General features: G+C 34.7%; 1 long non-coding RNA gene and 1 pseudogene across 1 annotated transcript; both read right to left on the reverse strand.

Moving 5' to 3' along the window:
* Positions 1-13,104: 13,104 nt before the first annotated feature.
* On the reverse strand, positions 13,105-58,528 carry LOC123385419. Its single transcript, XR_006597882.1, has 3 exons — positions 57,518-58,528; positions 15,640-15,772; positions 13,105-13,445 (listed from the first exon to the last, which is right to left on the reverse strand). It is a non-coding gene; the product is annotated as an uncharacterized LOC123385419 (long non-coding RNA).
* LOC111560729 lies at positions 41,519-41,679 on the reverse strand (annotated as a pseudogene).
* Positions 58,529-72,089: the final 13,561 nt, after the last annotated feature.

The raw sequence follows: 72,089 nt of genomic DNA on the forward strand, positions 1-72,089 counted from the left end.
ATTTTCTCCAGTGTTTCTATGAGAGCTTTTTTTCAGACTCCTAGGACAATCCTCAAATTGCAGTAGTGTCTCCTTGGCCTCAGTTTTGCTTTCTTTTGTTTCAGTTACCCCTGGTCAACTGCAATCTGGAATTAGATCATCCTCCTTCTAAGGAATCATCAGAAGGTCATTAATAGCCTAATCACAGTGCCTACATCATTCACCTCACTTCACCTCATCATGGAGGCCTTTTATCATCTTACATTATCACAAGAAGGGTGAATACAGTACAATGAGATATTTTGAGAAAGAGACGACATTCACATAATTTTTATTATATACTGTCTACAGTTTCAGGCATCCACCGGGGGTCTTAGAACATATCCATCAGATAGGGGTACTAGTGTAGCAACATTTAACTTAAAAAGTTGAAGCAGGCCTAGCAACATATTCTCCTGACAGAAAATAAACCATGTTATGACTGCAAGTAGGCAGGGAATTTTTTGGAGAAAAAGTTTGCTGACATTTTAAAAGATAACAGATTTCTTGTATGGCCTAATCCCTTCCACCAAAAATCAACTCTACTAAATGATTGCTTAGGGATGCTCTGCTAATTATTCCAATCTACCTCAGGTTTCAAAAATCCACATTTGCTAATATTTTAATGTTGACTCATGCTAATATTAATCACAAATGTTTTGTTGATCGATTCAGTTCCTCAAACTCTAGTGATGTTCTCCTCCAAACTGTTTTCTAAAGTTCTTGGGGACCCAGGATATAGGTCCAAGATCATTCCTGGAAACAAGCTCATTCTACCAAAGGGCACCATCTGGGCTATTCCATTTTAACATATATTGCTTTCAGGACTTGAGTGCCTGCTGAGGTTCTTGATCAATCAAAATGGCTTTATAGTTTTGAGATTCTGAATGGCAGTAATGTAGTATTGTTAAAGTGATCGGCAACAGGCCTCTGTGCCACCATTTTGGTTCTACTTTTTTGCCTGGACCTCGAAGCAATGCTGTCTGTACTCCCAAGAATATAATATTTTAGTGTAAATAGAGTGTTCAGTTAATCTTTATAATGACCTCTTTCCCCTTAGGGCTTGGACACAAGTTGCTGGGGGTGTATCAGAGATCTGTCATATAGACAATTCCAGTGTTCTCAATTCTCTTTGGAAGACATGACCGTTTAACTGCCTTACGCAAAAGCATTATTCAAATTAACTAGCTTTAAGAAATTCCCACCAGAGTACCTTACTGGAATAGCTATTTTTGAATTCTAGCCAAAAACAAGGTTTTGACTACGGCTGAGCATTATTTCTATTAGTATATTGCTATTTGGGTTGAGATGCAGTCAAAAAGTATCATTTTGATATTGGAAAAATAGCTTACCATTATACATGACATTGAATGCAGTAGTAGGTAATCCACCCATCACCCAAACATGCTGTAATTAATAATACAGTACTTCAGAGCTTTTAGGTCAGTCGTTTCATTTGAATCCTAGCTGATTGACCATGGGGAAGTTACTTAAACTTTCTGCATGTTAGTTTCTTTTTCTTTGAAATGGTATTAATAGAAACATAAATCATAGATGTTTTTCTAAAAGCACAAAGTAAATACTCAATAAATACTTATTGGGGCGCCTGGGTGGCGCAGTCAGTTAAGCTTCCGACTTCAGCCAGGTCACGATCTCGCGGTCCGTGAGTTCGAGCCCCGCGTCGGGCTCTGGGCTGATGGCTCAGAGCCTGGAGCCTGTTTCCGATTCTGTGTCTCCCTCTCTCTCTGCCCCTCCCCTGTTCATGCTCTGTCTCTCTCTGTCCCAAAAATAAATAAACGTTAAAAAAATTATAAAAAAAAATACTTATAAAAAAAGGTGATTAAAAATCACATTAGTTACATCTTTAACAAATTTCATTCCTCCGAAAACTGGCATGTACTTTAAAGCAGTTTGTGATTGTTTTCATATTTTCTTAAATATTTATTCATTTATTTAGAGAGTGAGAGAGAGAGAGCAATTGAGGAAGGAGCAGAGAGAAAGAGAATCTCAAGCACTGACAGTGCAGAGTCTGATTTGGGCTCCATCTCAAGAATCATGAGATCATGACCGTGAGCCAAGATCAAGAGTCACAAGCTTAACTGAATGAGCCACCCACGTGCCCCAAAGCCATTTGTAAATTTAACTTGCTCTTTTTTTTTTTTTTTGAGCTGAAGTCAGATGCTCAACCAGCTGAGCCACCGAGGTGCCCAGCTTGCCTTGCATGCTTTTTTTTTTAAATTTTTTTTTATTTTTTAAAATGTACATCCGAATTAGTTAGCATATAGTGCAACAATGATTTCAGTAGATTCTTTAGTGCCCCTTACCCATTTATCCCATTGCCCCTCCCACAACCCCTCCAGTAACCCTCAGTTTGCTCTCCATAATTATGAGTCTCTTCTGTTTTGTCCCCCTCCCTGTTTTTATATCATTTTTGTTTCCCTTCCCTTGTGTTCATCTGTTTTGTCTCTTAAAGTCCTCATATGAGTGAAGTCATATGATTTTTGTCTTTCTCTGACTGACTAATTTCACTTAGCATAATACTCTCCAGTTCCATCCATGTAGTTGCAAATGGCAAGATTTCATTCTTTTTGATTGCCGAGTAATACTCCATTGTATATATATATACCACATCTTCTTTATCCATTCATCCACCGAAGTACATTTGGGCTTTTTCCATACTTTGGGTATTGTTGATAGTGCTGCTGTAAACATGGGGGTGCGTGTGTCCCTTCGAAACAGTACACCTGTATCCTGTGGATAAATGCCTAGTAGTGCAATTGCTGGGTCATAGGGTAGTTCTATTTTTAGGTTTTTGAGGAACCTCCATACTGCGTTCCAGAGTGGCTGCACCAGCTAACTTGCTCTTTTCTTAAAAAGAGAGGTAGTAAATGGTAAAATACAAAAATGAAAACACTAAAAGGGCACCTGGGTGGCAGAGTCAGTTGTGTCTGACTCTTGATTTCAGCTCAGGTCATGATCTCACTTTTTGTGAATTCTAGCCCTCCATAGGGCTCTGCCCTGACAGGGTGGGCCCTGCTTGGAATTCTCTGTCTTTTTCTCTTTCTCTGCCCCTCCTTCTCTCTCTCTTTCTCTCTCAAAAATAATAAACATTTTTTTAAAAAGCACTAATAAATTATGGCACATAATTTATACATAAATCATTTGTGACCTATCAAAAGAATGATGCAGATATGTATTAACCCACAAAGATAGATAGAGAAAATAAAGAGCATGCTACAAAACAACAAATATTTTGTGATTTGATTTTATAGCAATAAAAAATCTGTATGTGTAAACAAAATTTGTGTATTTATATATATCATATGCATATGGATATACAGCAGTGGTATTATCTGGTAAAAGGGTTTCTCGTTTTGTTTTGTTTTGTTTTGTTTTGTTTTTAAGCCTGTTTTTATTGACATAATATTTTAGAGTGTGTTACTGGTAATCAGAAAACAATAAAGCTATTATTAAAAAGTTTTGTTTTATTATAAAAAATATGATTACTTCTGAGCTATAAAAAAGTTTCATATGACCTTATTACTTTCATTTTTTCTAGATGCATGTGAAGAAAGAAATCATCTTGTCATAATTAAGATTTCAGTCAAATAGGAATAAAGTTATTTAAATAGCAAATTTGCATTTTGCATCAAATATGGTAATATAGGCTGCACCTGTATGTTTAAGAGTCTTTTTAAAAGGATATGTTGGGTTTGCCTTAAAAATATATAAAGTAAAAATATAAGCTTTCATAAACTTATTGGCAGCTTTATAATATAATTCACATTTGGAGTAACCTACTCTACTTTTAAGTATCGTGATCTCTAATTTAATTTTCTATTTCATATACATTCCAGTGATGTATGCCTTCCCCAAATATATACAACTGGTGATGAATTTCAATCCACAACTAAATTTTCTTTATTACTAAATATCTTTTTTTTTAATGATAATGGTTTTCCTTATAGGACTTCAAGAAACTCTCACAAATACCAACTCAGATTGTGCAGAATAATTCAGGCAATATTTTAATCTTGGGGTGTAAGCATGTTCTGTTGGATTTATTCTGGATCATAAAACACAAAGTGTATGGCTTTAATCCTGCAGTGTTTCGTAGTCTCCATAGTCATCCCCTAAGAGACATTTAAACACATATAAAAGGGGTGCAAGATCATAAAATACAATAATCGTGACATTGTATTCTTACCTGAAATGAGTGCAATAACACAGCATGGCTACAGAATTACTTTGAAATATTTTCCTCTGAATAGATTTTTGTAAGAATTACCAAGAGAATTAACTTGTATCTCAGTCTAATACTGTCCGAGGGGACTGTTTTCTAAGACTGTTTTACGTTCAGTTCCAGAAATAGGTCTTTGTGGTTTTCAATAATTAACCTCTTCAAAAAGGGAGTAAGACAGCACCACTTGACAAGAAATTTAAACATATTTTAATAGGATTCCAAAAAAGTAATCTAATTAATAATATAACTAGATAAAAGAGATGATACTTTCTTAATTAAAACCATAAAGTAATGTTTATTGGATTATATAACTTGTATGTTAATATCATGAGGATTTGGATATCAGGTTAGTATCCCAAATTTAATTTAAATGAAACTCTTCTTTCCTTGCCCAGGCACCAATTCACTGCAACCAACCAAGTTGCTCAAGTCAAACACTAGGAATCATCCTTAGTAACTTTTTTCCTCCATCCCCCATATAATAAAATCATCAGCAGATGCTGCTGATTTTTAACACCAAAATATATCTTGACTGTCTACTTCTCTTTCTACTGTCACCACCCTAATGCAAGTCACTAAACCCCCTGTGCCATCTTGCAGAATCTGAAATAGTCCCCTGCCTGCTTTCCCTGCTTCTGTGTTTCTTCTTTTTTTTTTTCAAAGTTCAATTTATTAAAAAAAAAAAAAAAAAAAACAGAAACAGTTGACACATTTTTCTTACCCCATAACCCCTGTCTCTGGCAACTGCCAATCTAATTTATGAGCTTGGTATGTCTGTCTTTCCATCTGTCTATCTATCTATCTATCTATCTATCTATCTATCTATCTATCTCTCTGTCTCTATCTAGATTCCACATATAAAAAGAGATCATGCAGTATTTGTATTTGTCTGACTTATTTCCCTTAGTATAATGCCTTTGAGGTCCTTCTGCTTCTGTTTTTGTTTCTTTATAATTTGTCACCAGGATGAAATTTTTTTTTTTGACAGAGAGAGAGAGAGAGAGAGAGAGAGAGAGAGAGAGAGAGAAGGCAGGAGCATGCACAGGCATGTGAGCAGGGGAGTGGTGGAGAAAGCAGGAAAGAATCTTAAGCAGGCTTCATACCTTTCAGGGCTCCATCCCAAGACCATGAGATCATGACCTGAGCCTAAATCAAGAGTCAGGTACTTAACTGACTGAGCCATCCAGGTGCCCCTCAGGATGATATTTTAAAATGTATATACAGGGGCGCCTGGGTGGCTCAGTTGGTTGGGTGTCCGACTTCAGCTCAGGTCATGATCTTGCAGTCCATGAGTTCAAGCCCCACATTGGGCTCTGTGCTGACAGCTCAGAGCCTGGAGCCTGCTTCAGATTCTATGTCTCCCTCTCTCTCTGACCCTCCCCCCGCTCATGCTCTGTCTCTCCTACTCTGAAAAATGAATAACTGTAAAAAAAAATAAATAAAAATAAAATAAAATGTATATACATGAAATTGTAAAATCTCTCTGCTTCAGAGAGATTGTAAAATCCCAACCCCTTCAATAGCTCTCTAAGCAGTCTTATTGATTGATTGATTGATTGATGTTTAGTTTTGAGAGAGAGAGAGGGAGAGACAGAGAGACAGAGTGTTAGTGGGGGAGGGGAAGAGAGAGAGAGTAAGGGAGACACAGAATCTGATGCAGACTCCAGGCTCCAAGGTGTCAGCACAGAGCCTGATGTGGGGCTTGAACCCACAAACTGTGAGATCATGACCTGAGCTGAAATTGGACGCTTAGCTGAATGATCCACCCAGGCATTTTGAGCACTCACATTCAGAATAAGATCTAAATTCTCCACTTCGTCATAAAGACCCATATGACTCCCTCTGCTTCTCCCTCTTCTTCCCCTTCTCTGTATTACTCCCCCACCACCATTCACACATTGAAGCCACTTTATTCTTTATTTTCTTTTTTATCTAGCCACACAGATTTCTGCCTCTGAAAACTTGGACCAGTTGTTCCTATTGCTTTGGAGCATTCTCCCTCTACTCTTATTCATATCACATCACTTGGAATATTGCCTCCTCAGAAAGGTCTGATGGACTACCCTGTCTTAACTAGAAATCCTACATTCCACTTTTCTTTATAATCAACTGGGCCATTGTTAGTCCTAGATTATCTTGGCCATTTTTGTCAGCCTCTAAAAGAATGTACGACTTTGAAAACAAGAAACCTTTTTTATTTTAGTCTTTTTCACCATTGTATATGCCAAACATATAGGACAGTGAGTGACTAACACATGTGCTATGTGGTTCTATATGATGTGCTCCATGAATATATGGACCCTGAACATGAATTGTAGAGCTGGTAGGAGATCCATGATAGGAGATTTTAGATTGAGTAGCATTTAGTATTTATTTCATTGCATATTATATTTTCATGAAGTATAAGAACATATAAAATATTTATAAAACTTATAAATGGTCCATTTATATATATATATATTTATTAAGTTATTTATATAACTTATAAGTTGTCCACTATCTATTAATTTTGTTTAATAGACTTAAATAAGACCCACAAAATTTTAAATCACTACTATCATTATTCTGCCTAACTTCTCATGCCCCCTGAATATTTAAACTGGATACTGGGCACCTAGATGATGTATAGTCTGAGCCACACCGTCCTTCACTCCTGTGAGTCAGACTTCTGGCCTTACTTTGGAGATGTACACACCTATCAGCTCTTCTAAAAAAAAAAAAAAAAGGTAGGCATTGATTGGCCATTATTTATAAATGTTGATAATTTCCCAGAACATTCCTCCTTCTCTACTTTAACCAAAACAAGCAAAACAGCAAAAATACCCTTGTCTTTTCTGAGATCTTGTCTTTTGCCTCCAGGGGCTCTTGAGTTTTTTTTATGACTGATGCTTTTCACAGTCAAGTTGATCTCATTTATGACATATCTTCCAAAATTTCTGTATGACGAAAGGTGTCCTTTTTGGGTTCTTTTCTAGTTCTTCTTTAGGCGTTTTCTAACTTGTATGTTCCTTATTTTATTGTAGTGTAAAGAAATGAGGTGAATGTATATTTTCAATCAGCCACCCTAAATTCAAGGTCTCAAAACCTATAGGAAACATAGCTCCATGATGATCTCTCTCCTTATAGTATCCTACAAGGTCTTACATGAACTGGCTCACAGTTTCTTCTTTGACACCATCTACTACTGATCACTCTACTGCCTCACGCTGCTCATTCTGTGACAATCACACTGGCTCCCTGGTTGCTTTGAAGACCTCAGGCTCACTACTGCTTCAAGACTGAATTGGCTCTTTCCTCTGCCTGGAAAACTGCTTATCCACATATCTGCAAGTTTTATCTTCCAATTACAATAGTCTTGGCTCAAATGTCACTTCTTGGTTTCTCAGTAAGGCTTATCCTGAACACATAAATTATATTTTATTTTTTAAGTTTTATTTTTTTTTCAAATTTGTATTTGAGTTCCAGTTAGTTAACATATAGTCTAATGTTAGTTTCAGGAGTAGAATTTAGTAATTCATCACTTACATATAATAGCCACTGCTCAACACAATTCTTTAATACCCATCACCCATCTAGCCCATCCCTCCATCAACCTCCCCTCCAGCAACCCTCAGTTTGTTCTCCATAGTTAAGAATGTCTTATGGTTTTCTTCCCTCTCTTTTTCCCCCTTCTCCGATGTTAATCTGTTTTGTTTCTTAAATTCCACATATGAGTGAATCATATGGCATTTGTCTTTCTCTGACTGACTTATTTTGCTTAGCATAATACAATCTAGCTCCATCCACATCATTACAATGCCAAGATTTCCTTCTTTTTGATGGTTGAGTAATATTCCTCTGTGTGTGTGTGTGTGTGTGTGTGTGTACCACATACCACATCTTCTTTATCCATTCATCAATCAATGGACATACATTTGGGCTCTTTTCCATAATTTGGTATTGTTGATAATGCTGCTATAAGTTATGCGATACATGTATCCTTTGGGTAGATACCTAGTAGTGCAATTGCTGGTTTGTAGGGTCATTCCATTTCTAACTTTTTGAGGAAATTCCATATTGTTTTCCAGAGTGGCTGCATGAGTTTGCATTCCCACTTACAGTGGAGAGGTTTCCCCTTTCTCTGCATCCTCAGCAACATCTGTTCTTTCCTGTGTTAAAATCAACCTTTTAGGTTTAAATTAACCTTTCTGACAGGTGTCAGATGGTATCTCATTGTGGTTTTGATGTGTATTTGCCTGATGATGAGTGATGTTGAGCATCTTTTCATGTGGATGTTGGCCTGACCACACCAATTATAATACAACCTGTTTCCACCAAGAATTTGGCTCTCCTATTTTTGTTTTGTTTTGTTTTGTCTTGTTTTCCCCTGCACTTCCCAGCTCTATTAGGTTTCTTCTTTTTTTTTTTTAATTTTTTTTTCAACGTTTATTTATTTTTGGGACAGAGAGAGACAGAGCATGAACGGGGGAGGGGCAGAGAGAGAGGGAGACACAGAATCGGAAACAGGCTCCAGGCTCTGAGCCATCAGCCCAGAGCCTGATGCGGGGCTCGAACTCACGGACGGCGAGATCGTGACCTGGCTGAAGTCGGACGCTTAACCGACTGCGCCACCCAGGCGCCCCAGGTTTCTTCTTTATTTGTTGTGAATCTGTATCCTTCCAGAAGAGTATAAGTCACAAGGAGGCAGAGATGAATATCACACATATACTATATATTCCATTACATAGAAAGGTCTAATATATAAATTAATCTCTTTGAAGATACAATTGCTAGTCATTTTATTTTGTTCCTCAGTCACTTTGCATAGTAGATCTCGCTGGGTAGGTTTTTCCTTGAGAAGGGTGAGAGTCCAGCCAATAACCACGGGCCAGAGCAAGACCAATGGTTTTCTGAATCACTTATGGTCTAAATGGAACTCAAATGCTAGAAGTTTGAAAGAGTATACAATAGGAGAAATTCCTAGATATAGACATTGATAAGCTGAAAAAAGAATAAAAATGATACAGTTTGAAAGAAATATGATATTTCTAAAAATCATTATCAGCAATATCATTGTTCAACTAAAACTGCAGCCATGTTTTAAATGAAAAGAAATTGTCAGTAATTGCATAAAAGGATGATTCTCTTTCTTGGAAAATATCAGGAAAACAAGAATGAAAATGTGACTTATAAAGCACATATTCCGCATGCTTGAACACACTTACATAATAAATGCAGCATGAAGAACATGGTGAGAGCAGTATTTATACATGCAGCAAGTTATATTGGTAATTCCAGACATACATCTGTTGTATTTATACACTAAAGAAGCAAACCCAAGATTATATTGTGCATGGAAACGTTCTCATTTTTAACTTCATTAATAAAGCACACTGATTTAACTTACTTCATTTGAGACAAAATATCACATCATGAAAGGAACACTTGAACTTTAGGGAAAACAAACACACATATTTTCAAATCTAGTTTTTAAGCAAAAACATAACTGTATTTTATATTCTAAATGCTTCCAACTTCTTTTTCATGAGATGCCACTTTATTTGACAAAAGGTGCAGATAAAAAGATTTCATCAGACTTCCAGACTTCCAAAGAGAGTTACTACTCTGAGGAAGCTATAAAGTCTGTATTGCATGTTAGTAGTTCAAGTATTACTTTGAATTACAACATTTTCAAAAGCTGACAAAAATCTAATGCAGGCTTTTTGAACTGGAGTCACTGTAGTAATTCTCACAAATATTTTTTTGGAGGGCAGATGATGTAGTATGGCTAAAAATTTTGGACCAAGGACATAATGATTCTTCCCTGGCATTCAGGTATTAAACATGAATTATAGAAAGTGATTATCCTTGTCACCTTGCCTGAAGTAATGATGTTCTGTTTTTTACAGAGCTATCAAAAACCTGCTGTGTCAGAAATGAGTATGATTTCAGGTTATTATCAAGCATACAAATGTAAGGTCTCGATTCAAATCATACTTTGAAGATCACTGAAAACATATAAAGCTAATCTAGAATCTTATACCGCATGTTTTACATTTTACATAAAAATAATATATCTCTTTTAGGCATTTTATATTGTCCAGGTCACTTTAGACCGTATCTAAGCAAACGAAGTTATTGATGTGAGACTGGAGAAAGAATATTGTGTTAACTAAATTACTTAAATCACTCAGACAGTAGAAGGAAAAATTCTTCAGATTATTTATTGAGACTCCATGAGAAACAGGAAAGAAGTATAACAAAAATCAGATATCTTTGGTTTCATTGCATTATCTCCCTATATATGAGCACTTGCCTAAGAAAAGCAATTTTGGCGTACAATAGCATTTTATAACTTAAAAACAAGATTTCTAAGATTTTGTAACTTGCAGATAAACTAGTTAGAATTATTTTTGGACATATAATTGGTATGGCATTTCAATTCTCGTCTCACTTTACTTTCAACATTTCACTTAATTATTTTGCAATACACTGTGAAGATCCCATTGTATTCTTCTGCGAAAAATGACTTTGATATTCAATTGTGTTTTGAATTATCCCCAGGAAGAATAAAAAGCAAATATCTTTTCAATAAAAACAATAAATATGTGCTCATTCCTTGCTATGAGGAAGTAATTTTCTAATCCCCATTAAAAATGGTTTATAAAATATGTTTTAGACCACACATATGTGGTCAAATCCAAGACTTAAGTGATCTAAACACTAAACATGATACATGAGTGAGTTGTGGGATGATAAGGGCCAATCCTGGGAAAAATAAATGAACATGTAACATGCCCCAAATCTTCTTTAATTTTTTTTTCTTCCAAGTGAAAATAGGATTTGAGACATAAAAATTTTTAAAGTCATTGCCAAGTTTGTTTATTTGTTTGTTTTTCCTTTGAGAAATTGGTTGTTTCTATGGTTGAAAGGATGGTTCAAGAGAATTAGTGAAAACATAAATGTGCCTTTGAAACAGGAAAATTAATTGGGAAAATGTTTCTGATAAATTAATTCACTTAAGTAAAAGTTAACTTTTTGAAATGAATATTACCTTACATGTGCAAAAGATGCGATAAGGTCAGAAATAAGGTCAGGGATCTTTAGAGGAGGAGGTTATCATGGATTGTCTGGGTGGCCCTCTCAGTGCATTCACATATATCCTTATAAGGAAGAGGAACAGGTACACAGAAGAGAAGACACACAGAGGAGGAGGCTGCAAACTGACCATGGAAACACAGATTGCAATGATGTGGCCACAAGCCGGAGAACATCTACAGTCCCCAGTAGCTGAAAGAAGTAAGAAATGGAATTTCCCGTAGAGCCTTTGGAGGACGTACTTCTCGCCTCCAGAACCATGAGACATAACATTTCTGTTCTGTTAAGTCATTTAATTGTGGTAAGTTTTTATGGTGGCCTTGGGAAACTGATTTTGGTATCAGAAGCAAACTGCTGCTGTAAAGCAAATAGCTATAAATGTGGAAGTATCTTTGGAATGACATAATAGATTCGGGCTCAGAAAGAAATGAGGAGCATATTGCTGGAAACCAGAGGGAAGGTGATCCGTCTCCTATACGGGCAGGAAACGTAGCTAAGTTGTGTCCTATAGTTGTACGGAAAGCAGAACTTGTAAGTGGAGGACTTGGATATTTAACTGAAGAGACTTCCAGGCAGTGTTCAAGGTGCAGGCTGGTTTGTTATTGCTGCTTATAGTAACATGTAAGAGGATAAGGATGAATTGAGAAAGGAACTGTTAAGCAAAAATTTGCTAGGCTCCTTAAGTTCTTCAGGGATGGAACGCACACATAAAACTATTCACATACAAAGCACTGGCTGCTATATGTAAGTGATGAATCACTAAATTCTACTCCTGAAAGCAGTATTACACTTACGTTAACTAACTAGAATTTAAACGAAAACCTGAAACAAAACAACAGCTGCAAAAGTATAGCAGAGAGGGGCGCCTGGGTGGCGCAGTCGGTTAAGCTTCCGACTTCAGCCAGGTCACGATCTCGCGGTCCGGGAGTTCGAGCCCCGCGTCGGGCTCTGGGCTGATGGCTCAGAGCCTGGAGCCTGTTTCCAATTCTGTGTCTCCCTCTCTCTCTGCCCCTCCCCCATTCATGCTCTGTCTCTCTCTGTCCCAAAAATAAATAAAAAACGTTGAAAAAAAATTTAAAAAAAAAGTATAGCAGAGAAATAAACAATAAATTAATTAATAAAATAAAACAACTACTCACATGCAAATCTGTGCTACCATTGAAGAAAAAAAGTAAGAAAGTAAGACTCCAAGGGCAGAACATTACATCTAGAGGAATGAACTGCAGACCAAGAGAACTGAGCTGTAGGACTACATGGAAGAACTTCAGATCACAGATTATAGTCAGGCCTTGAAACCTAACAGGTTTTGCTCTTCTGGGTTTCAAAATTGGTTGGACGTGGTAATTCCTGTCTGCCTTCCACCATCTTTTTGAGAATAGAAAAGTATATAATTGTTATACTAGGCCTGTCCACCATTTTGTTTTAGGAACATATAATTTATTTTCCAGCTTCACAGGTCAAAAAAAGGAGAGAAATTTTGCCCCAAGATGGAAAATATGCAGAGTCTCACTTATACCTAATTTAGATGCTTTAGGTGATGAGATCTGGGACTTTTAGACTGATGATTTAGATGAGATTTGAGATTTGAATTGATGCTCTAATGATTTGAGACTTTGGGGTATGTTGGGATCAGGTAAATGTACTTTGTGGGATAGACATGACTCTTCAAGAGTAGAAGGTAGCCTATAGTAGGCAAAAAAAAAAAAGCCTTCTAAAAGATATTTCACATTCTTATTTCCAGAAATTTCAAATACTACCATATATGGCAAAATAGTGAATATTAACTTATATGGCAAAATATGTGATTTTTTAAAGGATATTTAAGAGGAGGAGCTTAGCCTGAGTTTTCTCCATGTACCCTGTATTCAGTGAAATGTATTCTTCTAATAAAGAAGCAGAGGGAGTTTTAAGACTTACACAGAGAGGAGAGGACAAGGAAGATGAGGAGGTAATGGGATGATGGAGGCAGATACTGAGTAATATGGCAGCAAGCTGAGGAATACTTGAAGTCACCAGACAGTGAAAAGAAACAGGAACAAATTCTCCCTGAAGCCCTGGAGGGACTGTGTCCCTGTGGAAATCTTGATTTTGGTTTTCTGGATCAAAACTGTGAAAGAAAAAAAAATTCTATGGTAAGCCATTCTTTTGTAAAAATTATTAAGACATTCTAAAAACCTGATACAGATTTTGTTGGCTTGCATGATTTGGAGAACGGCTAGAAAAGTCTGAACTTCATAGGGCAGGCTGTCATAAGCACAGGCTGATAATTCTAGTGCATCAACTGAATCCACCCAGACAGAAAACCTTTGTCGGGGACACCTCAGCTCTGCTCTTAAGGCTTTTCAACTGATTCAAACAGGTCTGCAGATGATAGAGGGTAGTCGCCTTTACTTAAAGTCAGCTGATTGTAATAGTAGCTGCTAATCACATTTACAACGTATCTTTACAGTGACTCCTAGATTAGTTTTTGTTTGAATAAGCATGTACTGAGCCAAGCCCAATTGATACATTAAGCTGACCAACACACAGAACAGGAGTAAGCACAAAGAGCATATTATGGATGGATGAAGTTCCAGAGTGTAGGGATGCTGGAAATACAAATGATAAATATTTCCTCCTAGAACTCAAATGAATCTATATATAGTGTGTATGAAATTGTCATGTTGGTCTGCTGAAGGTATATGTGAAAAGTTTTACTTTCTGTACCTTCAAATCAAGAAAATATGCAAATGAGACACAGAAAAATGACATGGGCAAATGAAAACCTACACAAAGTTCTGATTTATTATATAGAATAGTAAAAATGAAGAATGAATAAGGGTGCACTTATTACTAGGCAAGTATTATTTTTCAGCTTTAAAAAAAACAAACCTCAAATATGCCTATTCTAATATAGATAAGGCAAAGAGACTGTCACTCTCTTCAATATTTATTTGCAGTGTTGTGTGCACTGCTCTCATGAGACTTTCCCTTACAAGTATTGTTTTCTTTAATAACGGTTGGGTAGAAGAGGAAAGTTTGTGTTCACTCCTGCTGCACCACATTACAGTATCTGAAATCCAAATATCCAGAAACAAGTAAAAGTAGCTAGTTTCTAATGTCATATTTTGCCCTTACCACAAGAATGTATGGAACAGGAAAAGATAAGAAGACCTAAAATAGGTTCAGATGCCTTGATTAATGAATGCTCACCAATAGAATATTCCCATTTTGAACTCTGCTTTTTTTTTTAGCACCCTGAGGTTTTATTAATAACTCAGGGCAATGCACAATAAGACTTCAGATGAGTGAAAGTCACACTTTCTTTTGTAGAGTATGAGAAGTGTGACTGTAAAAGGGAATGTGAAAAAAGAATCTGCGTGATGCCCCCCTGATAACAGGAGAATTCTAATGCAGGTCAAGTTCAGGAGAGACTACAAATAAAAACTAAGGAGCTAAAAATTTATTTTCTTAAAACTTTTCCAGTATGTCCCTTAGAGTTACCTTTAGGTATATGTACACCTCAGTTGAGGCCACTGATACAGAGAATAATGGTGGGAAAAGCAAGGCCAGTGATAACAAGAAGGAAACAATCAAACAGACCGATTTAGACAAGAGGCAGAAATCTGGACACATTCTTGAGGTTATTGCCAATGAGCCTAGCAAACGAGTTGGGGTGAAACATGGCTTTGCCGTATTTCCTTCCTCCTTCAAAATAGGACTGAGTTCATCTGGTGGAAGGCCTGAGAAGACTTGACAAGGTTCTGAGAGAGAACATGGTTTTATACAACTTCATATATACACACGCACAATTAACTGAGTAGTAGACTGGAGGCCTTGAAGAAAATCAAGGATGACTTCTGACAGTTCATGGGATACTTTATTGGCCTCCCTCTCTTCCTATCCCCCATAATTACTGACATCTAGAATGGGAGCCATTTTTTGCTCCTTTGCTTTGACGGAAATCCTCTGGTAGTCAAACATACCCATCTCCTCTGTGATCCTGGCCCAGTATAAACTTGACTGGGCACACAGAGATGAAGCTGAAGCTTTCCAAATGTCTATCTGATCACTCCAGGCTCAAGGGGATCCAGGATCTTGTAATGCTCTTCCTCAACCTATTCCCCAAGGAAATCAGTCTGACTTATGTAAAATTATACCAGGTAAGCAGAGATAAGAGCTTTCAAGGGTATCTTAGAGATATTTTATCTACAATTGAGTAGGTGCTCTGTGAAAATATACAGAAGACACAGCTTAGGAAAAATAAAATCTTAAAACAGCCTGAAAATAGTCTTGTAGCATAAATGGACAATCCTACTTACCCTTCATTAAATGAACTCCTTGATTGAAGATTTTGAGAGCTACCTGAGGCATAAACCCATTTGATAGCTAGAAGCAGTGAAAGGGATGTGCACATAGTCTTGTCCAGAACTTCCTAGCCACAAAGAGCAGTGTCTACAATGAATAAAGAATGAGCTTTATTGAATGGTCCATAGATCCAGCTTAGATACAAATCTGTCTCGGGGTAACTTTGTTAGTGTCTGTAACTGTGTCATGTTATTAAATGCTTTCAAAGAAAATGACCACAGCTCTTTAAAAACTCAGAGCACAGTCGAAGGCACTATGGTTAATTTGCAGGTAACAAGACTCTTTAGGAGATTATATGTGTAACTAGCCACTGATCCAGAACAAGTTCAGGAGACATTAGGAATGGTCAAAATTATCCTCAGTGCATCTTGAAAATTCCCCAAATCAGACTTCATTTTTGACCTGCATCCCCTCCGCCTCCAAAAAATTATTTGTAATCATAAACTTTTACACACTATTGAGATGATAGGTAAAAGAATTTTGAAAGGGTTTTCTTTTCTGCATTTTCATATGCACTTCCTCCTTCATTTGATACATATTAAGTACATACCTTGTATCAGATGCTATTCTATACTCTGGCAATATAACAATTAACAAAAGGGGCATAAATAGTTTACCCCAAGAAGCTTGAATTCTAGATGGTGAACAACAATATTCAAAATAAATATAAATCATTTAGTATATTAGATGATGCATGTTATATAGAACAACAAAACAAGGAAGTGGGTTATCAGTATATTTTGAAGAATTAAAATATAAAACATGTTCAATACCCAGCAATGTACTTCAGGGACCTTTTATCCACAGAATAGAAATTACTTCTGCAATCTGCCTGTGGAATTTCCAGTTTATACATAAGTCCACTAAGTGTCAAAGTTGCCCATGAAATGCAAGGCATGTTAAGAATAGAGACATCTCGGGGCGCCTGGGTGGCGCAGTCGGTTAAGCGTCCGACTTCAGCCAGGTCACGATCTCATGGTCCGTGAGTTCGAGCCCCGCATCAGGCTCTGGGCTGATGGCTTGGAGCCTGGAGCCTGCTTCCGATTCTGTGTCTCCCTCTCTCTCTGCCCCTCCCCCATTCATGCTCTGTCTCTCTCTGTCCCAAAAATAAATAAAAAACATTGAAAAAAAAAAGAATAGAGACATCTCCAGTGTCAGAGAGTAATTACTCTGTTTTTACCCTTAACTATCCTTGTCCACATTATCTCTACCCAGAGGAATGTAGATAAAATAAACATTGTTGGCCACTTTGAAGAAGAAATAGTGTTTCATAAGAATAGACAGTGGGAAGGAAGGTTCCATCTCTTTGCCTTGAACACCCTGTCATAGGAATGGTGTCATGAAAACAGAGGCATATATTGGAACTTGTGTTTGACTGTATATGTATGTCAGGTGGCTTTTAACTTGCTTTTTTTCTCAATTATATTTTCCCCCTAAACTGTTGGTAAAATTTTCCATATGCTTGAACCATGTCTGTCCAAGATAGAGAACAAATACACTGATAGATAAGTTAAAGATCACCATTTTAGGAACCTAAGCCTTTGAATCATTGTCATAGCTTGTCTACTCCAACATTCAATAATAACAACAAACTGATGAAAATAGAACTTGATTATAATACTTACTGATAATAAATTTACCATGTATTTTTGACATTCTAATTAACATTTTATAATTCAAAGTAAAAGCTTTAATCATGTAATCTATTTCAAGAAAAGATAAAATATTATAAAAATTCCATTAGGTATTCAACAGAAGTGTATTGAAATATTTTCTGTCGGCTAAAATATTGTATTAGAAATAGAATATATAAAGATTTTTTATTTATTTATTATTTTTAAAAAAAATTTTTTTTCAACGTTTATTTATTTTTGGGACAGAGAGAGACAGAGCATGAACGGGCGAGGGGCAGATAGAGAGAGGGAGACACAGAATCGGAAGCAGGCTCCAGGCTCTGAGCCATCAGCCCAGAGCCCGACGCGGGGCTCGAACTCCCGGACCGCGAGATCGTGACCTGGATAAAGTCAGACGCTTAACCGACTGCGCCACCCAGGCGCCCCTAGAATATATAAAGATTTAAAGCATCTGTTGGTTTTACACTAAAGACTTGATATCAAATATAGTGAGCATTCACACACACACACACACACACACACACACATATGCACACACACACACACAGAGGGAGGGGGAGAGGGAGACAGAGACAATGGAATTATTTGCTTTTTTATTTTAGACAATAGGGACTTAAATGCTATATGGGTGGTTAGGTATAGATAGCTAAGGTTGTGTGTGCTCTATAGATTCTTGGCTTATAACTAATTCAGAAAAATACTGGGTGGCATTGAGGAAGAAATAATCATTTTGGGAAAATCTCCAAGAAACACAATTTTAGTGTAAGACAGGAAATTCAACTTGTATAATGTTGTTACCTTCCAAAGGTTGAAAAACCACACATAAACACTGTTGTGTGAAATTACAAATATGTTTCAAAAGAGTTGAAGATTTTCTTTAAAATTCTGAGTGGATGCTTATCTTTGCGCTGATACAATCTTTGCTACCAGATTTGCCCGGATACTTGTTTACTCTTTTAAGTAGGAAAAATACATTTCAAATATATTTGATCATTGCCAATGCTTGAAATTTTCATATATTAAAAAATGCTGTAAATAATACCTTTGGGTCCTCTCTGCTTATTAGGCCATATCCAATTTTCTTGGTCCAGTGTTTTTAGAGATTTGTATTGCTTCCAAACTCAGCATAAAAATTACTCCAACCATATGCCTTTGAGAACATAGTTTTATTCTCTGGAGAACTGAAACATTCTAATTAGTTTTTTTTCCCTTCGACTCAAAAGAGCAAAAAGGGGAAATATATGAAATATATATTTTGTATTTAATATCTCAAAAGGTAGAGATTTTCTTTGTTCACATTATTGTGATGTTTAACTCATAAACTGTACATTCAAATTATGGTGAATAACTAAACAATTATTTAGATAATGAAAACGTGGATTTTTTTCCAATTTTATGAACATACACATGAAAACGAGATTTTATGACATGAATTATCTGAATTAGAGGCCACATTTTCCAATTATTTATGCTAATCATTTACCTGTTATTATTTAATTAATAACACCAAAATCATGTTATACTCAAGTTGAGACAATACTATTTTATCACATGTAGTAAAAAATCTTAAAAAGACTGAGAAAGAATGATTTGATAATGGCATGAAATATCTTTTTGTGTGCACACACATGCATACATTGGAAAGATTAGGGAAATAGTGGGTGACATTAGAAAATGTGTAGCTACAGATGGGGTGCCTGGGTGGCTCAGTCGGTTGAGCATCCAACTTCGGCTCAGGTCAGGATCTCGCAGTTCGTGAGTTTGAGCCCCGCGATGGGCTCTGTGCTGACAGCTCAGAGCTTGGAGCCTACTTCGGATTCTCTGTCTCCCTCTCTCTCTGCCCCTTCCCCACTCATGCTCTGTCTTTCTCTGTCTCTCACAAATGAATAAACGTTAAAAAAAATGTGTAGCTGCAGAAATTGGGTTTTCTAATTAATCATTGGCACATTAATGGAACTGGTTTTAAATGACAACAGTACTGTTTGTGTTGAATTTTGTTTCCCTAAATTACTTAACTGTTGTTAATGACACTGTTTAGTGTTAAAAGGTTAAACATGTTGCTCAGTGGCTCAATGTTGAAATGGACTGCTACTTGCAATATACTTTGAAATGCAGAAAATGGTAAAATAATCTGATGATCACTATTAACCTTCTGTCTGTGGCCTACCCTTTCATAGCTATGTTCTCACTCTCTCTGGACCTAGTGTTTAGAGATAGTAATGTTTTTAAATGTTGTAAGACACTGTGCTACATTGTTAAGTTTTACCCTGAAACTTCCTCACACTTTTAAAAGTAACCCTTTATTAGAATAACAAATTCTAGTTGTGTGTTTCCTATTTCCCTCCAATACCCTGTTTGAGAAAGTCATTGGTACCAGAGTGTGCTCCAGGAAACATACCCTGCAGATGGGATTTTGAGATTAGCCTGTCACATATTTGATGACCTCCTTGACTGTGGTAAATAGGACACTGACAACTTACACACTCATCACCCTTGATATACTGTGCTGAGGGACTGGTGTATGGCAAATTAAAGGGAGATCAACTGGCTGCAACTTAATGGCTCTGGCTGCCATGCCAGTTACACAAATTATGGGACCTGTGGCTCTTTTGCCTGACTTGGAGAGAAAGAACAAGAATAGAGACTGATTGAAGTTTCATAGTTGCTTCTTTGTTACATTCTGTTTTGTCTTGAATGAACTTTAAGTCTGGCTTCTCTTTCCTGCATTCCCTGGACTCCGGTGTTCTCTCAACCCTGAGCGGCTCTAAAAAAATGTAGAACGTGACCCGTCTTTTAGCTTCCTCTGGATATCAGCTAAACAAAGTGAGACCTTTTTTCTGTCTCACCCAGTGATCGTTTTCTCTTGCTTGTCAAGCTTCCCCTGAGAAGATTTTGCTTATCTGTACTTGTCCTTCCTTTACCCTATTAAACAAACAAACAAACAAACAAACTTACTCTGATTTTGAGATGTTTTGTGGATTTCTGAGATTGGAGCATTTCCACTCCTGAATAAACTCTCTCTTTTTAAATTTTTTTAAAGTTCTATTTATTTAGGGGTACCTAGGTGGCTTAGTCAGTTAAGCATCCGACTTCAGCTCAGGTCATGATCTCACGGTCTGTGGATTCGAGCCCGGTGTCAGGCTCTGTGCTGACAGCTCAGAGCCTGGACCCTGCTTTGGATTCTGTTTCTCCCTCTCTCTCTGCTCCTCCCTGACTCATGCTCTGTTTCTCTCTCTCAAAAATAAATAAACATTCAAAAATTAAAAAAAAGAAGTTCTATTTATTTATTTGAAAGAAAGGGAGAGAAATAGAATGGACAGCAGAGGGCAGAGAGCAAGAGAGACACAGAATCCCAAGCAAACTCCACACTGTCAGCTCAGAACCTGATGCTTAACCGACTAAGCCACCCAGGCACTCATAAATCTTCTGTTAATCTAAGTACACATTTCTTTTTCTTTCTCTTTATTTTTTTTTCTTTTTCTTTTTCTTTTCTCTTTTTTATTTTTTGGACAGTGTCTGGTGCTGTAAGGCAGGCAGAGTGGTACATGCTTCAGACTCTGATGTTTTCAGTCAAGTATTCATGCCAGCTTCTTAGGCCCTTTTTGTCCTTCCTGCAAAAATTTTGTCCTTGCAAAAATTTTGTCCTTGCAAAAATTGAGATCCACAGAGTGTGTAAAAATCCAGTGCTCTGGATATTTGTCTGTATTAGCATAACAGAGGATTACTTTAATTCTACTACATGAACCAGGCTCTTCCTGGTTTTCTTCTGATGGATCAGGACTTTTTCTGGTTCTTTTCTAGTTGTGTAGAACCTTTCCTGATTTCTTTTATGTTGACTGAGTATCTTCCTGGATAACATTATTCTAGGTTCTTTTGAAGGAAGATGTAATTCCTGACCTTTTCTGTCGAGTAGGAATCTCCCTGGCTCTCTTTTGGTCAAGAGAACTTCCTGGATGAAATGTTCTTATTCTTCCAAGTGAAGATTTGCTCCTTGACTCTGAAGCAGGAACCCCCAGCTCTTTTGTGAGGCCTTTTTTCCCCCCTCATTTCTCATCCAGGGATTGTTCAGAACAAGTCTTCAGCTTCTCAGTGAAGACTGCATTAGAGACTCAGATGGAGATTGTTCTTGGCACTGCTTTTTCCTATCTGACTCCTTTTTCCATTTGATTCTCCTTTGGGCACTCTCCATTACTGGGCACCCTCCTTCCATTTTCCAGTAGACTATATGTTATACTTCTGTGGCACTAATTATTTTCTATTATGCTCAAAATGACAAAAAAAAATTATTAGGGAATTTAGAAGTGCAATGACAATTTTTGGGCTCTTGTTACCTTACCAAGTTGTCCACTTGGGAGGAGCTCTTGAATTTAGGGGCCCAGAATCCCTTAGATAATGGTCTGCTTTCTTTACTTGATATGAGGAGGCCAAAAACAGTTCTCCCAATCAGATTTCAAGCAGGCCTTTTAACAACCTCAAAATATCTTATCTGAAGCTATTCAGTCACTTAAAGACCACCTTCCTCAATTCTACTCCTCTTTCTCTCAAACCTAAGATGTCAATACCCTTCATACTTCCTCTTTCTCTTTTGTTCCTCCAAATGCGTTTCTATCTACCCCACCTCAATGAGCTTTACATAATGCACCTTTCATTGTACTATTTCTTCCTTCCCCTCACATAGGCTGTTTACTCATTAGTAGTTCCTGCATGCCTACATGGACCCAAGAAACTACAGTTTACCCTACTCAGCTCCTAGCACAACCTCACAACCCTAATTTGATTGCTGATTATGTGCTCACTTTCCTTTGGAAGCCTTGGGTTTCCCCCAAATTTCCGTGTCTGTCTCATATTTAAGGGAATTCTTCATATTATCAGTTGAGGGCCTTTTTCTTTTTTACTCTAGACTTCAAAAGAAACCTCCTTCAACTTTAGTACTTCTCAAAAAAAAAGTCAATTTATGCTTCCAATGAACGTAACTGGAGGGCTTTTTTATAGGCCTAAGGATTTGCATGCATACCTACTTTTCCACCAATGTAACACTATTATCATGGGAAGCAAGAGTATGTATAAAAGTCACTGCCTTATGTGATCTAATTGACCAGGAAACATAGGTGATGTTATGCATAGCTTTACCTAATATGCTTGGGATTAACATCCTATAAGTAATAATTGATCATTTTTTCTTCTTAATTAAAAGGGATAACATCTCTATTAAAGCAGCGCATATGAATTATAGGCTGCAAATCCATGAGACAATTATTTCAATGATCTAGAGATGCACCTATTGGTATCCTTCAACTAATTTGACTAGGTCTTACTATCTAGCTAATCCAAGTAGCTGTTATTATATTTTTAGCTAGATTTCTCTTTTCTTTTTCTTTTTTTTTTTTTTTTTGATTAACCACTTTGCCACCTCGGATTTAGGTTTTCTAGGTATATAGTTGAGCCAAAAAGCCAAGAAAAACATGTTACAACTACAAGTTTAGGCACAGAATCTTAGCTCCAGAGGGAGTGATGAACTTCTTTGGTTACTTGGTTCTCAAAAACATGGTAGAAATAAATGAACATAAAGGCTACATAGACAAAAATAGGAAAAAAAAATGAAATAACTTAAGACACCTGGAAATACTAAAATTAATAAAATATTTCTCCTTGTATTTAATTTAATAAATATAATCAATAAATTTATTTTTAAAAGGATATAGCATAACATTAGATATGCAAAAAATAGCTTCTTTTAAAAATAGTAATAAATCTTAATAGTTTAAAGAATGCAAAAGTTCTAGTTAAAATTAAGAAAATATTTTGCTTTCATCTTTCCATACTTAAGGTTAAGTGTTACTACCTCATGGTAGAATATTAAAGTTTCTTATATTTTTTAGATTTAGTGCTTTATTTTTCTAACATGTTTATGATTATTTTTTGAATATTTTGTTGTTGATTATTTCAATTATGTTCAGGTGACTTTTATTTGAATAATACATTTATAGTTTTACAGTGAAAATTTGTAAACTTAAAAGATGCCACATAAAGTATTTGAATTTCTAGCAAAATGAAAAGTGTAGAACATTCAGTGCTTTACGAAAAGCTGTATTAATTCAACCCATTGAAATTCTGCTATGTTTTCATACAGGAAACCCCCTACCCCGATCTCTCTTTAGTATGTGCTTCAGATAACGCAAAGAGAGAATGGCTTCTCTGGAGAGTAACTAAGCTAAGGACATTACTTTCTTCATTTTATGACAAACTGCAGATTTCACATTAAGAGGCAAATCCTTCATTTCAAAACATTAACCCATATAGTACTTAATAATTGAATTCTGTGTGATTTAGAGTTCAGAAATGTATTAAGTATAAAAATAGATTCTTTTCCTACTTTCCTTTGATTGTGCCCTGGATTTATTGTTATTCATTTTATAATCTTGCCTTTTAGAACTTTGTTTCAAAAGAGTCCTAGAGTTATCAATAATTGCTGAATTCAGTATCATTTCCCCCTTTACTTAAATTACTTGTCAATTAAAACGTTATCACTGAAGTTGAAATTTATTTGCACTTTATTTATTTGCACTCATTTATTAGAAGATTTGAGGGATTATTTTTATTCCTATTTTGTAATGAAGACACTTAAAAACATGTTAATCTATTAAAAAAAAACCCTCATATATTTCCATAGTGAAGCCTGGATTTGAACCAATGGAGTCAGGTTCTACAATTCATGCTCTTAGATGGCAGACTAGAAATTCTGCTATTAGAGTAGGGCAAAAGAGACTTGAGATATACTGGAAATGTCAATATAAAACCATGATCATTATTTTTAGAAAATAATTTCTCTCTTCTGTCCCTGAAATAATTAAAAACTCCTCATCTCTTCCATCACCCTGTTAGTCTCTAGTCATCATATGGGGCAAAGTGATGTGTAGGCTTTACTATTCAAATTTGTATTCTTATACTTTTATAACCTAAAAAAGGATCCTTGGTAGCGTGTCTGATTTCATTCCTTGGTCCATGCAAAAATCAAGATGAGTCTTGAGATACATTGTTAAAGAAAGAAAGGGCATTTCCAGTGCTTCTGGGTATAGAGACAGAAAATAATATTATATGACACAGAAATTCCATTCATAGGTATATTCCCTGGAAAATCTTATGCACATGTGTACCAGGAGGTGGGTAAAAAATAGTCATGACATTATTACTTTTAATGGCCCCAAACTAATAACACCAAATAGCCATCAAAAGTAAAATGAATAAATAATTATTGGTATATGACAATTAGAATTAATGGACAGCAGCTATAAACAAAGCCAAGAGTTGAAGTAAGACATGAAATAATGAAATTATATATCTGTGTCTATATTCAAAAGCAAACAGTACTTAATGATATTGCTTAGGAATGTATACATGAAGTACAATAATCCAAAAAATAAATAAATTATTTCCATAAAATGAGATAATGGCCAGTTCTAGAGATGAAGGGAAGCTATGACTAGGTAAAGACACTACAGGGAATTTTCTCTGTCATAGCTTGGGTAGTTATATATCTATTTGCCTTATAATTAATTATTAAACAGCACTTTCACATTTTTTGCACTTTTTTCTGCATGTGTGTTTTATGACACAATAAAGGAAAAATGTAAATTTAAAATGTGCTCATTTAATAAGTAGGCTGAAATTGAAAAACTAAAATTTACCACAAAATGTGGTATTAGAAACAAAAGTAAAGGATATTCAAAAAGGAGAAAAATTTATTAGGTAAACAAAAGTAAAGGCTTGCCTTGCACTCTAAGCAATGTTACAAAAAGATTTAAAGAAATAAATAAGGATAGGATAGTTTAACACTTTCTGAGGAAAATGCAAAAAAAAATACATTCTTACCTTTATAAAACCACATTAATACGGACTTGCTTTTAAATGAAGATTTGAAAAGCTGGATTGTTCTGAAGACTTATTCACTAATTAGAGTCTGTAGACTTTGCTGAACTGCATACAGCCCTACATTCGTTTTCTAGGGCTGCCACAACAAAGTACACAAAATGAGTGGCTTAAAAACAGAAATGTGTGGTCTCACAGTTCTGGAAACTAGAAGTGCACGATCAAGGTGTTAGCAAGTTTGGTTCCTTTTGAAAGCTGCTGGGAAGAATCTAGTCCATGGTCTCCCCTAGCTTCCGACACTTTTTGGCATTCTTTACCTTGTAAAATTACCCTCATCTCTGTTTTATCTTCAGGTAGCATGATAACCTGTGTGTATCAATCTCCAAATTTCCCTTTTTTATGAAGACACTAATCACATTGGATTAAGGCCCACCCTAATGACCTCACTTTAACTTCATGACCTCTCTAAATAAGAATCACATTCTGAGGTACTGGACAACAGTAAGACATCAAAATATAGATTTTGAGGGGAAAACAGTTCAACCCATAAAGTCTTCCCTTTTTTTTTTCTTTCTTTTTGTTTTTCTTTTTCTTTTTCTTTTTAATTCTTCTCTCCTTTTTTATCTGGAAATCTCTTTCTCATTGGATTCTAACCCAAATTTATTGAATGGTTCCTTTTCTTGCTACCTGTGTAGCATTTGAGTCAAATTCTATGCATGTTGAATTTAAAAAATACATATTAGCAACATTTTTTTTTGACACTCCACTAAATCTCTTCTTTTGTCATTTACTACTAGAAACAGACTGGAAATTATTAAGAACTTTCTTAAATTTCAAAAGATAGATCTATGGTAGAAGAAAATTTTCATATAAGAATTTTGCAGCTAATTAACATCTAAAGCTGATTCCCCTGTTCTTTACTGTGATCTTATTCTCACTCTGATCTTTCTTGTCTGTTCCTTTGAATGACTATATGCTTACTTTCTAATTTAAATATCTTTCCACATCTCAAATTCTTAGTGCTTGTGAATTTAGCTATTTATTACATATTGTTTTTGTGTCTTATTTTTGCTTGTAGTTATAAAAATGGGAGCCACCTATTTCCTCTTTTACTGTCAGCAGGATGATTTCTTTAGAGGAATATGTATCTATTAGATCTCTTAATCTGGTGCATATTTATGAAAAAAGGGGGGAGTTGTTTTGTTGTTTTTGTTGTCGTTGTATGGAAGAATACTCCTAGGACTTAGAGATTTAATTGGAAAACTATTGAAAAGGTAGTATTAGTTATATAGGTCAATGCATTGTTATCAGAAATGCAAACTCTTCTTGACAAGTCTTTATATTAATGCTAATTGACAATAATATGCTTCCACCATCGCATACAATAATTCATTGTGCTTTCAGGTCTACTTAGGATTCCTTCTATAACTTTTATACAAAAATAAAAAATGGATTTTAATCACAAATATTTAAACTTTATCAGTATGTCCACCATATCTGCATAGTAAACACTGTGCTTTCTTCAGTGTCAATGTGACTGGTTTGCATTTTGACTTGTTAGATAAGCTAATCATAGTTTTTTATTATTTTTTAATTCCAGTTAGTTACCGTACAGTGTCATATTAGTTTCACGTGTACAGGTAGTGATTCAACACTTCCATTCAACACTCAGTGTTCATCACAAGTGCCCTTCTTAATCCCCATCACTTATTTAACACATCCTCCCACCCACTTCCCTTCTCAGAACCATCAGTTTGTTTTCTATGGTTGTTTTTGGTTTGCGTGTCTCTCTCCTTTTTGCAAATGACATATCTGATAAAGGTTTAGTATCCAAAATATTTAAGGAACTTATATAAACACCAAAAAACAAATAATCCAATTAAAAAATAGGCAGAAAACCAAAGAAGGTATCCAGATGGCAACAGACACAGGAAAAGATGCTCAACATCACTCATCATAAGGGAAATGCAAATGAAAACTATCATAATATATCACCTCACACCTTTCAGAATGGCAAAATCAACCACACAAGAAACAGCAGGTGCTGGTGAGGATGTGGAGAAAGGGAAACCCTCTTACACTGCTGGTGGGAATGAAAACTGTTGCAGTCCTCTGGAAAACAGTATGGTGGGTCCTTAAAAAGTTAAAAATAGAACTATCTTATGATGCAGCAATTGCACTACTAAGTATTTACCCACAAAATACAAAAATACTGATTTGAAGGGATACATAAATCCCGATATTTATAGCAGCATTATCAACAATAGCCAAATTATGGAAAGAGTCCAAATGTTCATTGACTTTGATGAATGGATAAAGATTTTGTGTGTGTGTGTATTTATATTTATATATATATATTTATTTATTTATATATATATGCATATATAATGGAATATTACTCAGCCATAAAAAAGAACAAAATCTGGCCATTTGCAACGACAATGGATGGTGCTAGAGGGTAATACACTAAGCAAAATAAGTCAGAGAAAGATATACCATATGATTTTACTCATATGTGCAATGTTTTTTGTTTATTTATTTATTTTGAGAGAGAGAGAGAGAAAGTGTGAATGGTGAAAGAAAGAGAGAGAGAAAATCCCAAGCAAGTTCTGTACTATCAGTGCAGAGCCTGATATAGGTCTTGAACTCAGGAACCAAGAAATCATGATCTGAGCTGAAGTCTGATGCTTAAATGACTGAGCAACCCATGCACCCCTCATATGTATATTTTAAGAAAGGAAACAAGTGAGCAAAGGGAAAAAAGAATTATACTTTTGATATTGAAAATTCCACCAAGGTTAAAAGTCCTTATCAAAGACACCAGTCTTATTTAAGGTAATATGTGCTTAAATGTGAAAGATATCAATAATCTGTCATATTTTAAATTCTATGCAGTGCTTCATTTCTTTACAGTGCATGTATGCAGTATTTTCAAACTTATGTTGTGATTCAGAATCCTGTTGAAATGGCTGAAACTATATTGTCACTGGTTGAAGAAGTCATAGAAGAAATATTTATTGCTATGGGTTGCCTTACTGCCTAGAAACATTTTCAAATGGATTATATGAAAGTAAAAAAATCTATAATTTATTTTTATTTCAGTAGGAATAAGCACAGGATCTGTAACAGAAATATGTGTTAATTTTTTTCCATTATCTCTCAAAATATCTCAAGCTAATTAGTTGATCAAAGATTTAGAGAATAGCGGTCAGTTTAAAAATTGGATTACTTAATTAAATTCTGTGGCCTCTGGGTGACATTTATTACCTATCTGACAGGATATATTTCTTTCTTCATTTATATTCCCAAATAAAAATAGTATAGAGGTTTTTTTTTTCAGTTCATGCATTCTATTACTGCATGCCCTTAAGACATGATGATACTCTAAATGAGTATTGCTGTCTGTTTAAAACTAAGTTGAAAGTCATTTTTATATCTTATGTAGACAGTAACAAAATACCCCTCCCCCAGTTTCCCATTGTGCTCATTATGCTTTTGAGTGATTGGCAAATGATCTAGGTACTATTTTGTTAACTGTAATTTTCTTAGTATGTTCCTTAAAGTAAAAGCTTTTCAACATAAACAGTAATATGTAAAATTTAATCTATTGAATCTTTGATCTAGTTTAAAAAAGTATCATTGAAAATGTAAATTTCTTTACCATATTTTCTTGAAGTATTCCTATTAACTTATTTTATTAATAAATAATATTCTGTGATGTGATTCATCAGCTCAAAAATATTTCTAATCTCTTTTTTTACATTTTTTTAACCTTTATTTATTTTGAGACAGAGACAGAACACAAGCGGGGTAGGGGCAGAGAGAGGGGGAGACACAGAATCAGAAGTGGGCTCCAGGCTCTGAGCTGTCAGCTGACAGCCGGATGGGTGTATTGAACCTACGAACCGTGTGATCATGACCTGAGCCCAAGTCAGACACTTACCCAACTGAGTCACCCTGGCACTCCTCTAATCTCTTTTAAATAGAAAATTTGTATTAAAATTATGCTTGTGAACTCTTTTGATTTAATTTTTTAATGTTTATTTTTGAGAGAGAGAGAGAGACAGAGAGAGAGAGACAGAGAGAGAGAGAGAGAGAGAAACAGAGAGCAAGTGGGGGATGGGTGCAGATAGAGAGTGAGACAGAGAATTTGAAGCAGGCTCCAGGCTCTGAGCTGTCAGCACAGAGCCTGACACAGGACTTGAACCCATGAAGCGTGAGATCATGGCCTGAGCTGAAGTTGGCCACTCAACTGACTGAGCCACTTAGGCGCCCTAGAACTCTTTTGAATTTTTATTCAGCAATTATTTGCCAATGTACTATGAGTCTATATTTATGTTTTATAATACAAGATAGAATCTAAACTATGAAAATGATGATGATGTTGAGGCCTACTTTTGATGCATACTTAATTTTATTATAAGATTTTGTTAGCCCAATATATGATATGTTCACTATATTTAACAAAAGCAGCATAGCATTATTCATTAATTTTATGGTAACGTATCTGGACATTATTAATCTGCAAATATGAACATTAGAGCACATACCATCTATTCCAAGCTTTGCTACTTATTGGCTGTATGACACTGAACAACCCCTCTAATTCCTCTCAGCATCAACATTCTCTGAAAAAGTTGGAATGGTAATATTTACATTTCAATATTACTATATTAAGTATTATCCTACGTGTCTGTGTAAAAGTTTGCATACGTTATATATAAATGTACATGATAAAGACTGGCTGGTATGTGAATATAAAATAGAATGGTTCATTTCTTGAATATGTCAGTTAGCTATCCATCCCTTTATGCAATATATAGTCATTGAGTTATTGCTATGTATGAGATACTCTGCTAGGCACCAGGGATTCAATAATTCACAAGTCAGACATGGCCTCAGATAACTGGAAAAGGTAAAGATGATGATCAAGGATGAAATAAATACAAGTAGGGATCTGAATTGATTTCATGGTTTAAAATGTTGAAGGAACTCATATTCTGAGACAAAGAATTCCGTGTACATAAGTATATCCTGAGATTTCAAAGTATCATGAAGAAAATCTGCCAAAGAGATCAAGCAATAGGGATAGAGCCCATCCTCTCTTCCCTGCCCCCTACCCCTTTGTTTTAATTCTATTGTCTAATTAGAAACTGAAATTAGAAACGAGTCTTTATAAAATAATTATGAAGGCAAATATTTAAATTTAGTTGCTAGGATACTTTGGTTTTAAAGCATGCTTAAGCAATTAAATAATAGTTACAGACATTACGTTTTAGTAGACAAAAAGGATTATTAAGTATGTATGGCTTTGGAAGAATAGTTTAATTTACTATGATCCTTATGCATTAAATGAACCTGAAAGGATCAGTGTCCTCCAAAAGTGTTGGTAATTACTACTTGGACATAATATATTTTATTTTAATAAATATCATTCAAATGTGACTTTGGATAAGTTATTTAACCTCTGATTATGTCACTTTCCTCAAAATTTGCTCATTGTTGTCAGGCTCAAATATGATTTTTAAAAATATAAATTCTAAGTGCTGGAGATAAAATAGCTCTTATAGTTGTCTGATAAAGTTAGCAGTTTATATCAGGTTAAAACTATAATATAACACATTATCATGATATAGTGGAATTGAATTCAGAGCAAGATAAAGTGGATATTCTCACCCTTTTCTCGTACATCTGATCCAAGCTGTGACATCCTATGCAATTAAATTCATGAGCCTGATGGTGGAGATTACGATATCTACATTGAATGTTGTATAGGACAAATGAAAACCTAATATTATGGCTGAAATGTAGGGATAGTTTGATAAATACCCAGATTTCTTATCTTTTTCCCTGTGTTTTGTATTTATAATATTCAAGCCAAAATGATCTTTAACAGATTTTTTCAGTATATGTAGCTTTGAATTGCTCTGATGCAATCTCTTTTGTGTTTTTATTTTACACTTATCTAAATTAAATTGCTACTTTTTAATTGTGATATGTGTTGATGCTTATTATAGTTTCTTCCTAAAAGTATTAAGTTCTGGATATTCACCCCTTCTGAGAAATATTGTCTCAGACCTATTGAGTTCCTATTTTTGATTTTGCATGTTTTCAACAGAAGAATATGACAGGCATTTCCTCATTGTCTGAGTTATTATGAAATCAAGAAGCCTACTGGAAAGTATCTAGTATTGTACCCTTTGGTTATGCTAACAGGCATTGTTTTGTTAGCTATGGTGTTATTTTCACTTCTCTTCATATCGCTTCTCTTCATTATACCTTTGTAAAAGCTGAAAACATTTCATTAAAACAAGCTTTTTAAAAATTTTCTAGGGACAGTCAGCACATTTCAAGGAAATTCTCCTGCTCTCAAACCTTCAGGTGTGCTAAATAATATCAAACTCTTTGTCATGGCTTTCTGATGCAAACTTACATTTCCACCTTTTCCCACTATACCTTTATATATATATCTGACTTAAGCCAAATTGGTATGTCCCCATACCTCACACTCAGTTTATATTTGCCCACTCTATATCTTTTAAAATTCTTCCTTCTAACTTAGGACTTTCTGTCCCACTCATGTCTGCTCATCAAAATGTTATTCCTTTTGCCCATTCAGTTCACATCCTAAGGTGATTAGATTTTCAAGCAGTATATTTGACCAATGACCTCTAATTGATTCTAACATTCTGGAAATGAATAATGTCATATGTAATTTTGCATTGTTAAGTGAGTAGAGTGAAATGCTTGTATTTGGCAGTAATGAATAAACATTTGTGAATACGTCTCGATGAATAATGTCAGGCTGCATTTTTTTTAATACAATGGAAATTTCAAAGACAAAACGGGGAAAATATTTAATAAAAAAGAATTACCAGCTAGGCTTACAACATGATAAAGTATTTGAATAGCAAACACATAAATAACTGAATGAAATTTTAGCTATCCAAATAGTTTTCTCTGATATGAGAAAGACGGTTTCTCTTTTCCTTTTGGATCTGGCCAGTATAAATGTCAATTAGGAGCAAAGCTTGGGGCACCTAGGTGGTTCAGTCAGTTAAGTGTCTGACTTTTGATTTTGGCTCAGGTCATGATCTCATGATTCATGAGATTGAGCCATGAATTGGGTTTTGCACTGACAACATGAAGCCTGCTTGGGATCGTCTCTTTCTCCCTCTCTTTCTGCACCTCCCATGCCCTCTCTCTTTCTCTCTCCCTCTCTTTCACTTCTTCCCTCAGAATAAATACATAAACATTAAAAAAACCCAAAACATTAAAAAGCAAGACTTAAACATCATGGCAGCATAACATGTCTCTTGTTTTGGTCCCTTTAACAACTAAAATCTGGCATCTGGCATCTCTGTGGGAGTCATGGATGTAGACCCATATGCTGAGGGATCTAAGATGAGTCTCACCCACTGTGCATCAGGTAATAAGAAGATAGAATGTGGTATGGGCTGTGGAACTGACAGAAGCCGATGGACCAGCTTCAGCCATTCTTGGCCACAGTCTGGCAGCACTGGGAAGAGTGCTGACTTGGACAGAAACCCATGGGTGAGAGAGCCTTCGTAGAAGTCTATATTTTTAAGGGAAAAAAAGACTTTAGGTGCATGAGAGCATGGATGAGGAACTTTGCCAGCATCACTCTTCCCTCAGAGGTGGCATAACTTAGAGAAAGAGAAGCCTGGGGATCTCCCCAATGGGGGGAATAAAGAGCAGTGGGTAAGTCCAGCTTCCCTAACTGTGAGGACACTGCTGAATAAACCTGATTCTCCCCTAGGCACCTAGAATATTCAAGTGCGAGTTCCATAACCGGGAGGAGGGAGAAGATCACGAAAGAGGAAAATAATATCAGAGGACATTAAAGGGATGGGTTCCTGCTGACACTTTTCTGGCTCCAGTCATAAGCCTGCCCATGAAGTACTGAGAGAACTTCACCCAAAAATTCCCTTGACTGGCCTACAGGCACCCCCAAAGCCTGAATGCCAAACCCATGCCTCCTCTCCACTCTGTGGCTATCTCCTTATGTGCACTTTTGGAGGTGGCTGTGAGAATGAGCTTAGGCAGACAAGGAGTATGCACAGAAAGCAGTCCAAGACCTGTGAGCAAGGGAGAAATCATAGTCCTTAGTTGTAGTGCCATCTTTGGGAAAACAAAAAAGAGGTTTCCAGCAGATGGCCTGGCATGCTGTAAGATAGAAAAAAGACATACAAGCTTAAGAATTCTTTCACATGAGGGAGCACGAATTGTGGAGCAGGTGTACCCATACAAGGTGGAAGAAATTGTCAGAATATATAGCAGAACCAATGAAAATATCTCTCACCTGAAGGCAGGTAGTAAAGATTGAAAGAGTTGATAGCTACTTCAAATGTAAAGCAGCAATGAAAACCTCTGAAGGACATAAAGAATCAAGAAAACATGACATCACTAAAGATTTCAATAATCCTTCAGTAACTAAAATCAGTGAGGTGGAGAATGATGATTTAAGCAATAAAGAATTTAAAATAGATATTTTGAGGAAACTCAATAAGCTACAAGAAAGCACCAAAACACAATTCAATGAAATCAGAAAATCATTATGTGAAGAAAAGACAAATTTAACAAAAAGATAGAAATCATGTAAAAACACCAAACAAAAAACCTGCAGCTGAAATAATCGATGAATGAACATCAGAATAGACAACCAGAAGAAAAAAAAATCAGTGAATTAGAGGGTAGGAATTTTGAAGTAAACTACTCAGAGGAAAACAAAGAAATAGAATGAAAAAGAGTGAGGAAAGCCTACACAATCTATGGAACACCATCAAAGGAACCAGTATCAGAATCATTTGAGTTTCAGAAGAAAAGGAGAAATGGACAAAAAATCATTTAAAAAGGATTGAGAACTTCCAAAACCTGGGAAAAATTGGACATCCAACTTCATTAAGATAACATATCACCTCATTATTTCAATTCAAAGTTATGTTCACCAATGCACACTGTAATGAAACTCTCAAAATCAAAGACAAGAATCCTAAAGGCATCAAGAGAAATAAAGATTTTCGCCTACAAAGGAACCTCCATTAGATAATCATTAGATTTCTCAGCAGAAACCTGAGAGGCTAAAGGCTGGGAGAGAGTGGGATGATACACTGAAAGTACTAAAAGAAGCCAAATTGCCAGCCAATAATACACTATTCAGAAAAAAATTATCTTTAAGAAATGTAAGAGAAATAAAGACACCCAGACAAAAGCTTACGGAGTTCATCATAACTAGAACTGCCTTACAAGAAATGCTGAAAGTTCTTCAAACTGAGAAGATGCTAATTAGTAACATGAAAATATACAAGATATATAACACACTGGTAAAAGTAAATGTATAGTCTGATTCAGAAAATGCTAATTCTGTAATACGCTGTGGTGTTAACCTCTTAAATATAGCATAAAGATTAAAAGAAGAGTATTAAAAATAACTATAGCTACTATAATTTTTAATTAATATACAATATAAAGAGGTAGATTGTGATATTAAAAACACAAAAAGGAGGAGAAAGGGGTAGAAGTTTTATATGTCATGGAATTTAAATTGCTATCAACTTTCAATAGATTGTTTCACATATGATATTATATGTGGGGCGCCTTGGTTGCTTAGTTGTTTGAGCATCTGTCTTCGGCTCAGGTCATAATCTCATGGCTCGTGGGTTTGAGTTCCAGGTCGGGATCTGTGCTGGCAGCTCAGAGCCTGAAGCCTGCTTTGGACTTTGTGTCTCCCTCTCTCTCTGCCCCTCTCCCACTTGTGTCTGTCTCTCTCTCTCTCAAAAATAAACATTAAAAATTTTAAAAAAAGATATGTAAGGCTCATGGTAAAGGCAAAGCAGAAACTTACAGCAAATTCAAGACAGATAAAGAGAAGGGAATCAGAGCATAATACTGTGAAAAATTACTATTCCACAAAGGTACTCACTCAGCAAGGGAAAAAAAAAGGACAATGGAACTACAAAACAGAAAACAATGAAATGATATTAGTAAGTCATTACATATCAATAATTACTCTAAATGCAGATGGATTGAATTCTCTAATAAAAAGGCAAAGAGTGGCTGGGTATATAAAAAAAATAGCTACAGGGGGTGCCTGGGTGGCTCAGTTGGTTAATTGTAGAACTCTTGGTCTTTGCTCAGGTCATGATCTCACTGTTGGTGAGTTGGAACCCCACATTGGGCTCTGCACTGACAGCGTGAAGCCTGTTTGTTATTCTGTGTCTCCCTCTCTCTGCCCATCCCCCACTGGTGTGTTCATGCTCTCTCTCTCAAAATAAATAAGTAAACTTCAAAAAAAAAGGAAAATTATATGCCGCCTACAGAAGACTTCAGATTTAAGAGCAAACTTTGGCTCAAAATGAAGGGATGGAAAAATATACTCCATCCAAGTGGAAGCCAAAAGAGAGCCGGGTATCTATACGTAATACTAGAAGTCCTAGATGGACTAATAAGGCAAGAAAAGAAATAAAAGGCATCCAATCAGACAGGAAAAGTAAAATTGTTTTTATATGCAGATGATATGATCTTTTATTTAGACAATACTAAAGACTCAACCAAAAAACTGTTGGAAGTAATCAACAAATTCAGTAAAGTTGCAGGATATACAATCAATATACAGAAATCAGTTGCTTTTTTATACACTAATAAAGATAGCTGAAAAAGAAAAAAAATAATTTTATTTACAATAGTGTTAATACAATAAATTACTTACGAATAAATTTAAGCAAGTAATTACAGGATCTGTAATCAGAATACTATAAGATTTTTGTGACAGAAATTTAAAGGTATACAAATAAATGGAAAGATATCCTATGTTTATAATCATAAAAGTTAATATTGTTAAAATGTTCATATACCCAAAGACATCTGTAGTTCAATATAATTGCTATCAAAGTTTCAATGGCATTATTTACAGGTATAGAAAAAAATCTTAAAACTTATATATGTAATGCTCCCGATTTCGAATCGGAGGGACCACCAAGGAGCCGATACTGATGCAAACGCACGAGGGTTTATTTGCAAGTTCGAGCTTGGGCCCAAGTATACCTGACACAGCAGAGCAGGGACCTGGACCCCTAGGTTAAGAGGCTTAGCAGTTTTATAGGGGCCAGTGGCCAATGAGATTGTAACACACATAGAATGTTGCATAGTCATGTCAGTCCACACGCAGGTGGCCAACTGAATTACAATTTACCCTATAGTAACTGTTTGAACTACCCTATCACTCTGGTCAGAATTGGCGCACAAGTTTGGCGGGCAAAAGGCGGGGTTTAAGAATTGGCAGTTAGGGGTTCCGCATTCCTCCATGAGCTGGTTTACAGTAAGGGTGTGCTCAGCGGCTTGACTAGGGTGGGGGAGTGTCTTAGCAATAAGTAGGTCATGTGGGGGGTATACATGAGATGGTGGGTGTAGCAGAAAATGGAGTTAGTCTTGCTGTGCTTGTCCAGGGGTAGGGGATTTTTGTTAAATTCCTTGGGTCCCACAATGTAGAACCACAAAAGACCCCGATAGCCAAAGTAATCCTGTGGAAGAAGAAAAAAGTTGAAAGCATCATACTTCTTGATTTCAAAGTATACTACAAAGCTATAATAATTAAAACAGTATGATACTCACATAACAATAGGTACATAGACCAGTAGAACAGAATAGAGTCCAGAAATAAACTCCTACATATATGTTCAAGTAATATTTGACAAGGGAGCCAAAAATACTCAACAGAGAAAAGATAGTCTCTTAAGTAAATGTTAGGAAAACTGAATAACTACAGCAGAAAAATGAAATTGGGTCCCTATCTTTCACCATTCATATAAGTTAACTTGAAATGTATTAAGGACATCAAACTGGAAAACTAGAGGAAAAGAGAGGGAAAATGCTCCTTAACATTGGTCTTAGCAAAGATTTTTTTTTTTGCATATGACACTAAAAGCACAGCACAAAGGCAAAAATAGACAAGTGCAAGTACATTAAACAAACAAACAAAAATAAAAAAAATGAAAAGGCAATATACAGAACGGAAGAAAATATTTGCAAGGAATACATCTTATAAGGTATTAATATCCAAAATAAATAAAGAATCCATCAATCACAAAAAGAATCAATCACAAAAAAAGCAAATAATTTGATTAAAAAACGGGTGGAGGAATTAAATAAGGCATTCTTCCAAAGAAGAGATATGAATGGATAACATATACAAGAAAAGATACTCAACAAAACTTGTCATCAAGGGAATGCAAATCCAATAAGGAGATACCACCTCATACACCTGTTAGAATGACTGTCATCAGACACACACACAGACACACACAGACACACACACACACACACACACACACACACACGCACACACAAAACAAACAAATAGAAAACACACCAAGAGATGATAAGTGGTGGCAAGGATGTGGAGAAAAGAGAACGCTTGTGCACTCTTGGTACAGCCATTATGGAAAATAGTATGGGGGTTTCTCAAACATCAAAAATAAAAATATATAATCCTGCAATTCTACTTCTGGATTTATATCCAAAGGAAGTAAAACCAGGACGTCTAAGAGATAGCTGCAGTCCATGTTCATTTCAGCATTCTCCACAATAGTGAAGATACGGAAACAACCTAAATGTCCATCAAGGTGAATGGATGAAGATGTGAGATACACGCATACATGCACACACACCCACATCCACCCCCCCCACACACACACTGAAATATTATTCAGACAAGAGAAAGAAGGAAATCCTGACATTTGTTACAACATGGATAGGCCTTGAAGGCATTACGCTAAGAGAGGTAAGTCAGAGAAAGACAAAACTATATTATATCACATATGTGAAATCTAAAAAATTAAAAAAAAATTTAAAAAGCCAAACTTGTAGAAACAGGGTCAAATTAGGTAGTTTATTAGGAGTTATTAGTTGTTAAGAGTTATTAGGAGCTGTAGGGAAATTGGGAAGATGTTATTCAAAGGGCACATACCTGCAAGTAGAGGATGAATAAGTTCTGTGTATCTAGTGTACAGCACTGTGATTATCGTTATCACTACTGTATTGTATATAATTAAAGTTGCGAAGATAACGGATCTTAAATGTTCTCAAAACAGAAAGAAATAATAATTGTGTGAAGGGATGAAAGTTATTAGTTACCACTAGAGTGGTAATCATCTTGCAATGTATAAATGTGTCAAATCAATATGTGTTCGCCTTACACTTACACAATGTTATATGCCAACTGTATCTCAAAAAGATTAAAAAACGGAAGTATAATTAATGTATCAAAAACACAACTGAAATTTATAGCTAGAAATGTGAAAAAGAAACTATTACCTAATTTATATTAAAAATATATAGCTCTCCATGAAAAAACAAAAGTAGATGTTGAAACATGATCTCTTTAAGTTTGGCGTGTACACAAATTATGTTTGGTATATCCTAGCATTCTTATTAGTATGTCTCATTAATATAATTTGTACTAAATGATAAAATATCTAACATGTCCCTTTTTTTAATCACCTGCAAAGTATTAATGGATTGAGAAATCTTGGAATGGCTATCCAAAATCTTCCATTGGGTTTAGTTTCCTGGTTTTAAAAAAATACTCCTTTGCTTTTCAGGTAATTTTTAAATAATTGCTTAGATATAACCAAGTTGGCTATTTTCATATAACTATTTTTATGAAAGGATGCTTTAAGACTGGGAGGCAACCACCAAACCTAGGGTTTGAAGCAGGTAGTGTGTTCATTTAATTAAGACATACATTTTTTTTTCTTCTCTATAATACAAGTCAGGCTTGCCAGGCTAATCACTACTCAATTCTCGAGATCAGATGAATATTCTTTATTTCTTTGGTAGATTTATAAACTTAAGCAAATTTAGTATTCTCTCCTGGCATTTTGAAGGGTGACAAAAATTATGACTGTTAAATATTAGTTATTCTGATTTCTGATCTTAAAAATATATACTACCCCATTAAGAAAACAGTTAGATAAAATGTATAGTTTCAGATATGTAATCCAGGGGATTCAGATAAACATTCCTTTGCAATATTTCATACACTATCAGTTTTGCAGGGTTTCATAATTGAAAGTATTACCTCTGCAAATAAAATGTGAGAGATTCTATTTTCGTAAGTTTCGGGTGTTTTAAAATTAAAACTTTATTATATCCTATAAGAGCAGTTAAAGGTTCACAGCAAAACTGTAAGGAAGATAGAGTTCCCATATACTCCCTGCCTGCCCCTGCACGTGCATAGCCTCCCCTACTATCAACATCCTCCACCAGAGTGGTATATTTGCTACAATTGACACACTTACATTAACATATCGTAATTACCTTAGGGTTCATCCTTGGTGTCTTGCATTCTACGAATTGGGATATATGAGATATATAGATATATAGATATATGACATATATCCATCTTAAGGTTTCATACAAAATATTTTCACTGCCCTATAAAGTCATCCCCCCCACCATTGCAATCCCTAGAAACCATTATTTTTTAATGTCTCCAAAATTTGCTTTTCCCTGAATACCTTATATAGTAAAATCTTGGATTGTGAGTAACTTGTTCTGCAAGTATTCTGCAAGAAGAACAAACATTTTTAATAAACTTTAACCTGATAAATGAGTTATATCTTGCAACATGAGTAGTTTGTGACGCCGTACGTCACATAATCACAATTGAGCCAATGGTTTTTGAAATTCACTTTGATATACAATTCTTTGGATTATAAGCATGTTCCTGGAATTAATTATTCTCACAAACCAATGTTTTATTGTAATTGGAATTATACTATATGAGGCCATTTTGGATTGGCTTATTTCATTTAGTCAAAGGCATTCAGGGTTCTTTCGGTTTTGTTTTGTTTTTGTCATGGATTGATCATTCATTTTCTTTTAACACTGAATAATAATCTGTTTTCTGGATATACCACAGTTTATCTATTTCCCTACTGAAGATATCTTATACTCTGAAATTTAGGCAATTATGTATAAAGCCATATTTGTGTGCAGGTTTTTGTGTGGATATAAGTGTTAAATTCCTTTGGATAAATACCTAGGAGATATTTTACTGGATTTTATGGCATGTTTAGTTTTGCAAGAATCTTCTGAATTGTCTTCTGAATTGGCTATGCCATTTTCCATTTCTACCAGCAATGAATGAATGGAAATTTTCCATTTCCACCTCCACATTCTCACCCCATTTGGTGTTGTCAGTGCTTCAGGTTCTGGCCATTCTAATAAGTGTGTATTAGTATCTTACTGTTGCTTTAATCTGAATTTCTCTGATGACGTAGGATACAAAACTGTTTTTATATGCTCATTTGCCTCTTGCATATCTTTTGTGAAGTGTACCTTCAGGTCTTTGATCCATTTTTCAATTGGGTTGCTTTTCTGTTGTTGAGGTTTAATAGTTCGTTGCACATTTTAGATGAGAGTTCATTATCAAATATATCTTTTGCAAATATTTTCTCACAGCCTGTCTTCTCATTCTCTTCACATTGTCTTCCACAGAGCAGATTTTTTTTTTAATGAATTCCAGCTTATCCATTAGTGTAAAACCTTGGATTGCAAATAGCTTGTCCTGTGAGTTTTCCACAAGATGAGCAAACCTTTACAATAAATTTTAACTTGATAAGTGAGTGCGATGCTGGTAGTACATGGTGCCAAACATCACATGGTCACAACTGAGCCAATTGTTCTTGAAATTCACTTTGATATACAAATGCTTTGGATTACAAGCATATTTCCAGAACAAATTAGGCTCACAAACCAAGGTTTTGCTGTATTTTGTTTTATTATTTTTTATGGATTTTTTTTGGTGTTATATCTAAAAAGACATTCCCATACCTAAGCTCATCTAGGTTTTATTTTTCTGTTATCTTCTAGGGGTTTTAGAGTTTTATGTTTTAGACTTAGGTCTAAATAAAATGATGCATTTTGAGTTAGTTTTTGTGGAGGGTATTAGGTCTGTGTCTAGATTCATTTTTTGCATGTGGATGTCCAGTTGTTCCAGCACCATTTGTTGAAAAAACAATTATTTGCTCTATTTTATTGCCTTTGATCCTTTGTCAAATATCAATTGACCATATTTATGTGAGTCTATTTCTGGGACCTCAGTTGTATTCAGTTGATTTATATTGCCACACTCTCTTGTTTACTATAGTTTTATGGTAAGGCTTGACATTGAGTAATGAAGTCGCCCAACATTATTCTTCTCCTTCAATACCATTTTGGCTATCCTGGGTATTTTGCCTCTCTATATAAAGTTTAGAATCAGTTTGTTGTAACCACAAGATAACTTTCTGGGATTTTGATTGGGATTGCATTGAATCTACAGATAAAGTTGGGAAGAACAGACATCTTGACAATATTGAGTCTTCTTATCCATGGATATGAAATATCTCTGCACTTATGTGGTTATTATTATTTTTTATTTAATTCATCAGATTTTTGCACTTGATCTTAGCCAAAAGGCCGAGAAGCGATTAATTCATCAGATTTTTGTAGTATTCTTCATACAGATCTTGCACATATTTTGTTAGATACATACATAAGCGTTTTATTTGGAGGAATGGTAATTTAAATGGAATTGTTTGTTTTTAATTTCAAATTCCACTTCGTTGTTCTTTGTTCTTTATTGGTATATAGGAAAGCAGAACATTTATGTATATCAGCCTTGTAGTATGGAAACTTGTTATAATTGCTTATTAGTTCTAGGAGATTTTAGTTGATTATTTTTGATGTTCAACGTAGATGATCATGTCATCTGTGACCAAAGACACTTTTGGTCATCTTTCACAATCTGTATGACTTTTATTTCCTTTGTCCATCAAAGACATCTTTCCCAATCTGTATGTCTTTTATTTCCTTTTCTCACTTTTTGGCATTAGCAATAAGTTCCAAATATGATGTTGAAACAGTTTAAAGAGGGAATATCCCTGCTTTTTTCCTGATCTTAATGAGAAAGCTTCAAGTTTCTCATTTTTAAGGATGACATTAGCTATAGGTTTTTTATAGATATTCTTTACCAAGATGAGGAAGTTCCCCTCTATTCTTAGTTTACTGAGAGTTTTTATGGTGAAATGTGTTGGATTTTGACAAATGTTCTTTTGGCATTTATTGATATGATCATATGATTTTTATTTTTTAGACTGTTGATATTATGGATTACATTAATTGATTTCCTTTTTTTACGTTAATTGATTTTCAAATGCTAATCTAGACTTGCATATCTGCAATAAAATCTACTTGATCACGGTATATAATTCATTTTATAGATTATTAAGACTATTTGCCAATGTTTTGTTGAGGAGTTTTGTATCTATGTTCATGAGAGATATTAATTTGTACTTTTCTTCTCTAGTAACATTTTGTCTGATCTTGGTATTAGGGTGATTCTGGTCTCATACAATGAGTTAGAAATGTCCCCTCTGCCTCTTTACATTGAATGAAATTATAAAGAATTGGTATAATATTTTTCTTAAATATTTTATAGAATTCACCAGTGAACATATATTTGCCCCTTGCTTTCTGTTTTGGAATGGTATTAATTATTTATTAAATTTCTTTAATAGATAAATGCCTTTTCAGATTGTCTATTTCTTCTGGTGTGAATTTTAGCAAATTATATCTTCCAGAGAATCTCCCCATTTAATCTAGATTTTCAAATTGTGATCACAGAATTAATTGTTCATACTTTTCCTTTATTATCTTTTTAATTCCACATGATCTATAATGATGTTCACTTCTTTCATTTCTGATATTAGAAATTTTTGTCCTTTCTGTTTTGTTTTTCTTTGTTAATCTGTCCAAGGCACATCAAATTTATCGATCTTTTCAAGGAACTGGATTTGGTTTTGTTAATATTCTATTTGGTTTCCTATTTTCAATTTCATTGATTTCTGATCTAAGCCAACTAATTTGGATTTAATTTGTTCTACTTCTCTCTTATTTCTCATGATAGAAGCTTACATGATTGATTTTAGATCTTAGTTTCTAACATATCATTCAATGCTATAAATTTCTCTCTAAGCCAGCTTTCATTTTTTTTCACAAATTTGATAAATTATGTTTTCATTTTCACTTAGTTCAATACATTTAAAAAAAAATTCTTGTAAGATTTATTTGACCTGTGTGTTACTTTGTATGTTTTTGGTTGTTACATTCTTCGGGTTTTTCCAGTTAACTTTCTATTATTGATTTCTAATAATTCCATTGTTGTATGAGAATATGTTATTTCTATTCTTTTAAATATGTTAAGGTTTGTTTTATGTCCCAGAATGTGGTTATTTTGAGTAAAGCTCTGGCGAATTTGAGAAAAATCTGTATTCTTCTGTTGTCAGATGACACAGTCTGTGTTTAGCTATATATATATATATATATATTCAGTTGATTGATAATGTTTTTGAGTTCAACTATTTTTTTCTCATTTTCTGCTTAATAGATCTGTCCATTTCTGAGAGGTGTTAAAGTCTCCAACTACAATACTTGATTAATCTATTCCTTTTTGCATTTCTATTTGTTTGTCTCATATATTTTGATGCTCTTTTGTTACATATACACACATTAGGGTTATTAGGTCTATTTGGAGGATTGACTCCATTATCCTCATGTAATGATCGTCTTTATCCCTGATAACTTTCCTTAATCTGAAGTCTGCATGGTCTGAAATTAATATAGCTATTCCTGTTTTTTTTTTGACTACTGCTAGCATAGTGTGTTTCCCTCCTTTCACTTATGTTTAATCTATATTTGTCCTTACATTTAAAGTGGATTTCTTGTAGACAACTCATAGTTGGGTTTTGCTTTGCGATCCACTATGAAAATCTGTTTTTATTGGGTGCATTTAAACCATTGACAAAGTTATTATTGATATATTTGGATTAAAATCTACCATATTTGTTATTGTTTTCTATTGGTTGCTCTTCTTTATTATTTTAGATTTTCACTCACTTTCTGCCATTTGTGATTTTAACTGAGCACTGTATATGATTCTGTTTTTCTCCATTTTTTAAAATGCGTATCTATTATACTTTTAAAAAATTTTTTCAGTGGTTGTTCTAGAGTTTGCAGTATACTTTTGTAACTAATTCAAATCTACTTTCAAATAATTTGCTCCACTTCATAAGTAATGTACCTTATAATAAGAAATAATTCTAATTTATCCTTCCTATTCCTTGTATCATTGCTGTCATAATTCTACTTATACATAAGCATAGACATGGTTATGTACTTTATATGCATATATAAGAATACTTAATTGAATACACTGTTGGTATTAATATTTTAAGCAAAAACTTACCTGTTATGTCAATTAATCATTAAATAAAAGTTTTTATTTTATCTTTAGTTACTACTTCTTTGATGCTCTGCTTAAATTTGTACAGCTTTGAGTTTATGGGTGGCTCCACTGGTTAATTGTCTGACTTGGGCTCAGGTCATGATCTTGTGGTTTGTGGGTTTGGGTCCTGTGTTGGGCTCTGCACTGACAGTGGGTAGCCTGCTTGGGATTCTCTCTCTCCCTTTCTCTCTCTCTCTGCCCCCCACCCCCAACTTGTGCTTTCTTTCTCTCTCTCAAAATAAATAAACTTAAAAAAATAAACAAGTTTCTAACCTATATTATTTTCCTTCTTTCTAAAGATTTTATCATTTCCTGCAAACAAATTCTCTCAATTTTTGTTTGCCTAAGAAAATCTGTGTCTCCTTCATTTTTGAAGGATAATTTGACAGAGCACATAATTTTAAACTGGTGTGGTTTTGTTTTGTTTCTCTCACTTTAAATATTTCACTGTTCTTCTTGCTTGGTTTCTGAATAGTCAGAGGTAATTAATTCTTATCTTTATTTCTCTATAGGTGAGGTGTTTCTTTCTCCACACCCTCCCCCCCACCCTGGCTTTTTGTCTTTATCATTTATATTCCATAGTTTGGAAATTACATGCCTAGGAATACTTGTTTTTGTTTGTTTTGTTTATTTGTTTGCTTGGCATATATCCTTGACAATGTTCTCTGAGCTTGCCGTATCTGTGGTTTGTTATCTGATATTAATTTGGGAAAATTATCAGTCATTATTGTTTCAAATATTTCTTTGGTTTCTTTTTCTCTTTCTTATCCTTCCAGTATTCCCATTAAACATTTGTCATACCTTTTGTGGCTGTCTCACTGTCTTTGGGTATTCAGTTGATGTTGTTATTGTTGATGAAGATTTTGCTCTCTTTGCTTTTTTTTTTTTTTTTTTTGAGTGTTCTCTTGATACATCTTCTGGCTCGGAGATTCCTCCCTCAGCCATTTATGGTTTACTAAGTCCATCAAAGGTATTTTTATGTTTCTATTACAGATTTCTGATCTTTAGTGTTTTGTTTCCCTCTTAGGATTTCCATCTTTCTGCTTACACTGTCCATCTCTTCTTATGTGCTGTTTAGTTTATCTGTTATAGCCCTTATATATCAGATAAATAGATAGATGATAGATAGATAGATAGATAGATAGATAATAAATGATAGATAGATAGATAGATAGATAGATAATAAATGATAGATAGATAGATAGATAGATAGATAGATATGTATCTCCCTATTCTGATAATTCCAACATTCCTGCCATGTGTGGCTCTGATTCTTGCTCTATCTCTTCAAATTATGTGGGTTTTTGTTTGTTTTGCTTTGTTTTATTTTGTATTGTTATTTGGTATGTCTTATAATTTTTTCTTGATAGCTAGACATGACATACTGGGTAAAAGGAATTGCTGTAAGTAGGGCTTTTGTTATGCAGTAGTGAGATGTGGGGTCCTTTAGTGAGCCTATGCCTTTGGACTATGAACTTCACAGAGCTTCTTAATTATTTTCTCCCTTTTAAGTTGGACAAAAGGGCTAGACGGTGCTGGAGTTGGGTATTTTTATTTTCCCACCCTTAGCTCTGACTATACCCCAGGAGGTTAAGCTGATGAACTAACTACTTTCCCCTCAGAATAGGCCTTCTTACAAAAAACAGAGTACTCTGAATGAGTTTAAAATGGTTTCTACCCTTCTCACCCCTCTAAGCAGCAGGGGATTTTTTTCTGATATTTACTGTGAGAAACTGGTAAAGAACTCAGTGGGAAATTTTTAACAATATTTTCCCCCCAACTATGGCTGCATCTGCCTGGAGTTTGTAACTCTCAGATGTGTCCCCACTGAACCTCCCACAATTCATCAATTATAGTTCCAGATTTTCCTACCCTGGCACTGGTTTCCAGGAGGTTTCTACTCAGATGTTTCTCTTCCCTTAAGCAGCAACTCTCTGTATCTGCCCATCTGTCTCTCCAGTCTTGGGGGAAGAAGTTTGCATAGTGTCCTCCCCTGTCTTATGAATCCAAGAACAGTTGTTAATTATTTACCCTGTTCAGCTCCTTATAATGGTATGGTGATTTTCAAGGTCCTTATATGCAGATTCAGAAAACCCTGTGGGTGTTTTCTATCTATATCTCTCTCTATATACAACATCACTTATTTTCATGAAAAATAAATATCAAATTGTTTTCTCTATATTCTTATGTAAATATTTAAATTTTTTAAATGTTTATTTAGTTTTGAGAGACACAGAGAGAGAGACAGAGACAGAGTGCAGCAGGGGAGGGACAGAGAGAGAGGGAGACACAGAACTTGAAGCAGGCTCCAGGCTCCAAGCTGTCAACACAGAGCTGGACTGGGGGCTGGAACTCACTAACTGAGAGATCAGGACCTGAGCTGAAGTCTGACTCAATAGACTGAGCCGCCCAGGAGACCCTATTCTTATGTAAATATTAAGCAGTCTACTCTCAATTCTAACTTAAAAGGAATTTAAACTAAAAGATCTTTCTATTTAATGATTACTATCACTGCATGGAATGGATAATCTTAGTTTAAATAGCAAAATTCCTTTAATCTATAGTGCAAGTTTAAAAATAAATTTAAAGGGGCGCCTGGGTGGCGCAGTCGGTTAAGCGTCCGACTTCAGCCAGGTCACGATCTCGCCGTCCGTGAGTTCGAGGCCCGCGTCAGGCTCTGGGCTGATGGCTCAGAGCCTGGAGCCTGTTTCCGATTCTGTGTCTCCCTCTGTCTCTGCCCCTCCCCCGTTCATGCTCTGTCTCTCTCTGTCCCAAAAATAAATAAACGTTGAAAAAAAAATAAATTTAAAGAAATAACTAGGTAAATAATTAAGTATGTAAATGACTTACAATTCAAACTCTCCAGACTACAGTTAAAACTAGAACATGTGGGAAAAGCAATAGATGACTAGATGTTTAGGTAGGTAGAAGACAGAGGTTAGCTAAATAGTTGGAAATTAAAACAGCATTAATTATATGGGAAAAATGATATATAGTCACAGGAGAAAATAACCAGAATATTCTCACTACACTCTTTAATCTTTACACTAAATTACATAGGTCAATATGTTTTATTTTTACAGTGTTTTAAATTTTAAATAAAACTGTTCTGCATATAAACATTTTCTACATTAATATATCAATTGTGAAATTATGTTTTTTTTTTTTCTAAAGTTTATTTATTTTTGGGACAGAGAGAGAACAGAGCATGAACGGGGGAGGGGCAGAGAGAGAGGGAGACACAGAATCGGAAACAGGCTCCAGGCTCTGAGCCATCAGCCCAGAGCCCGACTGCGGGGCTCGAACTCACGGACCACGAGATCGTGACCTGGCTGAAGTCGGACGCCTAACCGATTGCGCCACCCAGGCGCCCCAACATTTTTTAAGGAAAAAATGATTCTGAAGTTATCAGCTCATTTTACACAAATTCCAAAACACTTCTGGGTAACAAAAAAAACACCCCAAAATAGAGCAAAGCAAATTAAAGTAAAAGCACAGTGTATACCTTCAAAATAAAAAGATGACAATTTCATTATCATTTATTATTTAGGATAACCAGTTTAAATATTTAGTAAATAAGGGGTTCAGTGGTTAAAGTTTTTTATTACACAGGCAACAAGCATCATTGCTTGAGAGATTTCTTTACAATAAATAAACTAAAATTTCATATGTAATGGTAACAGAAAACATAAAAGAATGACTACAGGTTATAAATGTACACTGGATTCACCATACAGAACAAGAATTTAGGAAAGAAATTCTTGTAAATGTTTTTATTTTATAATCTTACATTCTCCTAAGATTATAATTATTTAGAATTTAACTTTACTTTGCATTAACATTAATAATGTATTACTCTGTCCTATTCATACATAATTTCATTCAGAAGAACCACTATTAAAAGGGGGTCTACACAGAAATTCTAGCTACTGTTTTGGAAAAGCATTTTTAGCTACTGTTGTGGAGAAGCATACGTGAAATGGAGGCTAGAATTGACCAATGCAATAAAGATTGTAAAATTTTACTTCTACATTTGAATGTGTACTATGTATCAGGCACTAGGCAATTCCCAAGAGACAAAGATTAACCCTACTTTGAGGATCTTGTATTTTACTTGGTAGCTGGAAACATAAACAAATAATTAGTGTACCATCTAATAAGTGACGTACAGTGGAATGAACTAACTGCTACAAGTGAAATGAACTAAAATATCCATTGGCTGATTTCTACAGGATTTTCAGATTTTCAAGGCAAAGGTGATTTTTGTGCTTGTCCAAGAACCACTAAGTAGAGTAAACGGAAATCACTCCAGATTTATCAACCAGATAAAAGGAAAACTATCAAATTATACTGTATATGTTTGCATTAGTTTTTCAATGATGCCATAATATTCTCAAATTTAATGGAAATGCTATTTCTTAAGAAAAACAATATTATAAATATTATATATAGTTATATAATATAGAAATAGCATATAATAATATATATAAATATTATATTATTAATATTTATAAATATATTTATGTTAAATATTAAATATAATAAGTATTTATGTAAACATGAATAAAATATAAATGTTATAAACATTTCTAATTATTATATCATTTATATATACTATAACTATTATATAAATATTATAAATATTATAAATAATTTTATAAATAAAAATATCACTTCTTAAAATCTTATGGTAATTTATTAAAATTACACAAGCTTCTCACTATAACTGCAGTTTATATCCTAGCAATAGGACTCTAATTTAGATTCTCTATTTATTATGAAAGACTATACTAATGGGATTGTTTTTCATGTGCAAATGTAGAGGCAGAAAGGAAAAGAAGAACCATTTGGTTACAAGTGATAATGTGATAAATTATGCTTCAGTCATCCAGACTGCGAAGTATTAATGCAAAGATTAAAAAAATGTTTATAATCTTGTGGAGGATATGGTGTCATACAAAATGTTTAGATATATGTGTGTAGAGCTTAGGTCCAAGTTCTAGAACAATCACATTGCTGCTGTTGGTAGACTTGAAGTGGATAAGAAATGACCAGGGTTAGTAGATTTTGCAAGAGCCTTAAAAGTTTCTCCACTGGAAGATTTCCTTTCACATCTTCTTATCTTACCCTCCTCACTTATGTCATTTGTGTGTGTGTGTGTGTGTGTGTGTGTGTGTGTGTGTGTATGTGTGTGTGTGTGAGAGAGAGAGAGAGAGAGAGAGAGAGAGAGAGAGAGAGAGAGAGACTCTCCTTGCCTTTTGTGGAGCATAATTTAAAACATGCTGAAATTAGCTAATAGTAGTTTATTTATTATGCATCATATGCTGTTTTAAATATTACCTGCTATAATTCATTTAACCTTCACAATATGTGAGATAGCTACTCTTTTCATTTCTACTTGACAAAGATGAGGTGCAGAGAATCCATGTTCTGACTTAAGGAGCATGATTTTTAACAGTTTATTGATTGATCATCATTGTCATTAACTTCAAGATTCACTATGCTGATTGCTATGATTTTCACATATAACATCAAGCCTTTGAATGGAATTTTGTCTGATATAATTCATAGTAAATAAAAGTTATGTTAAATATCATGCATTCTAAAGCTATAGTGAGTTTTGATAAGATTAAGAAATATATCTAATGTACAGATATTACAGAGTTTCAGTTTTGATCACATATTCAAAAATTTACAAAGAAAGTATATAATACAGTTTAAATAATGACAAGATTTATATAAAATAAAGTAAAGATATGATTTTCAAATATTTTATTTTTAAAAGTTACCAAGTGAAGGTAGATAAAATGTGGCAGAGTATCAGGACTATAACAAACTTTAATGTTTGTCTACCTGAACTCTTCATCATGGTTGAATTTATACACTCATTCATACTTTCAGAGCTGTAGCAACTAATTTCCTGGCAACCTTTCAGAGAATTTTGTAATTAATATCACTACTTTCTAAATTTATCTCATTTCTTTTTTGTAGAGGTTTAATTACTAGATATTAGAAGGAGGATATTTTTGAAAGAAAGCATGGTCTTCCTGTCAAAGCACTGCCATTGTAGCCAAAGACTTCATTATCCTTGGTGTTGACCCATGATTTTTAATCCATATCTTAGTCTACTACACACTAAGGAGAATCTTCTGTAGTCAGACACTGAGTCTACTCCAAAGTACATTTAGTAACAGAAATAAGAATAACATGACTGAGTTAGAAAATGATTTTAGAAAAGTTATCACTGAAGGAAAGAAGACAGATGACAAGTATGAAAGCAGAAAATAAGAGGATTAAAAGGATTACTAAGTAAAGCTGAGTTTATAAAAGGCTAAAGTGACAACAAGTAAAAAAGTTGTTGTACAGAAGACTAAAGAATGCTAAAATGTATTCAGGTACCTGTAGCATCATACTGTATTCACTTTTTGTGTACCCATAGCTGTTAGCTCTTTTGCTAACTTTTATAAGATTACTCTTTATGTTATATAAAGCTACTTTGTTGTAAACTCAGATTTCCTATGATTTTTATAAGATGTATGAATAACAATGCCTATTTCAATATATTGGTAACAATCTCGGTTTATGATCCAACTGTTGTTAATTGATGGTTTAGGTGATAAGATTATGTAAACGTTTAGTTGGGCTTTAAGTTTACAGTAGACATAGCATACATAGTATGGCAGCTGATCCAAGTTAAGTAAAGTTAATTTCTGTATTGGCACCCTAGTATATGATTATCAGGACTTTAAAATATTCTAGAGGAGACAGTGATCCCAATAAAGTTAATAAGGAAATTTTAGCAAATAAAAAAATATTCTCTCAAAATTTGAGATTAGACCAATAATAGTCTTTTTTAATTTAATTTTATTTTTAAATAGTCTATTTTATTTTTTATTAATATATTTTGATTTTTTGCTCTGTTATAAAGAGATTTATTATTTCCCATATATGCAAGAACTTGAATCTTTTTTTTCCCACCCCTGAGAGTACTGTTGAAGTTATTTTCCTGATGTCATTTTGAGTGGAATCTAAGGAATGATTTCCAGATTCAATATTACATAATTGATAAAGGAAACCTTTCAAAGCAAAATAAACACTTTTTCCATGTTTTACTTCTGAAAGAACATATGAAATAATAGAATATTTAACTAAGAAAATTTACCTCAAAATACTATGTTCTAGGATCAACTATTTTCATTAAAAAGTGTAGAACACCTGAGTTTTAATTTTGGACTAAAAAATTCTCTAGCTGAATATTTCTCAGTGCATTTATGTGAGCAAGCCACAGTGTGAGATCAGATATGCCACTTTTGAGAACCAGTATTTACTTTTAAGTACTTTAGAAAAAGGAAAGACTAAACCTCCATTGTCTGCACAAAATATCTTCAATATTGCTCCAACTGATTAGAAAAGAAATGTAGGGATGCAAAATTATTTAGTACTACCCATGAGATTTACCTGAGAAGGGGAAAGTAGATAATAAAATATGATTTGTAACAACCTTTTGCCTCTCAGGCTACAATTCCTGTCTGGGAACCTCCTGCCTGATGAGTGGAAGCTAAGAACTCAAGTGATGTATGGAAATTCAAGGACTCTATGTGGCTAAATTGTTTTTGTGTTTTCAGCTTGTTAGTTTCCTGGTCATGACAAGCCAGCTTGGGATAAAACGTTTAGAAGAAAATCAAGGAGGCCACTGTGGCTAAAACAGGATGAGCAAAAAGGGTAGTAGGAAATGGAGTCAGAGAAGACAGGACAGAGAAGGAACGAATCATCAAAATATAGGAGGTGGTAGTAAAGAGCTTGTGCTTTTACTTTGGGTGAGATGGTAAGCCATTATAGGGATTTCGGCATTATATGATGTGAAATAAATTACATATTAATGCATTCACTATGGATGTTATGTTATGTGTATTAAAGAAGGATGTACATGAAAGAGGCAATTATGAGAAATCTTTGATTCTTTCTCTGAATCTACAATGTTTTTGGTGGGAAAAGAAAGCATACACGGTGAAGTCCTAAGAAGTATCTTACTAACTCTTTTATGTGTGAAGTTGTTCAGAGGAGAATGGCTAGAGATATGCCTGAGTGTGGTTAAAATTATATCCAGAATATGCTAATTGAAGTCATAAGGCTTCAGATCTCCAAAGAGAATGAACAGAAATCCAAAGATTGAACCACTTGGGGAGTTAGGGTTCAGATATTGAAAAATAATCTTGTGCTCTTGCTGTTTCTGTAGTCACCTTGTGAACAGAAGGTAGAGTGGATGGGATTAATGTCATCAGTGCCTAATGCAAATTGTGGTTTTGAGTTTGTGAGTAAGCAGTAAGGTAGTAGCAACAAAGGGCAGAGTTTTGCAAAGGGTACACAGAGTTGGATGCACTTCTCTGAGACTTTGCTGAAAGCTATGTAGAGAGCTGGTGGATCAGCTTGATTTGAACATGAGGATCTTCAGCTCAGTTACTCTAATAGCAATGTTGACTGGTGAAGCAGCTGGCTCAGACTCTCTTTGCCTCCCTTACTTGCCAATTCTTATTTGGATTGTTTCCTTATTTTCTTTTCTCTGGTCCCAGTTGTCCCACAGGGCTGTTTTTTGGTCTTATTCCCTATATTATCTTTATGATATCATATCTATTTCCATGGCCTCATTTGCCACCTCAATGCTTACAACACCCATCTTCTATCTTTATTTTAGATTTTTCTACTAATCTTGACTTGACATCTATCAAGTAATGACTTACAATACTGCTAAGTAATTGTGCTTAAAAATGAATGGCTTCCTTAAAATTAATTAAATGAAAAGAACACACACTTTGGAAATGAACAAAATATTTGAACACATATGAAATCATTAAAAAGGGTAACTAAATATCCAATAAATATGTAAAAAAGTGCAATTTTCATTCATCTAGGAAAATGCAAATTCAAAACACATTCAATAAATTACTACAAATCCAACAGAATGGATAAAATGAAAAAAATGGAAAATCCAAATGATCACAAGGATGTGGAACAACGAATATTCTCATATGTTACTTGAAGGAGTTCAGGTTTTCCATAAGATATAGAAACAACTCTAAGATCTTAATGTAATAATAAAATGTAAGAAGGAATGGGTAATTCTGAGTAGAAAATGCCTACCAGGTGGATTTTTATTATTATTTTGACTTATTTTACTAGAGATGAGATGAGTTTTATACAAAAAAACTGGAATCACTATAGCAAGCAGCAAGCAAAAAAATAATAATGAAATAAATGCACACCCCCAAATTATTATGGCTTATTTAATTCTGAAACTTCGAGACCAAGTCAAAGTACATTGTACTTTTACTCAGTTTAATAAGTGCAAGTCTAGTTTCTACCTAACTACATGCACCTACCCAGTGACATATTTATTACCATGCTCTTCAAGACATTCAGTGTGAGTGCTTTAGAGTTTACATAAAGAGGCCAAAGCAGGGGTAACATTCCACCGTTGTTGTTGTTGTTATGTCATTTAAGCATTTGGAAAAAGTATTTAGAAAAGCTAAAATTAGTATTCTTTGATTGTGATATCATCCTAATAGGAAATAATTTAGAGAGCTGACAAATGTCACAGACCTATATGACTGGTGGAGATTACTAAATGTCAATTGGCTTATATTCTCCTTCCTTTAGGAAAACTTATACCTAAATCTTCCCCGATGACTCTTATTTCTAAAAACATCCTGAGGTTCAGTGGTCTCACTATTAATATATATACAGGTTCCTCCTCTGTGAGAAATGTCTCCTTCATATTTACTATAAATCACCACACATCTATTTAAACTTACTAAGACCTTGACATGAACCAGAAATAAATTAATCATTTCTTTATGTTGAAGAAATATGCTGTGCTCTGATTCATATTTATTTATTTCTAAATGTTTATTTATTTATTTTGAGAGGGAGACAGAGTATGTGAGTGGAGGAGGGGCAGAGAGAGGGAGAGAGAAAGAATCCCAAGCAAGCTCAGTACTCAGCATGGAGCCTGATGCAGGGTCCCAGGACCCTGGGATCATGATCTGAGCCAAAATCCAGAGTTGGACACTTAACTGACTGAGCCACCCAGGTGCTCCCTGATTCATATTTAAATCACATCTAGATAGAATTATATCTGCAGTGAATCACTTCCCATTTTTGGTGTCAGTATGGTGGTTGGGAACTGTAGTAGGCGTGGTGAAGACCAGCTAGATGTTCATTAATTGTAATTCCTCTTGCTTTGGTTACAATTCTAAGCCTCTTTTAGATTTGGATTGGGACTATGTAACTAGACATTTCACTTTAGTAAAAGTTTTAAAAAAGCAGGAAAGCAATAAAACAGATTTGGCAGTATTATTGAATTCAATGTTTTTGTAAATGAGGAAGCAGGATCAGAGAGTTCAGGTGTGTTATTTTAACCACACATTTTTTTAAATGGCAAGGCAAGAAGCTGGGACTAGATCTTAGGTTTTCTGATAATGCTGTATGTTTACCAGCATTCCATAATGTTTTTATGTGTGTTATCAGCTACATTTTAGATTAAGCTTAAAAACAAGTTTCAAGGACAGTATTGCAAAAACAACTCTGAACACAAAAGAACATCAATAAAAGAGAAGGATGAAGGAATAGAACCTTTGAGAAAAATAAAAACTGTGAAACAAATAAATTCTTTACAAAAAAGGTTATACATTCAAACATATTGGGTCCATCATAACCTGGCAAGTGTTCAATATGAGCAAAAACCTTAATTTTAAATACTCGAATAAGCAGAGGTTTTTCAATGACTTCAAACCTAAAGGAAATCTCAAAACAAGAAATATTTATGGATTGTCTCTGAAAGTACCCTGTTTGTATGCTGAATAAATCATAAACCTGCTTATATAAACCTGTTTATATAGGAAATCAATGAAAGCACAGTAGATACAGTTTCCTTATGGCATGAGGTACCTTTGAAGATACCCATAGTCTAACATGCTGAGTGGAAAATAAACATCAAGGTAATGCAGTCTCATTATAGAAACCTAATCTGAAAATGAGTTTACAAAAAATGAAGGAAAATAGCATTTTCCTAAATATCTGAGTGCATGAGATGCATTGGAAACTACTTTTATCTATAGACTGCCTAGGCATGTCCAAAAGATAACATAAATATTATGAAATAGAGGACTCTGAATTTCTAAAAATATGGTTTGCTCTAAAGCTAAGCTTTTGAATAGCTTCTCCTTTAATTTACTTTTTCCTCTGTTATTTTTAATCAGTGTCATGGATTTTCATGCTATCTCTTTCAAATGAATGCTTAAACCTGGAGATCTCCAAACTCAAATGAACAAGTACTTTCTCAATATAACCATTTGGAGGTCTCTAGGCATCTCAGATTCATTGTATAAAAAATAAACTTCTGTTTATTCTCATGCTCAATTTCATCTCAGAAAAAATGATAATTTACATTTTTCACGTCCTCAGATTAAATGGCTTTATGTAATTCCTGACACCTCTATCATATCTCATATTCAGTGCGTCAGAAATACCTTCTTGCCTCTGGCTTCAAAATGTAGCTCAAATTTGATACTTCTTAACCAGCTCCTGGTTCAATTGCAATCATTTATTTTCATTCCTTTGTTTGTTTTATTTTATTTTGAGAGAAAGAGTGTGCGCAGGCACGCACGCACAAGCAGGAGACGGGCAGAGACAGAATCCCAAGCAGGCTCCACACTGCTAGCACAGAGCCCCGTGTGAGGCTCAAACGCACTAATTGTGAGATTGTGATTTGAGCTGAGATCAAGAGTTGGATGCTTAACTGACGGAACCACCCAGGTGCCCCCACAATCATCTCTTTATGGGATTATTTCAGTAGCTTCTCAGACTAGTTTTAATATTTCCATATTTGCCCTCAATTTATTGTCAAAGGCTAAGGTATAATAATCCTATTATTAATTCATATCATGTTGCTTTTATGCTCAAAATCTCTCCATGCCTTCCTTTTACCATGCAGAACAAAATCCAAATTCTTTACTTACTTTGCCTACCCCTGTCCCTGCAAAGTCTTCCCTGATGTGCCCCCTCTTACCTGTTCTACTTTAATGCTTACTATTCCTTTCCTCACTCCATTCACTTTGACTATGTACCTTTTTGCCATTGGTTGACAATACAAAGTGCACTTCACGCTTTCAGCCCCTATTCTTGCTATTCTTTCTGTTTAGAACACTCTTTGTTAAATATATACATATGCAAGTCAGGGGCTCAACAGAAAACTGAAGGCACACTCAAATGAAGATAAAGTGAGAAAGCTTTCTCTAAAATGTGACTAATTGCTAAGGTTTGGGCAAAGTGTAGGGAAACACTTCAGCAGCACTTCTCCACTAATAGATTGAATTCTTTTACTTACTATGTAATAACATCAGTCTCCCAGAAAAAAATCTAATCAAACCAAATCAGGGAGAACAGTAATTAACTTTCTTCTTTGTCTACTTTTCTATCCCTGAGATTAGTCCAATTGTGAGTTATATAGTAAGTACTCAATAAAATACAGGGGTTCCTGAGTGGCACAGTTGGTTAAGCTCGGACTCTTGATTTTGGCTGAGGTCAGGATCTCATGGTCATGAGCCCTCAAGCCCTACATCAGGTTCCATGTTCACAGTGAGGAGACTGCTTGAGATTCTCTCTCTCCCCATCTTCCTCTGCCCCTCCACAGCTCACATGCTACTACGCCCATAAATGAATGAATGAATGAATGAGTAAATAAATGAATAAATAAATAAATGAGTAAATGAGTAAATAAATAAATAAATAAATACAGATTGGCTGAGAAGGAATATAGCAGTAGCAGCAGCCGTAGAAGTAGTAGAAGTAGTATTAGGCCAGTATTAATAACAGTTGTAAAAGTAGTGCTTTAAAATGTACCAGGCACAGTTGTGTCAAGTGCATAAAGTGCATTATTTTACTTAACCTTTTTACAACCTATGAGATAGAGACGTTTATTTTACTCACTTTCGAAGTTAGGTATCTGAGGTTCAGAGAAGTAAGCAATTGGTGAGGCCAGGATGACAGTAAACAAACCTGACTCCTGCAAGGTCTGTACTTCCCTTAAGGCATTCAACTGCTTCTTGCTTGATGGTAACTTTTCTCTCCCTCTACAGAGTGGAAGGCACCTTGAATAGCTACGGTGTTAGGCAGTGATCTTGCCAATATACCAGGCTCCTGGAAACCCTCTGTGTTTGATTTCCAGAATGTCATAAAAGTGACCCAAACATGGTAGATTAAAAGAACAGAAATATATTTTCTCACAATAGAGTTTTAGATGACAGAAGGACAAAATCGAAGTGTCAACAGGGCCATGCTCCCTCAAGGGCTTAGGGAAGATCTTTCCTTGTTTCTTCCAGCCTCTGGTGGCCCCAGATTTTTTGTCTTGTGGCAGAATAATAGAAATCTCTGCCTTTGTCTTCAGATGAGCTCTTTCCCTATACTTCTAAGGGTCCATTTCTTTCTCTTGTAAGGGTGCCCTCATTGGATTTAGGGTCCACTCTAATACAGTGTGATCTCATCTTGATCCTTAACTTAATTGTATCACAAAGACCCTATTTCATAATAAGGGCACATTGTGAGGTTCTGGGTGGACATGAATTTGGGGGCAATCTTGTTGAAGCCAGCAAACATTTTTGTCTAGGGACTGAGTCTTACACTTTTAACCCCTTTAAGGCTACGTGCCTGTCAGTAACGCTTAAATTCCTTGTGAAGACAGCCACAAGCTCATCAGCTCTGAATTACTGCACTATCACCTAAATTCCCATGCTATCTTATACCACCTATATTAGTCGTGTCCTCTACTATTGACTGTGGGATTAAGACTGACTGACACTTCTCTTCTAAAAAGCAAAGCACACTGCCAAGGTCCCAAGTGAGAATCCATATTTAATAATACAAGCAGTTCCTGACTTACGATGGTTCAATTTATGATTTTCTGACTTTACAATGATGGGAAAGCAATCCATATTGAGTAGAAACCACACTTTGAGTTTTGCTTTTTTTTATCTTTTCCCAGGCTAGCAATATATGATAGGCTACTCTCTCATGGTGTTGGGGAGTGGCTACCAGCAGCTGCCACCAATCACAAGGATAAATAGCTAAGACACTTACACTCATTCTGTATGAAAAGGGAAAAAGAGAGTATGGAAGATATCCGGGATTATTTTTTGGTGGGGGAGAATGTCAGCCTGTGAAGTTGCTTTTATCACCATTTCTGCAACCATTTCTTTAGCTGAGATCTTGTTACATAGTCCTAATCCAAGTACTAAACAGGCTGAGAATTGTAACCAATTGTAGCTAGTCTTTATCATGCTTATAGCACTACCTTTACCACTATACTGACACTAAAAATATGAAGTGATTTACTGCAAATAGAATTCTATCTATATGTGATTTAAATATGAATCAGAACATAGCATTATTCATCAACATAAACATATGATTAATTTATTTCTGATTCATGACAAGGTTTTAATAAGTTTAAATATATGTGTGGTGATTTACAGTTTATATGAAGGAGACATTTCTCACAGAGGGGAACCTATAAACATATATATATATATATATATATATATATATATATATATATATATAGTGAGACCACTGAACCTCAGGGTGTTTTTAGAAATAAGAGTCATCTGGGAAGATTTAGATATAAGTTTTCCTAAAGGAAGGAGAATATGAGCCAGATGACATTTAGTAATCTCCACCAGCAATATAAGCAATATAAGTCTGTGACATTTCTGTTAGCTCTCTAAATTATATCCTATTAGGATGATATTATATATATTTTATAGTTTATGTGACAAGCATCCAGAACTTTTCCTACCATTTCTGAACATTTCCCAAAAGCAGAATGCTAATTTCAGCTATTCTAAATTATTTTCTCTGTTTGCTTAAATGGCATAAACAACAACAACAACAACAACAACAACAACAACAACAGCAACAACTGTGGAGGAATACCTTGGCTTTGGTCTCTTCGTATAAAACTCTAAAGCACCTATAATGTATGCCCCAAAGTCTGTGTAATAAATCTCCCACTTGGAGGGGCAACTGGTTGGGGCAAACACTTCCTCACAACCCCCTCTTTATGTTAAATATAAAAAAATATCAATTCATCATGGCTTATTCTCAAAGTTTCAGAATTTAGATAAATATGCATGTATTTTTTCTAAAACCATTTTTTGCATCTGTGGCCGCCTATTATACTAATCCATGTTTTCTGTATAAGACTCAACTGTAAGCATAAAGACAAATAAGTTGAAAGAAAAATTCAACTTGTAGATAGCATATCATACTTAAGATAGATTTTCCCCTTCCATCTTAAGATTAATACTTTTTTTTTTGTTAAGTCAAGATCTTAGTAGTCTGTTTCCACATCTGATGGAAAAGTTTTGCCAAGTAAGTCTCAAGGGTTTATGTTCCCTTTAGCCCAAGCACCCATGACAAATCTGAATGATATTTATTTACACACTGGTGGCAATCCTTTCAACATTATGATTTACTTAATGTGTATTAGTTTATTATTGCTGTAAAGTACCACACATGTTGTTGCCTAAAACAATAACATTTATTATTTCATAATTTCCCTGGATCAGGAGCCAGATATGAGTTAACTGGGTCCTTTGTTCAGAGTCTAACTAGGTTAAAATCAAGAAATTTTGAAGCTGTAATCCCATATAAAGCTCAGGTCCTCTTCCACTTTCACACTGGCAGAGTTCACTTCCTTGCAGTCATATGATTGAAGTTTCCATTTTCTCTCTAGCTGTTGGTCAGAGACCGCTATCAGCTTGCCTTTAGTCCATTGCCATGGGACCTCCCTCACAGCCTCACTCAGCACGTCAGCTTACTTCTTCAAGGCCAGAGGAAAATCTCTCTATTCTGCTAGTCTGCGTAACATAATTACGGAAGTTAACCCAACACTTTTGTCAAAGTTGAACTAATCAAGTAAATGCCTAACCCATTCACAGATTTGGCTCACACTCAAATAAGGGGATTTTACAAGGTGTGTACACCAGGAGCAGGAGTCTTCAGGGTCATCACTTTATAATAATTAGAATTCTGCCTACTACATGATTTAAGTATTAGGGAAAATTCATTAGGGGGATTTTAAAGCTAACACTAACTAGGATATCTTCTTCTGACTTAAATTACTGCTGATGAACATGTTGCTTTTAGTCAAAAAAGTGACAATGAACATTTCAACAAAGACTTTTTTAATGTGTATTTATTTTTGAGACAGAGAGAGAGAGAGAGAGAGAGAGAGAGAGAGTATGCATAAGTGGGGGAAGGCAGAGAGCTATCAGAACAGAGCCCCACACAGGGCTTGAACTCACCACAAACCATGAGATCATGACGTAAGCCAAAATCAACAGTTGGATGCTCAACTGACTGAGCTGCTCAGGCACTCCTAAACAAAGATTTAAACTCTTTTAAAAATATGCATAAAATATAGAAATATGAGAAATAATTTAAATAATCAAGAAAATTAAAGCAGGAAAAATGTTGCTATATAAAGGCTATATTTTGCAATTTTCATTTGGATTTAGACAGATCTGTAAGACAAAATGACCAGCCCCTATTCACCACACTGTTAATAAGCTTTTGTGTTAACATTGGACTGACCTATAGGGAAAATCAGTCAAATGACACCATAGTTTGTAAAACAATGTAAGATTGTTCATAGGATATTCCTGAGGTAGTATTTAGGAAAAATAACAGCTATAACTCCTAGGTTTCAAAATAAAACGAAATCACTGCCATTTAAAAAACGGACTTGAAGACGGGAGCCTGAGTGGTTCAGTTGGTTAAGTATCTGACTTGATATCAGTTCAGGTCATGATCTCACAATTCATGAGATTGAGCCCCATGTTGGGCTCAGTGCTGACAGCAAGAGGATCCTTGCTTAGGATCCTCTCTCTGCCCTTACCCTGCTCATGCTCTTTCTCTCTCTCTTAAAATAAATCAATGAACATTAAAAAAATGGATGTTAGACATCATTCACTATAACTACTATTTATTGAGCTCCTGTTGTGTGGTTTGGCAGCATTCAATACAAATTATATTGAATATTATAAATAAAATTTCCATGTTTCATAATTATTGTAAAAGTCAAGAATTCTTTCAGATGGGGAAATGCATTCACTAAATGTTTTGCCCCAAAGCCACACAGCTAGTAAATGGTTAACTCAGGATGTACACCTGTGATTCTTTAGACTCCAAGCCCACCTGGTATAGATACTGAATAGTAGACCCTGACATCTGCAGATTTAGATTTAGACATCTGCTATTTCTACTATTTACAAGAAAATGGGGGAGTTTTTAATAAATAATGTTGGCTATCATTTTTAATTTTTTTAATTTTAATATTTTTTTGAGAGAGAGCTTGATCAGGGGAAAGGAGCAGAGGAAGAGAGAGAAAGAGAGAGAGAGATAGAAAGAGAATCTTAAGCAGGCTCCACAGTTAGTGGAGCTCCACTGAGTGTGGAGCCTGATGAGGAGTTTTATCCCACCAGTCTGAGATCATGAAATGAACAGAAACCAAGAGTCTGACACTCAACCAACTGAGCCACCCAGGAGCCCCTATGTTGGCTATTTTTTTTTTTTTAACGTTTATTTATTTATTTATTTATTTATTTTTGGGACAGAGAGAGACAGAGCATGAACGGGGGAGGGGCAGAGAGAGAGAGGGCAGAGCCCAGAGCCTGACGCGGGGCTCGAACTCCCGGACCGCGAGATCGTGACCTGGCTGAAGTCGGACGCTTAACCGACTGCGCCACCCAGGCGCCCCATATGTTGGCTCTTTAAAAAGAGGAGTGATAAACATCAAGGCAATTGAGACTGAGCTTTGCAATTAGCTGAGGAGTAAACTGAGTATAAGTTCAGACTCTTAATAGGTATTTTTAAATCTACTTGACATAATATTAGGTTGACTCTCTTTGTCTTTCTCTTTTCATTAAAAATTATTCTGTAATGTAAACCAACAATTAGTTGTAAGAAAGTTTTCTTTTTTAATTTGAAAAAGAAGGCTATGTAGCAAAAAGGGTGCTCTGATTTATGGGATGAAAATGATACCATACAACCCATCTAGAAACAAAAATTTAAAAATACATGAATTGATATCAGCAAGTGCTCCAGCATCCGCAAGTGTAGTCATCAAGTAAAAGATAACACTCCGGTGAAGATTAATTTTTTTACTATTAACCTGTGCGTAATAATCACACATTTTAGGAAAATGTGACGTGAGAATCTTACACATATTTTCATAATTTTGGAGTTCTTGGGGGGAGTTGGGATTGTGAAATTCTTAAAAGGAAAAGTTTCCAGTGTAGAGGTATTGTGCTTAAAAAGAATGATCTCAGTGCCTTCATGCTGGTTGAATGAAAAGAGTCAGTATTATTTTCACATTATGATTTTCTTGGACAATCATATAAAGTATATTTTAACAACTGAAATTAAAGAAGTACTATCCTGCAGCTGTTAGAATAATTCTCTCTTTGTATAGAAAGGAATTGAAATCATTGCAAGAGAATTATTTGTATACTGTAACTAATATTTTAAACATTTACTTTGGTAACTTTATAAACTCTAGTAAGCACCCATTGATATGTGATAGATCTACCGATAGAAGTAAATTAAGAATTAGAGAGAAACAAGGGCAGCAATGAACAACTTTTTTATACACCTTTTAATAGGTTTAAATCAATGAAACAAAAATAAAATAAATGAATAGATCCTATTTTCAGTTTATCCACAGATCAGCACATATTCAGCCTTCAGTTCTCTTTGCTTTCATATATGCTTCTAAATTCTGAGGAAAAGTGTTTCTGTGTGGGACGAAAGCCTGGATGCCTAGTAAGTTAAGGGAAGTGAAAAAAATATATTTACTTAATAAATTTAATATGTAACAGGCAGGGAGGTGTATTGAAAACAGTGAAAACCACTGGATTCACACAAAAGCTCTAGTTTGAGTCTCATGTCTGGAATGTGTGAGCTGTGTTAATTTTCCACTGCATATTATTCAATCCTGCCGAGATTCTATTTCTTCATGTAAAATAGGAACCATGGTATCCACCCAGCCTATTTTAGCATCCAGGAATATGACATGAGCAATGGAAAAATTTTTTGAAAGTGGCAAAATCTTTTAACATATAGATTGCATCCTCTTTAGAAATAAAACATTTTCTAAATATCATTCCAAATGAGCCAGAAAGCAATTATGTTAATAATATAGTATATGTATATATGTATATATACAGTTGATTTTAAATTGCAAATAAGTAAATAATTTAAAATGTGTCTTCCAGACGTGAATCCATGTGTACAACAATGAACAATTTCTCAAATGGTCAACATTTTCATTATAATTACATCCAACCTATCCTTTCAAAGTTTGTAATTCAAATGGCTTTCTAAAGGAGGCATACTATATTTTAAGCTGCATAATAGCTGATAATATCTTTTCTATATTATAGCCAGAGCATTTTTATGACTATTCTTGAAGAGAAAGTTCTAATAACTATATTCAAAGTTTTAAGACAAATTAAGTCATTAGGCAGTTTTTGTCTGTGTGTTTTAATACCAAAGTGTATATATAGAGAGAGACATTCAGCTTGACTCAACATCATCTTTGGCCATGCATGTACAAAATGTAACCTAAAATATTTCATCATGGGAAATTGAAAATAGTGAATAAAGTTAAATCATAAAAGTTTGAAAGTATATGAATCAATAATACTCTTTGACAGTTGGAGAATTCATACCAGGCTTTTAAAGGAGAAAAAGGAAAGGAAATGGACAGTAATGAAGAGTAAAAACTTCTAATCAATGAACCATCACTTAATGTTGGATTAAGTTTTGAAAACTGTTTTATTTAACATTCTTATCTATTTTTACACATCAAACTTTGATCCAGTTAAAACAAATATACTTGGTATTTTCCAAAAAAGCTTTAGTTTTTAATTCAGGAAAAAACAAGATTTTTAAAGAAAATTGACCACAGTTATTTCTACTTTTCCATGTGTAGGAGGAATAAGTGAAGTAGTCATCAATCAGGGGTGTTATCCCCATTTTGGATCTTCCAAATTGAAACCTGAAAGCAATGAGAAGGGAGGTTTCCCCCTTGCCCAGTAGTGGAAGACCAGTGGATATATATAGTTTACAAATATTATATAGCCTCTAGGTCTCTTCTAGAATCCCATATTAAAGACTAGTTTTTCTATCCTATTGAAAAATATGCACTAAAATAAATGTTGGCATCATTTGGAGGAGAAAGTTTTACCCATACTTGAAACTTAGGTCCTGAAAATTGAGATGACCCATGTCAATATAACTCACTATTGGGGCTGAGACCTATGAACAACTTTTGCAATAAGATTTACCTGTTCCATGAAGTTCTTGCCCAGGTAAATAAGATTATTAGCCAATAAATAGCATGTTATCCTACTTGTTTCTAAGAATTCTGTTAAACCAATTAAACTGGGCAAGTAGTTTGCTTACCTTGGCAAACAGTCCTCTATCAGGACAGTAGCTTCTTCAAGGGTGATCCACTGGCTCGTCAGTTCTCTCACCTCACTGCCAGTCACCTCACTGGCACCTCACTGCCAGTCTCACCAAACTGCCAGTTTGACTGCCAAACTATTACTTCAGAGATTCTTCCTAGTCTCATCTACCTTCCACCTTCAAAGACACATCATAATGTTTCTGAACCCAGATAAAACTTTCTATAAATACCCAGTCTTAACTTCCTGCTTTGCAAACACTATTAAGACTGGCAAGACTTTTTTTTTTGCCTTATTATAGTTAATTTTAATGAAGTTATTTTTAGGTGTTCAGGTTTTCCTAGTACCTTTTTTTAAAAAAATGTTTATTTATTTTTGAGAGAGAGTGAAAGAGACAGAGAGCGAGGGAAGGGCAGAGAGAGAAGGGGACAGAGGATCAAAGGAGGGCTCTGCACTGATAGCAGAGACCCTGATGTGGGGCTCAAATTGTGAGATCATGACCTGGGCCTAACTGTGACACTTAACTGACTGAGCCACCCAGGTGCCCGTCTAGTAACTTTTTTTATATTAAATATAATTTATTGTCAATTTGGTTTCATGCAACACCCAGGGCTCATCCCAACAGGTGCCCTCCTCTTTAGTACTTTTTGTGAGCAAGTCTACAGTTGAGAGTTTTTTTCCTTCCCAGGGGAAGTCATTCATTTTCTCTTCAATGAATTACTTTCCAAAATATTATATCATAAGCACTCTTGCCTGACTGCATTTTTACAAATTGACTGTACTGTTAGTAAAATGAAACTTCATTTTGCTTACCTAAGCAATCTGTCAAGTTTATGTATTTTACCTGAGAAACCATCTTTCCAGATGAGATTTATTATGGAGGATTGCAGCCTTTACAGATGATGACCTGAAAAGAATAGATTGTTAAAATTATTGCTGTTTGTTGGTCAAATTTTATGCTTTCATATATAAGGACATTGAAGATCACAGTCTAATTATCTTACCTACTTAACCCAGAATGTTAAGATTTTCTTATTCTAAACCAATGTTCTTCAATCAACTTTAAGATAAACATTTTCAGTTCCAGATAGAAGTTTCTTAAGGCAGTATGCCCATATGGTATACACTTACTCCCTTTTGACAAGTTTCCCCACTGGTTTCGGTTACACAGAGAATGAGACAGTTAACACATTTCATTACTGTTATGTAAAGAGGATGCTATTAATGAAGATGGTGCACAAAATAACATCACGGAGTCAACATTGGTCCAAGTACTTTCTCCTGACTCTATGCTACCTGCTTATACTAGCTCCAATTATTCATCTTCAGCTTAGTTAAGTTCTGATTAAGCAAAAGACTCATCATCAAAAATGTTTCAAGAGTAATGAGTATAATCATGAATATCTAAAAGAGGTTCCACACTCAAATATTTAACATAAAAAGTGCATATAATTTCTATTACTAAGGTAATTGCTGATTTAATTTTAGTTGGACAGATTGAAGTACAGGTTTTTAATGTGATGCTATTTGCAATAGTCAAGTTCATTTGCTCTTCTAAGTGTGAAATATGTTGATAATTGCTAGGACAAAGGGTCAAATGTTTAGTCACCCAGAGTGAAAACTACAATTTTTCTGTAAGATACTGTGGTGGCTTCTGAAATCAGTTGAATCAACATTCTCTTTTTTTTTTTCTTTCATCCACCATACTGACATATTTCCCTTGCTATTTATGAAAAGAAAATGGATAGTAATACAGTGTGTATGTGTGTGTATATACACATATATATAACACAAATTTGTATAATATAACATATATTATTATATATTTACAAATGTTTTAGAAGTTTAAACAACTTAACATAAATATAAATTATGAGCAAAATAGAAAGGGTACAAACACATTTGATAATGTACTTTGTTTCCTAATTTTACACTGCCTCTGAAATTACTAATTTCCTTGGTTGATTTTTATGTTTTTTGCTTTTTATCCAGGTAAAGGTTGAGTAAACATTTCTCTTTAAAATATTATTAGAATGAGAATATGTGAATTTCCTTCTGTCCATTGCATGAAAATAAAAAAAATTAATATAAAGAAATTAAACATACATATTAGTGAAAAACAGAAATATGTTTCTTACTATTTATTTTATCTGTAAATGTAGCAATTCAGCAAAGGCATGTTAGAAAACACCACACATGTGTAAACTCTGTTGGTGATATTCCATCCAAAAATGACTAATGTAAACATTTTGTTACTATGTATTTAGCACAAATATGTTAAATAAAGCATTGATGGGGATATAAAAACATAGAAATATATTTCTTTAGCTGTAAATTTTGGTCATTTATACCTCTATATAATAATTTTTTTGCACATTGTATCTGGCATTATTAACATAATTTAAATATATTTTTATTATTAAGATTTTTTTATTTGTCTGGTAATATCTATTGTTTGTGTGATAGATTATTTTAAACACCCTAATTTGGACATTGCTCTTTGCCATTGCATATGTTACCAGGCTCATTCTACCTAAGTCTTTGTTCCCATCTCTGATTTTTATTTCTTTTTGATTAAATTTGTTGAAGAGTATTTCTCAGTGAAATGGCAAGAATGGATATGTGGCTTTTGATAACATAACCAAATAGCCCTTTAAAATGATAGTTCTACTTCACACATTCAACGATAATGCTATAGTGATAGTTTTTGATGAATATATATATGTGTGTGTGTGTGTGTGTGTGTGTGTGTCTGTCTGTATGTGTGTATATATATGTTTATATACCTGTATACATATATATACATATACAATTTACAGAATGGTATACTGATAAATATTTGGTTTTCTATTTTAATTTGCAGTTAATTTTTTATTAGTAATGCTACACATATTTGCATATTTGCTTTCTATCATATTTTAATTTTTGTGAAATTACTGGGGATATCTGTGGCTTCTTCTCGAACTTAGTAACTATTAGAATAACATCGTTATAGGGGTGCCCGGGTGGCTCAGTCAATTAAGTGTCCAGCTCTTGACTTTGGCTCAGGTCATGATCTCTTGGTTTGTGAGTTCAAGCTCTGCATTAGGCTCCGTGCTGACAGTGCGGACAATGCAGAGCCTGCTTGGTATTCTCTCTCTCCCCTCTCTCTTCCCCTTCCCGCTAGTAGCTCTCTTTCTCTCTCAAATGAAGAAAGAAAGAAATAGTATGTTTATCAACTAATCTCAACATTGTCTATCAATATGTAATTAACATCATATTCCTAGATCATGTGTTTTTTTGTTTTTTTAATGAGTTCTTTGTGTTGGTATTTTGGCTCCTGGTTACATTTTCACTTAAAAGATTAGAATAGTGTGGGGGCACCTGGGTGGCTCAGTCAGTTAACCATCTGACTTTGGCTCAGGTCATGATCTCACGGTTCATGGGTTTGAGGCTTGCATCAAGCTCTGTGCTGAAAGCTCAGAGCCTGCAGCCTGCTTCAGATTCTGTGTCTCCCTCTCTCTCTCTCTCTCTACCACTTAGGCACTGACTCTCGCTGTCTCTCAAAAATGAATAAACAATTAAAAAAAATAAAAAAAATAGAATAGTGTTTCACAGTTGTATCTATAACTAGAAAATAACATAAATAATATTTCAATTCCAAATAAAATATCAACAAACAGTAAAAACAATTGTGTGTTTGACTAAAGAATTGTGAGCTTGTATCTACCTAGAAAAATGGATTTACAAGCATGATGATTTTGCATGAGTAGATAAAAAAGAAATGTATATATATAATTATGTATATATACATATATATGTATATATATATAATTATGTATATCTGAAAATGAGATTTAATTTGAAATGACAAGTTGTTTACCCCAATCCTAGCACTCTATTAGCAAATACAGGCAAATTAAGTGACTCTATTACAAAGAATTTATAAAACCACTTGAAATATCAAGGAGAATTATTGTGCTTGGAGAAATCAGATGAGACATATGCAACAGGAAATCACTTAATCCAGTAGTATTATTGTCAGTGCTAATTATATCAATGGAACCACGGATCTATAAATTATGAATGACCTCACAGAATATGTGTGTCAAATATATGAGAGCTAAATTCGTACTTTTTTGTTCTCTGTGGCACAAAAATTCACATTAAAAATGACTTAGTTTTATTTTAGACTATCATTACATTGAGTTTTGTAACATAGACTGAGAAATTACATTGTGAAATATCAAGGAAGCACCAGTTACATACATGAAATAAAGGGTGTTGCTATTTGACTGAAATAAATTATTTCCCATGCTAAACCATAAAATATTATTTCACAGAAAAGAGCTGAGAGGCAATTCTGACTCCTGATTAGGTGATACAGAAAGCTACCTATCATCCATTCCTTGTCACTCAGTTTATCTTATCCACAGACTCGAAGGAAAACTGTAGTGAATAAAATCATGCCTTCCTGGGATTCCTGGGTGGCTCAGTTGGTAAAGTGTCTGACTTTGGCTCAGGTCATGATATCATGGTTCATGAGCAGGAGCCCCGCTTCCAGCTCTGTGCTGACAGCTAAGGAGTCTGGAGCCTGCTTTGGATACTATGTCTCTTTCTCTGTCCCTCCTCCACTTATGTTCTCTCTCTCTCCAAACAAATGAATAAACATTGAAAAGAGCATGCCTTCTTTCATTGCTGGATGCTTTCAGGAAGGAGTAAAAGTGGACTTGTGAGTGTCTGAGCTGAGGAATTAAATTGCAGAATACACTTTTTGTCTTTATCATGTCACAAAACCAATAAATCATAATTTTGTGGTTTCAAATAATCTTTCTGGGGAATCTTGCTCCTTGAATAGTCAAAAACATTTTTCCAGAGCAGTAAATTCCAGACTTCTAATATTTAAGGTGGTCCTTAAAATGGTCTGATTGGCAAGATTTGTTTTATAAAATTGGTAATTTTCTTTAATTTCCAAAAAAACTACATTATCCTGCATATTTTAAAACAAATTCAAATGCTTGAACAGAACATGAAGGAATACTTTCTGGAGCCAAACATAAGAGTAGATTCAGAACTTTCTTCAATTTGAAATATTCAGTCTTCCAATTACTGGATGTATTTGTTTGATTTTTTTGTTAAAACAATATTTGGGAAAGTGTAGAATATGGCCTTTAGTTAGGAACTGCTCCTTTATTTCATAGTCGCTGTTCAATCCAGTTGTCCATTTAACTGTCTTGAAAGGTCCAAATATGATGAGTCAGCAATGATAGTAGCAGCATCTGGTTTTATTTCACAGTGCGTATATTGAAATGGAACATACAAAACTAATGTTTTATTGTATGGAATGAAGTTTGTTTGCTCAGTATAGCATTTCTTTCAGGCAAAGGAATCACATTTCTTCTGCTTATTGATGGTAACTCATCATTTCACTTTTAGTATAAATTCAGGACTGATGTGAAACCCTGAATCAATTATCTTCATCAATAATCATCATTGTTATTGTTACCATCCCTACTTCATTGGACGCTTGTAGTGGTAACTTTCCTAGTCTTGACATGCATTATCTTAACTAAACAATAAATAAAAGAAAGCAGCCCTATTGCTATTCTGTTTTGCAGGGGAGGATTTTGAAGCTTCAAGTTAATGAGGTCCCAGAGAAAGGAAAATAATTGGTAGAAGTTGTAATGCATGATCTTGGGAAAAGCTGCTTCAATAATGAATATTGCAATCCAACTGCTTCATTAATTGTCATATTAAGAAATCGGTCATTTTCATTTATTGACTTTACTTAACTTGCTGTGTCAAACTAATTGTGAATTACAAACATGTAATCCTTAGTTTCATAACAAAAATAGCATAAATCTATCTCAGGCTTCTGAAAAACTACTTATTTTTTTTCTCTTATTGAACTATTTTTACACTAAGTGCATTTATAGAAGATTCATATTTTCTTGAAAACTGTGAAGGATATGAGTCATAAGTGTTACTTTCAAGCAGATCAATAGCACTTTACAAAAGCTGGGATCCGTGTATATTTTATTTTAAAACTTAAAGCATTCTCAGATCTAGGACAAGATTGCAAAGATGATCTAGCAATGTTCCTGCACACCAAAACTCCTGACAGAATTGCTAATGTAATCATTTCAATGGGACAGAGTGGAGGAGTTTAGTGGTCAGCTCAAAATAACATTATTTTTCTTCATTACCTCTGAACTTATTCTGTACAAGTTATCTCTTTTTGCCAATGTATGAAGTAGCAGGTGGTTCTGATCTCTCTGCTGATACCTTTGGGCCTTTGATAAAACAAAACAAAAATCAGCAATTAAGGCAAAATCACTCACTAATACACCGAAGTTCTAAATTCCAGACTCAAATGTTTGCAACTTGAACAATTGTGTAAAAAGAGAAATGATTATGAAAAACTTAATAATAAGAAATAGCATTTATTACATCCGTAGTGTTTGCTAGGCCCTATGACTGATGATGAAAGCAAAAATCTAAAAGGATGTGATCTTTAGTAAGAGTTTAAAGAGAAGTAATTTTCAGTTTAAGATATATTTTGCATTTCTGAGTAATTTTTAAATTGCAATGTATATGAAAATACCCTGGAAATATCTTGTTAAAATCACATGTAATAGGTGATTAAAATTGGAGTGTTTTTGTCTGGCTATTGTCTGAGTCCCCAAATGCTGACTTAATACTTTGTAAACACTCCAGCTACTAGGAGTGCATCATGTAACACACAGGCACAGTGCGATGAGGAAATAGGTTAGCAGGGACCACCTCATTCTATATAGCTAGGCTCTGTAAGAATAGAGTTGCCCCAAACTATGAAGATGACTTCCTCAGAAAGCGTAGCCAGTCTCACTCAGGAAAAGGCAAACAATATTTTCCTGTCCTGAAAATAAGTGAGGATGCTATCATGGGACTACTTACAAGTTTATCCTCCAAATGTGGATACATGAATGAATCGTACACATCTGAAATGTCTAACGGTGTGGCTAGGTGTGCATTGGCATGGTACAGCAGGGATAGACAGGATTGCTTATGGAAAA

This window comes from Felis catus, chromosome B2, assembly GCF_018350175.1.
Source record: "Felis catus isolate Fca126 chromosome B2, F.catus_Fca126_mat1.0, whole genome shotgun sequence".
NCBI lineage: Eukaryota > Metazoa > Chordata > Mammalia > Carnivora > Felidae > Felis > Felis catus.